Source organism: Micromesistius poutassou, assembly GCF_964030765.1.
Source record: "Micromesistius poutassou genome assembly, chromosome: 13".
Lineage (NCBI taxonomy): Eukaryota > Metazoa > Chordata > Actinopteri > Gadiformes > Gadidae > Micromesistius > Micromesistius poutassou.
This window is the reverse complement of record NC_140283.1, coordinates 12,584,855-12,656,051: the sequence shown is the minus strand read 5'-3', so window position 1 is coordinate 12,656,051 and position 71,197 is coordinate 12,584,855. Positions and strand designations below refer to the sequence as shown.

General features: G+C 45.2%; 5 protein-coding genes across 11 annotated transcripts in view; 2 read left to right on the top strand and 3 right to left on the bottom strand.

Moving 5' to 3' along the window:
* The first annotated feature begins 4,022 nt into the window (after positions 1 to 4,022).
* On the top strand, positions 4,023 to 6,314 carry LOC311357928 (E3 SUMO-protein ligase ZBED1-like). Its single transcript, XM_084477954.1, has 3 exons — positions 4,023 to 5,141; positions 5,357 to 5,566; positions 5,749 to 6,314. The coding sequence occupies exons 1-3, from the start codon at positions 4,072 to 4,074 to the stop codon at positions 6,206 to 6,208; spliced, it is 1,740 nt and encodes a 579-aa protein (XP_084334080.1). The 5' UTR covers positions 4,023 to 4,071; the 3' UTR covers positions 6,209 to 6,314.
* Positions 6,315 to 17,301: 10,987 nt separating this feature from the next.
* miox (myo-inositol oxygenase) lies at positions 17,302 to 21,331 on the top strand. The gene is made up of 10 exons (XM_084477063.1): positions 17,302 to 17,434; positions 17,612 to 17,692; positions 17,798 to 17,878; positions 18,243 to 18,405; positions 18,646 to 18,713; positions 18,862 to 18,971; positions 19,107 to 19,174; positions 19,507 to 19,556; positions 19,947 to 20,059; positions 20,146 to 21,331. The coding sequence occupies exons 1-10, from the start codon at positions 17,417 to 17,419 to the stop codon at positions 20,252 to 20,254; spliced, it is 861 nt and encodes a 286-aa protein (XP_084333189.1). The 5' UTR covers positions 17,302 to 17,416; the 3' UTR covers positions 20,255 to 21,331.
* A 274-nt stretch (positions 21,332 to 21,605) lies between these two features.
* lmf2a (lipase maturation factor 2a) lies at positions 21,606 to 31,649 on the bottom strand. Its single transcript, XM_084477062.1, has 14 exons — positions 31,495 to 31,649; positions 30,829 to 31,085; positions 30,697 to 30,725; positions 30,389 to 30,585; positions 29,521 to 29,699; positions 27,229 to 27,361; positions 26,491 to 26,631; positions 25,982 to 26,087; positions 25,547 to 25,643; positions 25,154 to 25,336; positions 24,015 to 24,183; positions 23,552 to 23,663; positions 23,124 to 23,232; positions 21,606 to 22,583 (listed from the first exon to the last, which is right to left on the bottom strand). The coding sequence occupies exons 1-14, from the start codon at positions 31,586 to 31,588 to the stop codon at positions 22,125 to 22,127; spliced, it is 2,265 nt and encodes a 754-aa protein (XP_084333188.1). The 5' UTR covers positions 31,589 to 31,649; the 3' UTR covers positions 21,606 to 22,124.
* Positions 31,650 to 32,762: 1,113 nt separating this feature from the next.
* On the bottom strand, positions 32,763 to 64,344 carry c2cd5 (C2 calcium dependent domain containing 5). Of its 7 annotated transcripts, XM_084477583.1 has the most exons (30): positions 64,050 to 64,344; positions 63,453 to 63,550; positions 63,134 to 63,220; positions 62,871 to 63,042; positions 62,682 to 62,777; positions 62,275 to 62,430; positions 61,783 to 62,014; positions 58,719 to 58,873; positions 57,124 to 57,348; positions 56,449 to 56,537; positions 54,338 to 54,446; positions 49,289 to 49,403; positions 48,993 to 49,091; positions 48,765 to 48,876; positions 48,580 to 48,659; positions 48,160 to 48,346; positions 47,756 to 47,920; positions 47,094 to 47,138; positions 46,418 to 46,558; positions 38,540 to 38,603; positions 38,368 to 38,429; positions 38,167 to 38,265; positions 37,658 to 37,747; positions 37,430 to 37,508; positions 37,229 to 37,324; positions 36,478 to 36,510; positions 36,027 to 36,158; positions 34,613 to 34,815; positions 34,376 to 34,522; positions 32,763 to 34,221 (listed from the first exon to the last, which is right to left on the bottom strand). In XM_084477583.1, the coding sequence occupies exons 2-30, from the start codon at positions 63,540 to 63,542 to the stop codon at positions 34,096 to 34,098; spliced, it is 3,486 nt and encodes a 1,161-aa protein (XP_084333709.1). In that variant the 5' UTR covers positions 63,543 to 63,550; positions 64,050 to 64,344; the 3' UTR covers positions 32,763 to 34,095. The 7 variants fall into 7 exon arrangements, with proteins under 7 accessions (XP_084333709.1, XP_084333704.1, XP_084333705.1 ...); XM_084477578.1 differs by lacking the exon at positions 57,124 to 57,348; XM_084477579.1 differs by lacking the exon at positions 57,124 to 57,348 and having other exon boundaries at positions 36,057 to 36,158.
* Positions 64,345 to 67,196: 2,852 nt separating this feature from the next.
* b4galnt3b (beta-1,4-N-acetyl-galactosaminyl transferase 3b) overlaps positions 67,197 to 71,197 on the bottom strand; it is a gene marked incomplete at both ends in the record, with an annotated part of 13,719 nt that continues 9,718 nt past the window's right edge. The window contains 7 exons of the mRNA XM_084477895.1: positions 67,197 to 67,308; positions 67,828 to 67,954; positions 68,056 to 68,209; positions 68,878 to 68,950; positions 69,069 to 69,222; positions 69,442 to 69,701; positions 70,078 to 71,197. The exon at positions 70,078 to 71,197 is cut by the window's right edge and continues 360 nt beyond it. Of these exons, the coding sequence (XP_084334021.1) occupies positions 67,197 to 67,308; positions 67,828 to 67,954; positions 68,056 to 68,209; positions 68,878 to 68,950; positions 69,069 to 69,222; positions 69,442 to 69,701; positions 70,078 to 71,197 (2,000 nt within the window). The remainder of the gene's footprint in view (positions 67,309 to 67,827; positions 67,955 to 68,055; positions 68,210 to 68,877; positions 68,951 to 69,068; positions 69,223 to 69,441; positions 69,702 to 70,077) is intronic.

Sequence of the window (71,197 nt, the reverse complement as noted above, 5' to 3'; positions counted from 1 at the left end):
TTGTCTGTCTTCTTGAGACGTTCAACGTGATATATTTGTAAAAACGTTTATATTTTAGCAAAGTATGAGAAACCTTTTAACATTCACAAACAGTTTATGATGATAATGAGCGATTTGTTGCAACATCCCATCCTCGTTCCATTGGCAGACGTTGTACAGTGAGCTGACTTGGGTCTACAAGATGGCACCCATGATTTCAGTTGGCAGAACTCTCTCTATATACGGCTCTGCCCAGGGCTATGTGATGCACCCAGAGCAGCAATCACACCTCCATCATCAAATTTGCTGCTGCAATGGGTTGGTGCACCTGATCAGCAGAAACAACAATCAAATGGGCCTATACCTAAAAGGAGCCCTATGAATTAATAAGCCATTGAAATTTTCACTTTTCAATTTACACTTTCTAACATTAAGTTGAGTTCCCCTAGCCTCCCTATGGTCCCCCAGTAGCTAAAAATTGCGTTAGGTGTAAACCGAGAAGTAGCTATCTTGTGCCGTCTTTGAAAAAAGGATTGCTGAAACGCTTCGATTTGGCTTCCGGCCCCATATGACGTCATATGGGGCCATGTTACCTCCCCTTTCTCTGCTTGGCCCACCCAGAGAATTTGGCCCGCCAATGAGACAATGAGCTAGGACCGTGCGAGCGCCACATGTGTGTGTGTGTGAATACACACACTGTAACGCAAGTGTTCTTTGTTATTTGGATAACCGTTCCTCTGTTGGTGTAAAGGCCCATTCACACCCTACGGAAAATACGGATACGGACGCTTTTGTCTGGTCCCGGAGGTCGTCCGTCAGTGGGTCCGTCGCCTCTGAGCTTACGAATCCGACTGGCTCGTAGTGGCTGTAACTCTGCTCTGCACCAAGGCTGAGTTTCTTGAACGTCTACAAATACTGTATTAGGGGCCCACTAACACCTTTATTAAAGCATCCATAAAATAGCATGCCATGGGACCTTTAAACAAATAACATTTCCTAGCATTCAGCTAATATCTCCTCATGATCCAATAGCTATGCGACCCCTGAGGGTGTTGTAAAAAAAACTCTGGTCTTCTCAGCAGCACGTAGGCTGATAACTATGAAAACTATGTAAACTACACTACCGTAATTTCCCACATATAGGCCGCATCGTGGACAAACCGCAAGCCTTTAATTTATGTATTAAAAAAACAATTGTGTGCATGAGAACGGTGAGAGCACATCAAACACGCGTAGCAGCTAGGACCCGTCTTTCTTTACTGTCTCCGAGTGTGTGTCGCTGTTAAACACCTGACAATGAGCTAGTTTACCATGATAAGACCGCCATATGAATCTGGAAAAAATGAATAAAGACAGGATTTGGTCTCCTATATTTCCTATGCAGGATAACTCATGTGTGTTTCCATTGAAAACAAGAAAATTCAAAGTGATCCTAAACTTTAAACCTACTCTACGTTCTGTTGGGCAAAAGCATCAACCAAGAAATTTAAACAAATAATTCAAACTGAACTTCCACCATCATGCATAGCACACATTTAAACAGATAAAAGAGCAGAGAGGAGCCAGCTCAATAAAAGCATCTTCCCTCATGGTATAATCTATCTATCTATAATCTATGGTATAATTCACCCCTGTGAGATGTGTGCCAGCTCACCAGCATAACCTGCAATGTCCACAAAACCAAGGAAATGGTTCCAACCCAATGTAGAAGAGTATATCACCCGTGTAGTTATGTGGCCCAGAACATTTGACTCGGACTGTAAGAAAAATAATAGCTTGTAGCCTGTAGAGGCCTAGACCTAATCACTAGTATCAAAAGAATGACCTGACAGGTGGTGAGTGATATGGCTGTGATCTAGCCTCCTAGTTCTAGCCAAAGCAGGTAGCCTCGGTCTAACATCTGCCGACAACAACGTGTATATCAAAGCAGCATCTTCCTCATGGTATAATCTGAAACCCCTGTCAAATGCGCTAGAGGGACTCACTTCACAAACAATAAGCTTTTATATAAGACAGGCAATTAACTTCCCTTCCCTCTCTCAAGCAGTCTGAGGGCAAAACAGAAATAAACTTTCAGATTTTCTACTTGTGTAGTATTTTAAATTACAGTATCTTCATTTTACAATTGTATCTCTATGCTTGTAAATTTTATATTAATGACCATTAATACTTACAAGACACTGCTTGAAAAGTAGATTAGGATCTTCACGTAGGAACACAGGAAGTCCTTTCATGGCTGCTTCCTTGCCGTGTCTGACGATGTTGGTGGTCTCAAAGAAAAAAAGAAAAAATAGAAAGATAGCTCTAATAATAGCAAGACTAATTGTAATTCAACAGATTGAATTTCATCTGGGCAAAAGTATTGTTTGGTACTGTACTGTGCACACACCTCATAATCAAGCTTTCTCAGTATCTCCTTCAGGTCCATGCCAAACTCTGTTTTTCGGGCGCGGTACAAACTCAGCAGTAGGGGCGCATATTTTTCTACAGCAGCTCTGAATGTTCCGAGTAGATCTTTGTTTGTAATACAGAAAAACTCCTCACAAATCTGTAAAATTCAGGAAAAAACAAATATGTACAGAGGAATAGTAAGTAAATTGGGATAATTTGTAACCGGTCAAAAATTGTCTATAGCCATTATCATTTTTAAAAGCATTTACAGCCTCTCCAGGTTGTAGTGGGTGCCTGCTTGCGTGAATGAACGTGCGTGCACGTGTGTTCGTGCGTGTGTGTATTGCGAGCATATGCGATTTCAAAGTGACAAAAAAAAACTCAAAGCCGATGCATGCATCCAAAACTATTAATTCAAAACCAAATCAAAAAAAAAAATGCATCGGCTTTGAGTTTGTTACTTTGAAATCGCGCACACACACACACACACACACACACACACGCTACAACCTGCCCGAGTGATGCCGCAGCGCGTTGACTAGTCCGTCCTGAGGCGTCCATAGGCTTTATGGTTTGTGTGTTCGAAAGCCGTGACACTCCTTTACCAGTTGGCCTGAAATACTCGACTTGATTCGGAGGACTCACCTGCCTCAGCCATTTTTCATATCAAAGCAGTGAAGGCGGGGGGGGGGAAAGAAAGAGGATAGCAGATTAACCAGCAGGGCGCGCACAGCGCACAGACTTGTGCGGAGGTGAACTTACAGTGAGCCGTTTGGAGAACAAAAATAAATAGGCGGTCGACTGACCGCGGTACTAGTCTCAATGTGCTACGACCAACAACTCCAAGGACCGAGCTGGTGGTCTGATCACGTGCTAAGTGCATGATGCCTGTAGTGCTAAGGCGAACTCACCGACGAGAAACTGTGTCAATTTCCAATGGATAGTGTAGCCCAGGGGTCCAAACTTTTCACCCATCTAAGATCCGAATCATCAAGCTGGGGCTAATATTCAGATCTTAGCTCCGCGGTCGGGGTTCCGCCGCCGGCCATAGGCCCGGTCAGGAATCTAGCTAAGATCTGCTAAGATCTGAATGGCCCGGTGGTTGGGGACCGCTGGTGTAGCCTATCTATGGGCAATTAAAATGCATGAAAAGGCCATGCTGTATGGATAACGCGAACACATTGGGTACCTACATCTAATAGAAAAGTATTCATCGAACCGCAGGCCTTGACTAGGCTAGTCTACATAAAAAAGACGTGTGCAACTAGCCTAGCTAAACACCGAATTGTGTTCTCATTAAACAACTTGCGATACGAGAGTCCTGGTTGCACAACGATAATAACAAATTAAGTGAACAAATGAATGATATAGTTGGTTGCATGGTTGAAACTTTTGAACAACTATATACTAGTGCTGTCAGTTAAACGCGTTATTAACGGTGTTGACGCAACCCCATTTTAACGGCGTCAATTATTTTTATCGCGAGGTTCTTTGTTCTTTTTGGCCTAGCAAACTTTGTAGTTTTTTCACATGCTGTTGCAACAACTAGTAACGTTAGAAAAACTACAACACCACACCGGATCTAGCTCGACCGGAAACAAAACAACAGGCACGCCGCACACACTTGTTTTGGGCTTGCGAGTCGGCGAAAGAGTAGGCTAACGTTTCGTTTTGAGTGGATGGCGAGCGCGAAACGCCGAAATGGATGCCAGTAAGATTCTGAATGGAACGTTTACTTTTAAAAAGTTGCCAGATGGTTCCATTGACAAGACCAAAGTGGTCTGTGTGTTTTGTCGTTGTGAACTGAGCTATCATCGCAGCACGTCCAGTCTGAAATACCACTTGATGGCCAAGCACACAGCTGATGCGAATTCTCCGCACCCTCGTCAAAGCAAGGTGACAACGGATGACTTCAGAAAGACGCACATGGATACCACAACTAAGAACAACCTTACTGCAGCCATAGCTAAATGGGTGGCTACTGCATGTAGGCCTGTTAACGTTGTGGAGGACGAGGGTCTAGCTGATATCATTCGCATCGCATCCAATGACTGGACCTACGAATTGCCTTCGAGAGCCACCATTACAAGCCACGTACAGAATTTGCGCGAAACGGAGAAAGCTAAGGTACAGCAGGCGTTGGAGAAGACGAAAGCAGTCGCGCTCACTGGTGATTACTGGACGTCCCTCAGTAATCACAACTACCTCGGGGTCACAGCCCATTACTTTGACCCACAGTGGGAACTTCAGTCGCATGCTTTGACTGTTATGAAGACAGAAGAGAGGCACTTCGCGGACGCTGTTGCAGAGCACTTTGTGCAAGTAGCTAGAGAGTGGGACATCGAACACAAAGTTGTCTCACTGACCACGGATAGTGCACGCAACATGATTGCAGCGGCCAGGCAGCTCCCCTTTGAGCACATGCCGTGCATCGCACACAGTGTGCACCGAGCCATCACTGTTTCTCTCACCGACAGCCCGTTTGACAGCGCATTGGCCATATGCAGAAAAGTTGTGGGACACTTTACGCACAGCCCAGCAAACCAAGCGGAGCTCGAGCAGCAACAAGTCGCACACCATCAGAAGAAAGAGTCACTCGCACAGGAAGTGTCAACCAGATGGAATAGTACCCTGGAAATGATCAAGTGTGTTCAGCGGAATGCTGAACCTCTGAGAGCAACACTGGCCCTGCACACAACCAACGTCGCCATGCCAACAGATACTGAGCTGGAGATACTGAAGAAGCTCGAGGCTGTGCTGGAGCACTGCAGGTAATGTATTGTGTGTTCGTGTCGTGTGTATATCTGTTTGTTTAATAATCAAAGTAGGTCTGTGTCAGAACAGTACCGTTAATGATTGAGTGTGTGTTTATGTGCGTGCGGGTAGGCTATGCATGTGTCAAAGATTGGAGTGTGTGTCTGTCTGTGAGAGAACTGTGAATTACAGTAGGCCTTCCCCACTAAAGTGCTTCTCTATATTATTGCAGGTATGTGTCTGAACTTCTGGGAGGAGAGAAGTTTGTGTCTTGCTCAGTGGTGCTGCCAGCGTTGTGTCATCTTTCGCGAGTGATGGAGGTCACTGAGGACGACCCAGCTTACATGATCAAGTTCAAGGGAACCTTCGCGGCAGACTTGGAGGGTCGCAAGGAGAAGACCAACGTCACATGGCTGAGAGTTGCGACAGCACTTGACCCAAGGTCAGATTGCCAATGCCTCATTCTTACATTCATCCTCCTTCTCAGCATTGTGTTTCTCTCAGTGTGTTTGTTTTGTTAGGTTGCGTGCTTCTTTTTACTTCCGTTTTTACTTTGTATTTTTGAATTTAGCACTGTACTTATCACCTTGGACATATTAAAGTTGCATTTCGTTTCATTTCAAGGTTTAAGGACCTCAAGTGTCTGAGCAAACCTGACAGGGCTGAGGTCTGGGGTACGGTCCGCGCCTTGCTCCAGGAGATGGAGAGGGAGAGGCCTGCACAGCCGGAGCCGAACCAAGTCACGCCTGAGCCCCCTACGAAAAAACCCACTCTCATGCTTGCACACGAGTCTTCGTCTGATGAAGAGGAGGACCGTATTGAGCAATGTCTGGAGCGCTACAAGGCAGAGCCTCTTACCGGCATGGATGACTGTCCCCAGGAATGGTGGTCCACACATGAGGGGGCACACAGTGAAATGGCCTGCCTGGCACGCAAGTACTTAGCAACACCGGCCACATCAGTACCTTCTGACAGGTTGTTCTCACTGTCTGGGCATGTCGTACAGAAGAAGCGAGCTTCCCTGTTGTCCGAAAATGTCAACAGGCATGTCTGTTTGAGTAACTGGCTCAAAGCAAAGAAGTAGTAGGCTTACCTTCTATTGGTAACCGTTACCGTTCATTCTTTCTGGAGAGAAATAAGATGCTGGGTTGATGAGCCTCTGGTGAATAAAGAGCAGTAGCCTGACTGCTATGTCCAAAGCAAACTTGAGAAAAATAAAGTATGGTTTAACTGCACTATAGGCTGAGTCCTAGTTGTCCAAGTGTGAATGACTGCTCCAAGTGAGAATGTTAGTGTGAAATTGAACACACTACATAGGCCAATGTTGTTTTCGATAAAAAAAAATCTTTGCACAAAGCAAGCCGATCCACCTCTCCATGTTGATAAAAGCATTAAAATGAGAAAAAAGAATGGGCCAAAAATAAATCATTTAAAATAGATAAAAATGTGCGATTAATTGAGTTACCTATGACATTAATGCGATTAATCAAAATTAAATATTTTAAGTGTGTGTGTGTGCATATATATATTACAGCGTTAATATAGAAATACATGTAACATACAACTGATAATTACATATAGCAGTTAAGAATGTAATATATTATAAATAGGTCAATCGATTTGAATGGTCAGCGTCAAGCGTTGTGTTGAGTTCCATCACCACGGCTGGACGTTCACACCCAGGAGACCAGGAGCAGTGCTGTGGAGCAGAACTACGAGATGTTCCACTCAAACCTCTCCTCCTCTCCTCCACCACCGGACACTGCTACATCAACAGAGCGAGGGAGTCCCTGGATAAACACCAGCCCCGTGGGGAACAGGCCTGCAGGCGCTTGAAGGAGCACCTGAGCCAGCAGGGAACACAGGCAGGCTGAACTCTCCTTGTCACTCACTATCTGGTTATTGTATTTTACCAGATGAATACATTTTTCATAACTATCACACCAACTAGCCACACGGGGGCACTATAAGTGAAGGAAAGTCATAGACTTGAAAATACCTAGTTATTTACAGTCATAGTAAAAATTATATTACTTTAGAAATCAAGGCATTTAATGTACAATTTGTGTAGACTGTATTACGTGCATAAGGGATTAACTTCTAACTTGCCCAGGTTCAGCTTCTGCTAATGTCGGAGAGACCTATGTATGCATAAATCTGTGTGTGCAGTGGGGTTGTGTTTGCACATTGGGGGAGACACATTAAGCAGGGGGTCTGTGGGTCCCCCAATGCATTTTCTGAATCAATTTATGGTGGAAATGTATTTATTTGTGTAAAGGAAAACAAAATGTTAGGCACCAGTTGACCAATCCAAATATAATGGAACATCATGCAGTAAGACTCTCAGGTGTTCCTTTAGCTTTCACATCTGTATTCTCCCGTAGATAACCCTAACACGGTGTTGAATTTTACCAGACAAAGCAATCCCCACTGACTCCAGAGTCAGCCTCGGGAGGAGTCGGGACTGGACAAACCCATTTACAACCCCCCCCTCTTATCATCCCGACAGTGGAAATATGTCTTATCTCTGATGATCTCAGGTATTATCATAGGTCATTTGACAAATATATATTGCATATGTAATAAAAATAGTAATGAATGAATAGCACATAAAGTACAAGAGAGGCATAGCATTATCCATTTTTTGTGGTTATGTCTGCAAATGCAAGGAGTTACATGAATGCATGTCATGGCAAATGTTGAGTTATGGCATTGCACTCTTCAGAGAGTGTTGACAGTAACTTGTTAGGCCTAATTATTCACTGGGGAAAATATCCCCTGTAATCACTAACAATAGCTACTGAGCATTTCATATAAAAGGTCATTATGAAACCATGAGGCTAAGAGCGATGGTTCATCAACACTGGTCCTTAACAAGATGAAGGAAGAAGGAAAGAGCTTTTATAGTGGGAGGCTACATGTGTTTCTAGATCTGGATCTCTTGACTTATATGGGTCTTTTCTCTCTCTGATTTCAGCCTGAGGTGTCCCTCAGCCGTCGTCAAAGCTCAGATTGAAATATGGCCTCTCAAATCTCTGCCAAAATGTATTTTCTTGCAACGAGGTCGAGGGACGGCTAAGTCTAGTGCGCACATGCACACACACGCGCACGCACACACACACACAAACACACACACTCTGGTGTGTTTTCTGGGGGCAGGCCGGGGAGATGTTCTAATGGACATGCTGGACTCAGTAAGGGCTCACATAAGCAGAAGCTTAGAAGGTAATACCGCAAACTGCTGAGTCACAGATACACCAAGAGAGGTAGAGAGAGAGGGAAAGAAAAGAGGATAGAGAGAGACACTCTTTTAATTAAAAACAGGACCACCTTTGCATGCAGCATTCTTTCATTCCATCCTCTCAGCAGGCCCAGAATGAGACGTCTCTCTCTCTCTCTCTCTCTCTCTCTCTCTCTCTCTCTCTCTCTCTCTCTCTCTCTCTCTCTCTCTCTCTCTCTCTCTCTCTCTCTCTCTCTCTCTCTCTCTCTCTCTCTCTCTCTCTCTGCCTAGATAGATCGATTAAAAGATAGATATATAGATGGCTGGATAGATATTCGTTTTTTAGAAGGAGTAACCCAACATCTACACCTATTGTGACAAACAGGCAGACAGACACAAAATATGAATTGCAATTCACTTGTATACATAACTGGTGCATTAAAATTGCCATAAATAAACATGACCCCTAGATTTGTTTTTTATAAAGCTCCGGTGTGTCCTGCTTTGCTGTGAAAAGAAAGGTCATCTTTTGCAGGGTTTTTTACAGAGGTCATCAGAGACAGCTGCACACCAAAACAACCACCACTTTAAAAGGCAACAAATACATGAATCATTCACAGATTATCACACAGGCCCTGGATTGGTGAAGAATGAAAAATAAAACACACGGAAAATTAACCAGCTATAACATTTGGTTCATAGGCATGACACTCAGTTTACAATTAGGCAACTTTCCTATTTTGAATTTATATGTAAATATATTATATATAATCAATATGGCGTCATTGCATTTACTAACTAGACCATAGCTTTTGTTATTTGCATTCTACAATAAACTTGAGAACGTATCCAAAACATTGAAGTAACAAGAAGAAAAAGAAAGAAAAAAAATAAGTGACCTTGTGGATTATAGAGATGTCATCTAATCGAAGGTTGCTTTTTAAGTGGATAGACCCCCCCCCCCCTCCCCCTCCCCCTCCCCCCCCCCCCCTCACACACACACACACACACACACACACACACACCCTGCCACCTCCACCACCCCTTCTCTCGCGCTCTCACATGCGCGCACTCTGTCGCGCGCTTTAGAAAAGTGCCAATGGTCTGGATTCGGGTCCCTCCTCGAGAGCGATGAACGTCGGATATAACTGCGTATAACTGCATGCTCAGACCAGATCAACGTAGGCCCATTCCGCTGTAGAATGTTGTCATTTCACTATGTTGAACTACGGAGTCGTTATGGATGGTGAACTTTACGTCCATGACTAATAGGATTATACCCCGTTTCTGTTCACTTGAGCATTTCTTATTATTTTAAGTTGACATCTTTTTTTGGGACGTCTTTCGCCGTCTGATCTTTGGGGGATCAGTTTGTCCTGCGGATTGAGCGTCCAGGTGCACTGCGATGCGTCCATTCCAACCTGCGTGCTGGTGCCTCATCATCCTCCTGTCTGTGGAGGTCCAGCCCCGGGATACGACGCTGACCACCACGGTGCACAAACACAGGTAGACCTATTATAGCCTACAATAACTGTAATTTATTTGAAAGAAAGGTTAACTAATTATACGTATACGGTATGAGTGGTATTGTTTCAAAACAATGTAAACATTATTTGAAAGTTAACAATCGAATATACTGTACATAGGCTAAGTTTTGATTGTATGGGGGGAGAGAGAGAGTGTGTGTGTGTGTGTGTGTGTGTGTGTGTGTGTGTGTGTGTGTGTGTGTGTGTGTGTGTGTGTGTGTGTGTGTGTGTGTGTGTGTGTGTGTGTGTGTGTGTGTGTGTGTGTGTGTGTTTGCGTAAGTGTGCGGTGTGTGTGTGTGTGTGTGTGTGTGTGTGTGTGTGTGTGTGTGTGCGCGCGCGCGCGCGCAGGGGGAACGGGGACATGAACTCTCATAAGTAAGTTATGCGAGAAAAAGCGTTAGAACGACACTTGGGGATTAGTTTAGGCAATTAACTGCAAGAGATGAAATACTTCGGGCAGGCGGCTCATTGTCTCAGACAAGGACACATGCTCGCCAAACCAAACGGCAAAAGTCACAGGCGAGGGCCGCTAGGACATGAACAGGAGGAGCACGTATAGAAATACGTTGGAATCAGAGATAAGATCTGATGCGCATGTATGCGCGATCTTATGATCCACGATTTGAGGTAGGGGTCACATGGAATCGTACTGTCATATATGTCAGGCTATCAAACGTTAGTTTACTCATATGAAACGGTTTATTGTAAATTTCATCACACAATTAAACATGTAGTCTTTGATAATTGATTAGAAAACGTAATTGCCAAAATGTGAACAGCTTTCAAAATAAAAGTCCTTGGACCAATGCCGTATTTTTGTGTTCAAATGCCACTAGTTAAGGGTGAGATAAGTTAGAGCAAGAGGGAGAGAGCATGGTATGGAGATTGAGAGAGACTTTGTGATTCTTATGCAATAGGGATTGTTTTCTGCAAATTCTTCCTTTTTAAGTTGTGGACCCTGCAGCAGCAAAGACTGTGAAATGCAAAGCGGCTTTTAACTTGTATAAACTTTTCACAATTTTTTTGTAATGTAAAAACCTGTATTATGAATGCATTGTATTATTATTTTGGGGGTAGGAATGATGTGCGTGGTGGTGGTGGTGGTTGACTTCAGAGGACTTTAAGTGGAGGTCCACCTCAAGAGCTTTAAGGGGGAGGGGGATGTGTGCTGCCTGCTGCCCTTGTGAGAGAAAAGGAGTCCTTCACTAGCCGGATGACATTCTGAGAAACACAAGAAAGGACCTCTGACTCTTCTCTGAAAAAAAAGGACAATATACAGAAAGGTGGATAGAGAGAGAGACACAGAGATAGAAAAGAGAGGAATGGCGAGGGGATGAGATCAAAACAGACAAATCAAAATGCCAGTTAGATATAGATTAAAAAAAGATGGACTTCTAGACTAGACAGCGTAAAGAAACTGAAAAGAAAGATGGAGACAATGAGGGAAGAGAAGGGGTTCCTGGGGTTCGGTGAGAGAGGGGGCTTCTCAGAAGTACTTAAAGAGTGATGATGGGGAGAAGGTAGAAGTGTGTGTGTGTGTGTGTGTGTGTGTGTGTGTGTGTGTGTGTGTGTGTGTGTGTGTGTGTGTGTGTGTGTGTGTAAGCTCATGCTGGGCACTAACTGGAGAAGAATGCTAGAGAAGCCTTCATGGGGAAGCCCATGGTCCTACACACACACACACACACACACACACACACACACACACACACACACACACACACACACACACACACACACACACACACACACACACACACACACACACACACACACACACACACACACACACTTTTATTTTTCCTCTCTTTCTTTCTTCTGGAAACAGAATGACAGCGAGAGAGGACAGGAATACAGAGAGTTTGGGGAGGGAGTGAGGGAGTAGTTAAGGCCAAATTAAAGTGTTGAACACAAAGGATTATTATCCACCTGACCAGCTCTAGACTTGGTCCAATTACCAGTAATTAGCAAACCAGCACCCAAAGGGGGGGACTATCATGAGGTTGATTATGGGCACTGGCATGCCAACCTAGGGAGCTACACCTGTTTTCACCCCCTACTACCACACCTTTGTGACAAAGGCCCATAGCTCCATATCAGCTGTTATAACTGCTATCATGTAGTTGAAATGTCATTGTATAATAACGTGCCAGAGCAATGAAGATAGACCACGTGTGGGACAGCCATTGATAACATGGTCACACTGAGTTGCATCACTGAGCTCGCCTTATGACCTGCAATACGTTCTCTGCCCTGCAGTCACTCAGTCTGTGGTGCTTCAGCCACCATGGGGATCATCATCACAGCTATGGAACTTTAATCATTTGGTACCATATCTGACTTCAATGGAATTGGAATATAGACCACGCACACACACGCACGCACACACATACACGCCGGCATGCGGACACACACACACACACACACACACACACACACACACACACACACACACACACACACACACACACACACACACACACACACACACACACACACACACACACACACAGTAGTTATTCATAGAAGCCAATTGTAATGCAGAGCTGTACACGTGTATACTATATGCATTGTAGTAATCTGGGAGTCCTGCACTAGGAGTGTTCTGTGTTAGGTAGTGGCCTACATTTAAGAGTAGGAAGTGCCTTGTTGCCAAGTGCTCTTTCCCACTGTGCTGGCCGTGTTCTAACCCTCTAACCCCTAGCTATGGGTGGTCCATTTATCCTCGAGGGTGTGTGTGTGTGTGTGTGTGTGTGTGTGTGTGTGTGTGTGTGTGTGTGTGTGTGTGTGTGTGTGTGTGTGTGTGTGTGTGTGTGTGTGTGTGTGTGTGTGTGTGTGTGTGTGTGTGTGTATTGATATCGGATTTCTTTTTATGTGGTAAAATGTCATATCATAGCAAGGGTGACATTTTCTAACAGCAGTAACATGCATACCTAATATACTTATCTACATAGATCACACAGAATTACTAATTTTAGCAATATATAATGCAATATAGTCGTTTTTGAATACAGAGACAGGTAGTGAGCAGTGAGCAGGTAGGGGTTAGACAGTGAATACAGAGACAGGTCATCAATGAACAGTAAGGGAAGAAGAAAAGAAAACAGGAATATAAAATGTATTAAATATTTGTTGTTGCATTCCAAAAACAACTTGGTTGGCGCTAAATGTCACACTTGGTAACCGGGCCCCAAATATTTCAGAAGAAGGTTAAAAGACTGCTTGAAAAACTTCACCATGCAAGAGGCCCCGGTCAAAGATATGAAAAGTTGTTACAGGACACAATTGTTCCAGACGTATGGAAGAATAAATATTTAGTGTAGTGTTTAAAAAATATAAAATAAAAATATGTTATATTTACTGCCATGATATCCACAGCAAAGGTTAAGAAAAATCAACTTTGTGAAGAACTTTAAGTTTTCAAGTGTATCAGAAGTACACTTGGCCAGTTATGACCTGTAACCTATAATGAGTTTGACACCCGTTAGACACAAAGTGAAATCTCTCTAACGAGAGTCATTATTAGAGGACCAACAGTTAAATCCATGTCAAATAGATCAAATACTATTCTATCAGCAGTGGACGCTATAAGAAACATAGGTTTATACCGAAAACAGCTAGTCATCATGAACAGGCCAACCAAGGTCATAACCAAGACCTTTTATCAATAACTAGACAACATAACTAAGTGACAGTAGTGTGTCATGTCTGCTGCTTGCAGTGCTTCAAAACTCTGTATGCACTAATATCATGTCAAATCAGTTGAACACATGAAACACATTAGGTCTACTTACACACACACACACACACACACACACACACACACACACACACACACACACACACACACACACACACACACACACACACACACACACACACACACACACACACACACAATATCACATGGAAAATAAATTCAGATCAATCCATAGAATGACCTAACATGTCAATTACAAACTAGAGCTGGAGAGTGAGCGCTCAGGGCTGCACCCAGCAACACATGGGCACCATTCATATAGATCCACATGGTTCCCATTCATATAAAATACCATCGAGATAACACACATACCATCCACACAAACGCCACCACGGTGCACACATGCATGCATGCACACACACACACACACACACACACACACACACACACACACACACACACACACACACACACACACACACACACACACACACACACACACACACACACACACACACACACACACACAGCCATATTATTATTATTATTTATATTCCGTGGGGTTTGTTTAAAAAGCTACAGAACTCATGCTGTCCGTGTCCCCGCCCACCCCCTACCCCGACACTGCTTCCTAATCAAATCTTTGTTTTTTTGTTTGAACTGGAACATCTGTGTTTCTCTTGCAATGGCATCAGGGGGTCTATTCATGCCAAGCTAGAGCGGGGTAGCATTAGCCTTAGCTCTCCTAGGACATCCCATCCTCGACACTCAGTGAGGTAATGACATCAGGACCCAGCCTCTGTGGAAGAGATCTCACTGTTTAACTCTCTAACTAATATCTCTCTCTCTCTCTCCCTCTCTCTCTCTTATCTCTCTGTCTCTCTCTCTCTCCTTCTGATTCAGGTTGAGCTTGAGTTTATCCAAAGTTCCTCGGCTTCCGGAGTCTTCACCTCCCATCAAACGTGGTGGCTTAGATCGCCCTGTTGCCCTCGACAACACTGCCAGCCAACGAGAGAAAGGTGTCGTGCGGAGGTCCCCGGCACCCAGCGAGGCCTCGGTAAGGCCGTCCGAAGCATTGCCTGAACAAAACTACCGCACCCCAGAGGGAGGCTCCGCCTTGAGGCGAGGTCCCCGGGCCCGTCGCCATGCCAGCCATGTTGTGGGGAAGAGCCATGTGCAGCTGATGAGAGTAGGGTGTGTCCTAGGCACCTGTCAGGTTCAAAACCTCAGCCATCGTCTCTATCAGCTGATTGGCCGGAGGGGAAGAGAAGACTCCTCCCCCATCAACCCACGCAGTCCGCACAGCTACGGATAGTGGCGTGCTTGTAATGGGACTGCCTGCTTGAGGACAATCCAAGCCAAACTTTAGCAAAACTCCAGTAGATCATTTGTCCTTTTATCCAAAGCAACTGTGTTTTAGAGATACAGGTCCTTTATGAGTGGCTAAAAGTTGCCATCTTGCTCTACGAAGCCTGAAGATAGACTTCGGACATTGAGGATTGAACCCAGTACCTTTCGTCCACTTGAAGAGTTGCATCAGTGACAGTTGACTGTCATTGTCACTCATCAGTGACTGATGGCCCTCGGATTAATCGTACCTAATAAGTCTAATTTATTAGTATGGTCCATTTACAATCACAATGAGAGTCTTTACTTGTGTCTTTACACACATCAGTTTCATTAAGCAACTGCCCCAACCCGCACCCTTGGAGAAAAAAACACAAAGACCGCTTGAGACAGGACACATAAGAACATTGCTTGTTTGTCGTCCTCTTTTTTAATGCTCAATACTTTAGTTTAGAGTGGAGTGTGCACCATGTCCTCCAGACCGAGGATTAATGTTAGTGTAGTTTCACAAATCAGACTTTAGGTTAATGATCAAAAGTCTGTCAGACAAACTCAAATCCTGAAAAACAAGGGCATTTCACTTTATTTTGCTTCATATTTGTTCAGTCCAACATGTTGCTGGAGGCGAGAATCTGTAAGCACTTATTTGGCTCATAACAGCCAGCCGAAACACATCCAGAACTAGTCGACTTTTGCCAGTTGGAGGACAAGCTATAACATCCTGTCCGGACACCTACAATCTTAGGAAAACTTTTAGGTTTTCAAGTCCCCAATACCATGTTGACCGGCCACTGTAGAAGGCCTTATCCAGGCCTCTTATTCTGCTCTCCACACAAGTAGCTTTTCAACAGAACTTTACAACCAAAGCCTTTAACCGCTCAACCCAATACTCTTTAGAGATCAACTGAAATAACCACTAACCTTAAACCTAATCGTATCTTCTTGTTTAAACATACATACATACATACATACATACATACATAGTGTGATGTGTATATATATAAATCAACAATGCCTTTTGTTACTTCTCGTTAAACACTCCATTCTTCACCTGTTAGGTTACGTCCTTGGTGACGAGATAGTCACATTACAGATGATTTCATTAAACATCACAGCGTGTAATGATTGTAAGTATTATGTTCCTTCCATTGTTCTCGGGACCATTTGTCCATGGTTGTTCTAAAAGGTCAAGTGTTATTGGGAACACAAAAAGCACTTTATCATCTGTTCCTTTCAGTGAGACTCGAAATTGTAAAGAAATATTATTTAACGTTAAATTAACAGTGCCATCTTGCTGTAAATATTTAGTGTTGCTCAATCTGTCCTTATATAAAAAATATTTTAAAGATTAAAGCCTTCTCAACAAAACATCTCTTGCTTGTATCGTAATATTTTGTTGTCTAATAAAGCTTGTATCAATCAAAGGCTGGTATACATTTTATTGTCCAAAATGAGTTAGTCTGTGTGGTTGGCAGTTTATGAGTGGAAAGTTGTTGTTTGGTCACAAATGGTAATGATTGCTAGCCTGAACTTTTTAGCCACACACACACACACACACACACACACACACACACACACACACACACACACACACACACACACACACACACACACACACACACACACACACACACACACACACACACACACACACACACCTACCTTACCTAACCCTAAAGCACAAAAAACACATGCAGATAACATCAAACCTTGTTGCGTCAACCTGACATGACATGTCACAAGGATACATATAAACTTTATGCTAGCTTAAATCTATGTTTCAATATAAATACAAACTAACTCCATGCTAATTATGAACTACTTTTTAACCATCATTTGAATCAAATCTAAAATATATGCAATTGACATCAAGAATATAAGCTTAGGCCAAAATAGGTTAAATATTAAACCTTAGCAGCCCAGTAAATGTTTCGCAAGCTACACTCCCACTCTGGACTAGAATACAAATACGCATTATTGAACTACACAACAACACAGTACTGAACTACATAATGACACACTACTAAACCACACAATACACTACTGAACAATACAACACCACACTACTGAACTACAAAACACACTACTGACCTACATTCCTGAACAAGATCAAAGTGTCCATCTAAGAATGGGATCTTTCTCTCCAACCAGACTTTGTATCTGCCTCTCTATGACCACCCCCAAACACAACCAATCACACGCATGGGGCAGGTACACCCAAACAAGGTGTGTGTGTGTGTGTGTGTGTGTGTTTATATTGTGATGTTTGAGCAATTGTGTGTGTGTGTGTGTGTGTGTGTGTGTGTGTGTGTGTGTGTGTGTGTGTGTGTGTGTGTGTGTGTGTGTGTGTGTGTGTGTGTGTGTGTGTGTGTGTGTGTGTGTGTGTGTTCTGTACACACACTGCCACCCAGGAGCAGTGAGTATATATAGGCTTAGAGAAGAGGTGACCACAAACACGGGAGACCCTTGCACAAGAAAACTGCTGCTGATCAGACACTGAAGATGAGGGTGGTGAACTTGGTATGTACTGTATATCGCTGTGTTAACAAACTACAGCTATTGGAATATGTACATTTTGGTGGATGCAATGATTAATATAATATGTGTGTGTGTGTGTGTGTGTGTGTGTGTGTGTGTGTGTGTGTGTGTGTGTGTGTGTGTGTGTGTGTGTGTGTGTGTGTGCGCGCACATCTACAGGGTCCTGACCCATCGTTGGTGTATCGACCAGACATAGTGGAAAAGCAATGCAAGGATAAAGAAGATTACAGAAACTTTGAGGTAATCCGTTAACAACTGTCTTCATTCAAACTGTGCGCTCACTAATGTTTTTGCTGTTTTCTGTTCATGGACTGTTACGTGACTTGGATCTTTTGTGTGTTTTAGAGTGGAGGTCTTTTTGACCGTGTCTTCCACACATACAAGAAAATGCACACCAACCAGACTCTGGACTTTGTCAAACTAAAGGTGAACGGTCAAAACAAATGCACACATGCGTGCACTGCACACGCGCCCACGCGCCCACACACACACACACACACACACACACACACACACACACACACACACACACACACACACACACACACACACACACACACACACACACACACACACACACACACACACACCAATGATCGCAGTCCACTCAATATTTTAGAAGGGCCAATTGAAGAAAAAGTAATACCATGGCTTGCCTTTGTGGAGGAAATTTTGGACTTTTTGGCTAGACAGCAGTGTTAGCATTGGCATTAGCCTACCTTCTGAGCCGAGGCTCTAACTGTATCTCTCTGATGACATGTCGCTGGGTGCCCACATGACCCTCCTCTAGCACTCCGAGTGGTCCCACTGCAGCCACTCCCAGATGGGGGTGATGGATGCAGTCATGTCCCTGGACCAGCTGGTGGATGAGTCAGATCCAGACGTAGACTTCCCCAACTCCTTCCATGCCTTCCAGACAGCCGAGGGCATCCGGAGGGAACACCCTGATAATGGTACAATGCCCTCACGATCAAGAGAGAGAGAGAGAGAGAGAGAGAGAGAGAGAGAGAGAGAGAGAGAGAGAGAGAGAGAGAGAGAGAGAGAGAGAGAGAGAGAGAGTGTGTGTCAGGGGTAAGAATCAGGAGGAACGCAATGCATCATGGGAATTGATATCAGAACACCTAGGTGCACCCAAACCATAAGGTACAAGTTCAATTCATCCATTGACTGTGTTGTTCTATGTTCTCCTTCAGACTGGTTCCAGCTGGTGGGGCTGATTCACGACATCGGGAAAACCATGGCTCTTTGGGGAGAGCCCCAGGTACGAGTCTCACTGGCGTCTGAACATTGGCATCCGGATAACAATTGTGAGTATGTTTGGCTGGTCTCCATGGTGACTGGTCTCCATGGCGACTGGTCTCCAGACTGACTGGTCTCCAAGGTGACCGGGTGCTGATGTTGTATTTCAGTGGGCTGTGGTCGGGGACACGTTCCCTGTTGGCTGTCGGTTTCAGAACTCCATAGTGTTCAGGGAAAACAGTTTCCAGGACAACCCAAACAGCTCTGACCCTGTATACAGGTAGGGTGTCTCACATCTTGGGTAACATTATTTATTGAAGAGTTACTGATATGCTAAAATACTTAAGAGGCCTACCTCACTATATACATGTATCGAAAACATTTTCAAGCAACTTTCTAAATATGTCTTCTCTAGTACTGAATGTGGAATCTACACGCCCAACTGTGGGCTGGACAAAGTCAACATGTCTTGGGGTCATGATGGTAAGAACCAGATAAGATGGTAGGAACATTATGGTAAGAACTGTAGACCATCAACACACTAACAAACAATGAAACATCTGACAGGTCATGCACAAACACACAGAATCTCCGCCCGTATCGGGTTACTTTATGTATTGTCTTACCTTGTCATTTAAATCCATTCAACCTGCATCTTTTCATATTGTTTTCACTTTCTATCGGTTATCACGTAGTATGTGAAACTCATTGCAACTTTAAATAAACCTTATTAGTAGTACTTTTGTGCTTATAAACAAGACCCTGTGGAGCAGGTAGTTCTGCATTAGACATATCTTCTTTCTCTTCTATTACAGAGTACCTGTACAGGGTGATGAAGTATAATGAATGCTCTATCCCAGAGGAGGTAAGAGAATACGGGATATCAGGAATCGCAATATCGGCGAGGAGTCATAAGTCCCTGATGATCGAGTATAGAGTATCAAACTATAGAAAGTGAAGAAAGCAGTGAGAAATGAAAGGGATTTGGAGTTCTTACTGTGCATCAGATCCAAATTGTATTCAGTAAAGAGCATTTGTCTGACTTTCAAGTGGTTCTGCAGTAGCCTATGCCATATCTCCAAGAGCATGTGATGTGCAAAACATAGGATTTTATGTGATCCGTCAGGACCCAACAGACCCAAATGGTCTTTATATTCTTCCTAGTGTTTATAAACAAATATAAAATGAAAAATAAATGAATATCTATGTAATAATACCAGTGGGGATAAATAACCATTGTCATTTAATTTTGAAGGGCTTGTATATGATCCGCTTCCACTCGTTCTACCCCTGGCACTCCCAGGGCGACTACATGCATCTATGCAATGAGAAAGACCTCCGCATGCTGCCCTGGGTTCAGGAGTTCAAGTATGTATAGTTCTCCCACACACAAACAATCCCTTTCCCTGTTTGTTTGTTTGTTTTTTATCAATGGACTCATGTCTTGTTTCCAGCAAATTTGACCTGTACACCAAAACCGCTGAGCTGCCTGATGTCGAAGCCCTGAAACCATACTACCAGTCCCTTATCGACAAGTACTGCCCTGGAACCCTCAAGTGGTGACCGGGAACACGGGCTAGACCCTCCACCCTCAAGGATAAAAGCCTGAATCGATCATATATCTCTCTATCTATATATCTATATATCTATATATCTATCTATCTATAGATAGATAGATATTGTAACGACCCTACCGGTAACTTAAGAATGTCCAGTCGCAAGTTCTTGTTAACCGTTTATTCTCTCAACCTGGTCACCGTAACCCGAAAAACCAATACACACACACAACCACCGGTTCACCGGCACACCCCCCTGCACCCGCAACGCTTCCACGTGCAAGCCCCCACCCTCCTGTTCTCCCAAGCCCCGCCCCCAGCCGACCCGGTGACCCACTCCCCACACCGACCGGCAAGTAAACACCACAACACATGCACATAGAACCGGCACAACAAAGTAACACAATGCAAACACATAACACAAAACACACAAACTCCCAAAGAGTCTCAGGGTCGCTACAATATATATACAGTGTGCGAAATACGGGGGGGGTCCAGGGGGGCTGGGCCCCCCCGATTAACCCATTGAGACCCCCTAAAAGCCTCAAAAAAGCAAAAAGGTCTCAAATTTCGGCAAACAAAAAGATAGATATATATATATTTTTATTTTTTATTTTTATTGTCACTAATGGTCATTTAAATGTGTTTAAGCTCACCATGTCCAGTATTCAGAATTTTAAACATTTATTCACAAATATGTTCTATTTTTTGCCAAGCGGAGCCAGCCAGTCCTGTGCGCGTATGCAAATTAGCCATGTGCGCCAAACAGAAGAAGGGCCCTATCTTGCGCCCGGTGCAATTGACTTTCTACACCGACGCGTGTGTCGTTGCTAGTTTGCACCCGGCGCAAAGTTGATTTTCCCCCGCAGCAACCAGGCACCACTACACTTGCACCTGGAGAGGCGCCTCTGAACACGCCCCTGCTTTATGATAGGCCTACTGCATGAGAAAAATTTAGATCGATATTGCGCAACAATGGGGAGATGGGGACCCCCCCGAATATTGAAGGGTATTTCGCACACTGTGTATATATATATATATATATATATATATATATATATATATATATATATATATATATATATATATATATATATATATATATATATATATATATATATATATATATATATACACACACACACACATACAGAATATATACATTAAGAGGCATTTAATGTACAGAGTAAGTTTTAGAAACAATTAATCGATTTATCATTTTTGTATTTAACCTTTTTTATATACGATTCACTGTGAAGAGAAAATGTCACTGTGTATAGCCAACTTTGATTTCTTTAAACTCGGGTAACTCAAAACTGATTGGCATGCGCATTTCAAATAATGTCACTTCAAATAAACAATGTTTTTCTCATTTTATTCTGAATTCTACAAAAACATTTAATTGTACATTTGAATTATTATAGAAACGACATATTTTTGGTGAAAGTGCAGTGTTGTTATAAAGTCTATATAAAGTAAATGTGCATCAGACATGAGCCGCAGTAAGTCAATTATTTCAGCTGAAGCGACCACGTGGTCAAACACCCATTACAGTAAATTAAACATTTGCCCTGAAAACGTGACATCACCTAATTTACAAACAATGATATCTGATTAAACGCGTGAAACAGTCACTAAAATTGCATCTCATTTGTATCTGGGCACAAACAGCATCTTTAAACCATTTGATTAGGTAGCAGCTCGCAGATTCTTGTTGGTCAAACAATATACTCTGAATGGAAGAGGACAGGCGCAGTGCTGCAAGGCTTTGCTGTTAAACCAGCTTACCCCCTCCAAAAAAAAAACATTTTAAGACATCTTTGGCTATTCTGGGAGTCCAACGTAAAGGCAGGCCACGACAAAGGAAAAAATTGACTTTATTTGCGCTTCCTCATGCCATCCTTTTCCCTTGGGAGATCTGCACGCTCATCCTCTTCTTCTTCCTCCTCCTCTGCCAGCCCTTCATCTCCAGTGTCATTCCTATCTTCATCTTCACTTTCCTCTGGTTTTACTTCGTAAACCTCTTCCTCTTCCTCCTCTTCCTCCCCCTCCCCCTCACCCTCACTCTTTCCGCCCTCATCTGGAGGGGTTGCTGCCCCCGAGCTAAGATCCTTGTCCGTCCCTTCGGATTCTGACCCTGCTGGGCTCTCCTTCCCCGGGCCTGCCTGTGGGTGTGGGTCCGCATGTCTCAGAGCCCGCAGCAGACACAGGGCCACGCTGCACGCCAACAGGCTCCAGATAAGGACCGGCGCCGAGTGACCCTTCACCTGGGAGCGCAGCCACTGGACGGCCCGCGGGACCGTGGCGTTGGACGCACGGCGGGGAGCCGACTTGTCCTGCAGCCGTGAGTTGGGATTAGATTGTGAATGAATGAATGAAAACCATTAATGTCTGCACATTTGCAGAGTGACAGATTTACAAATGTGTCAACACCAAAACCAATCGGTATCTGTAGATCAGGCTGGCCCTGAGCCCGTTGAAAGCCACTCCCAAAAATAGAAAAGATTATACGACCAATCAGCGCTAGTGGGGGGGATTTTGAGTTCATGCTGAACCAGGTGTGGCCCAGTCTGCAGAATTTAAAAACAATGGCAGCACCCATGAAAACTAGCAACCGTTCTATATGAAATGGACCAAATAATGTTTCACAAAGATGAACAGAAATTCGCACGGAAGGCTTTTTTCCTCTGCTGAGGAAACGTAAGGCCATATGTGGAAATATATTTCCGCCAAGCCGATTGATGCAAAAAGCAAACTTGAATATCTAGATGGTATGAGGAGGCAAGGGTAATGTGCAATGCAATGTGTTCTTATAGAGGGTAATTCTCCAATTTATAGTATCTTTAAATAATGGCATATCTTCACATCATCCATACCTTGAGCCCATGCTGGTGGAGCATGTTCTCCAGAAACGGGTCTCCGAGGTGAACGGTAGGATAGAACTCCTCCACGTACACCCTCCTCCACCAGCGCTCCGGGTACGACCTGCAGCACACACACACACACACACACACACACACACACACACACACACACACACACACACACACACACACACACACACACACACACACACACACACACACACACACACACACACACACACACACACACACACACACCTGCTCTAAAGCCCTGCCCTAATGCACCACAACTGTGTCGCAGAAGGTTATCGGTTATTAAAATGTCACAAAAACCTGTTTTATAGACTCATAATAAAACCGTTATTGGTTCCATACAAAAAAAACTAATTTCAAAATCACAGAGTGGAGTGAAAACCAAGAAGGAGAAAGTGGAGACGGACCCGTCCTCCTTGGGCTCGGTGAACCAGTACTTGTAGCGGTGGGCCCGCAGGTAGGCTGGCGGCTGCGCGCGGAAGGGATACCGGGACACGTCTGACTGGAGCAGCTCCATCACTGCAGAGGGAGCAGAACAAAGAGCAGCCTCAGAGGTCCGGGCGTCAGCCGCTCGCTGTCTGCTGGAAGAGTCCAGCAGGGGTCACATTCCTCCCACGCCCGTCTCTCTTACACCTCTTCAGAGTGTACTGCTATGTACACACGGCTTTCTATACGTGTAATTCAACGTGAATTATTATTTGGTTGAGATCTGCAGTAAGTAGGACGTCTAGGCTTGCTCCAGCTTACTGACCTGTCATATGGAACAGTGTATTACCACACCGAGTTGTAATGTGCTACTGATCTGATCCACAGTCCTGATGCATGTCCCAACACTGCAGGAGTGCAGAGTGAGCGGGCCCACACACGTACCGTCGCTCTTGCCCTGCAGGAGTCGGTACATGAGGCTGGTGAACCAGGGGGCCTGGGTGTGGGGGCCCAGGGCGGCAAACCACATCTGCCAGTCCAGCCTGGGCTGGTGGGGAGTCACCAGAGGGGGGCCTGTGCTCGCGTTCCCGGGCTTGTACATGAAGTCAATCTCCTGAAATAATCAGAATTACTTTTATTACATTCTTGTTGTACAAGTACACAATTCTTATGCTAGGTTACCTCAACAAACACGCATAGCAGCAACAATACAATATCAAGTAAATAGATATTTTAAAATATGTAAAATAAGTAAAAATAAGTAAGAAAAATAAGTACAAATAAGTAACAGAAATAAGTAACAGAAATGTAAAGTGATCAAGTGGTAGTGGTACCAGCCATGGTTGATTGTCGTGATTTGTCTAAAATCGGTTGAAAAGAGAGACTACATCCGTAAGTGTTTACCGCCTACAAGTTATGGTCAAAAGGCTGCTGTGGCAACAGTATCCAGCATACACCTCTTCCACCCCCTAAGAGACTGGATTATCATCAACATCAGGTGGGTGTCCTTGAATCCAGAGATTTCCTAAGAGACCACTAGATGACGGTGTTTCCTCAACACTAGCTCACTGTAGGCCGGACGGTGTGATGTAATCCAATATGAACGACATGCAACGTGGTGTCCATAATTAAATACATTGGGAACACACAAGGGATGCACACAAAGGACAGGCTGACGAGAATAGAGCTTTTCAAGGTAGTTACTAGTCATGTGACTTGGACCATGTTGCCATATTATATGTATGAAGCCCATGAAGCCCTGATTAACTGAGATTTTTGTTAAACTAGGGACTAAATCCCTAGTTTAACAAAAATCTCAGTTAATCAGGGCTTCATGGGCTTCATAGGCTTCGATTTTTGTTAAACTAGGGACTAAATCCCTAGTTTAACAAAAATCTCAGTTAATCAGTTTGAAAAAAATAAAATAAAATAGATCAACCTGTTTTAATTTATATTTAAATAATCCACACATCGATTAAACTCAGAACTGCCTTTGGCTCGATTAGACAACATGCAGTCGAGGACCAAATGCCTTGCGTTCGTACGATCCCACAAGAACCCCCAGCAGCCAACCCCCCCCTCACCGTCCAGGTGACCTGGTCCTGGCTCCCCTCGATGACCACCTCGGGCCGGCCGCCCACCCCGGTCATCCTCCTGAACAGGCCGTACGAGTTCACCAGTTGGAGGCGGTCCACCGCCTGGTAGGCCTGCCGCACCCCGGGCCACAGCCGGCCGCCCGAGTCGTACTCCACGTAGGTGAAGGGGACCTGCGGGACAAGGTCAACGTCAGCGGGTCCTTACAGGGGTGAACGTTTGGTCGAATTCAAACCGACATCACAATGTAATAGAACGCGATTTGAAAATCGCAAGGGCTGCAATTTAAAATAGATATATTTATTGGATTTGTTACATGTTTTTCTTTTAAGCGATCTCAGTGTTGAGCTTCAGTTTGGAGCAGGTGTTAAGGCGGGGCCTACCAGACTGATGGTAAACATGGCGACCGCGGCGACACCAATCACTGTCCACTGGATGGTAGACCACAACCTCTTAAAGAAACCCTCCACACAAGCACACCTGCACCACACACACACATACATACAACACATCAGATAAACATACACAATGCAATGCTCTACCCTCATATATTTGGCCTGGGACCACACTTTGCGACTTTCATAAGTTCCTTTACAAGCCTCTTGAAGGGATATTTTTTTTATTTCTGTTGTGAAATGGAAATCTGTAACTCTGTAACTAACCAGTCACGTAAACGGTCACACTTTTTAATGATTTATTTTTTTGGTGGAAACAGAGTTGACTTTGATTTCACAACAGGAGTATGAAGCAGTACTTCCCGTTCCCCCTTAAACTAGATTTCTATGAGGAGATGTGAGTAGCCGTCATTCAGGTCCTACCTGAACATAGATGAGACCATCTCCCAGAAGAGTGAGAGAACACCCAGCCAGATACAGGGGATGGTGACGGTTTTCAGGAACTGGTTGAACTGGTGGAACGTGAACGCTGTAGAGATACGTTACAATCAATCAATCATTACATGTAGCGCTTCTGATGGCAGCCCTGACTTCTACCGAGTGTGTTCTCTTGGAATTAAAGGGTTAGGGTTAGTTTAGGATTCTCCAAAAATAAAATGTATAAACTGGACAATAAACTCTAATGGTGAACGAACTAACCAAAGTAGACTCTGATTAGTATGGTCGTCAAACCCAAAATACATACCCAAATGAGCTATAGCCTCAACAGAAGAATGCAACTCAATTAACATATTACTAAAAGGTTTGTGTGTGTGTTTGTTTGTGTTTGTGTTTGTGTGTGTGTGTGTGTGTGTGTGTGTGTGTGTGTGTGTGTGTGTGTGTGTGTGTGTGTGTGTCAATTTAACGTGCAGACAAAGCCCCAAGAACTGTACCTGTCCTGGAAGACACGCTTTTCTTGGCCCAGTCCAGCTTCAGGTCAAAGCAAACGATGGCTCCAAATATCAGGCCGGACCAGACGGCAATCTCTACCAGGTAGCACAGCCAGGACCACAGCTTTGACTCAGGCTGGGAACCTGAACGGAGCAGAGACCCCAAACATAAAAAAAAAAACTGTTTGTGATCCACTTGTCTCACAAGTCACACTTTTGATATTTTTCTCAAGTCTGGTGAATCAAAACACCTGTGATTCTCAATTGGGGGAACAAGTCAAGGTGCCACATTTGTTAAATATAATACATAATGAACGTTGCTGATCATTCAGTCAAGACCAGAAATTAGAGTATTCTTCAGGTTTCCATTGGAATCACTGCGGCTCCTACAACAGATGTAACATGCAACCCTGACACTGACTGTTTGTAGAGGGTACTGCAGTCCAATGATGTATGGACTACAACAATTATCACTTAGCAGAGTAAATGTGTTACATATAGCTCCTTTAACAATGATGCTAAATGATTATGGTGTGATATTACTTGAAAGAAAACATGTTTGGTTTGGATGAAGGGTTACCAAGACCTTACTGATGGGGCTGTTGTGGTTCATGAGACTAAAAAGGTTGGGAAACACAGCTCTATACCCTAGGAGAATAGACCTAGATCATAATAGAAGACATCAGGAATATAGGTGTGAATATAATGAGTGAGGCACGCGTGTCTGGTAAAAACCAGTACCGTTGGTTGTCTGTGGCTTGCGGAGCCAGAAGTTGACATGCTGGTCGTCCAGTAGAGAGAGACACAACGCCAGGGTCAGCAGGTTGAAGAAGTTGTAATTTCCAGACAGGATGATCAGGATCTGCAATAGCACCTACACACACACATACAAAATGGTTTGTTAGCATCCACCCAATTTCAAGCAAGGGACTCTTAACTCAGATCCTTTTTCCTACCACAAGCGTCAACAGTGAAGCACTGGTGCCCAGTTGCTATTGTTAAGCAGGTGTGTTCATATTTATTTATGATTTTTTTTAGCTCTGTTCACTAAAGCTTAAAATACGTTTACATTTATTTTATCATATATACACACACAGACACACCAACATTGAAAACAGGTTGCACCAGCATTGCAAGTTTGAACGTAGTGTTAACTAAATCAGGGTCATCACAAATGTGTTGCAGCTCACAAACTGGTTCTTAAGTAGCTTCTAAATATGTACCCCTATCCCTTGCAGTGGCGGCTGCACATCTTTCAAAGAGGGGAAGCTCAATTTCGGCCTACATCAAATAAATTGTCAATTTATGTATATGTAAATTATCCTCTCTGTTCCTTTTCAATGAAATGCTCCATCATACCAACTAGCTGTCTTTACCAATGACTTGACCAGTGTCCTCTCAATGGCCAGCAGAGCTAGGCTGCTTAAAAGGACTTGAGCCGCTTTAAACAGGAGAAGCTCCTTTATACACCTGCAGATGTAGCTCTAATTGTTGCCACTAATGAGAACAGTTTGTAAAGCTGAGGCATTGCACTGTCCAACTCCATGTCTTTAAGGAACACCAAGAAATCACAGCTTTCCTCACCCTGCACTGATCTGTGCCATCTGTACTGATCTGAATACAGGACTTGAAGTTCAGCACTCAGACTCCCTGAATTGTAACATATTTCAGCCATAATATTCTCTCATAGCCACAATACTGAGTAAACATAACATAAGCTGATCATACATAGATGAAAGGGGGCGGGCTTTTAAAGCCACAGAACACGCCCACCTCTACCTGGCTATAAAACTCGGACTCCGCCATTTTAGGGCAGAATCTCTTGGGCGGCGTATCGATTAGATGTAAAGCTTAGAGACGCTCCGCGCGTGTTATATACGATCCCTCTCCTTTTGTTTCATAGACGATAGACAATAGATCAATAACCTTAACCAAATAAAGTGAGTTAAAAGCGATCCTGTCTCGGCGGCCCTTCCTGGACCAAAATATCATAACAGAATCAAAGTGATGAACTACCAAAATGATTATTATTATATTAAAACTATTAAACTTGAACAAGGAAAAGTAGGGATTATGTTAAACTGAAGCAAGGAATTGTGTGTATAAGTGTATGAAATGTAGGATGAAAATTGTCTAGCAATTTTACCAAGCAAATATCAAGAAATAGGTTGCAGTTTGTCTTTCGACACGCTTGCAAAATCTGCGATCCAGAGACGCTGAGCGTCCATAGGAGGGACATAATTGCAGCATTATCCAATGACCGTCGACTTTTGATGCACTAAAAAAAGCTGTTCTATGCAGCCCCATTGAAGTGGATGGACGCTGAGCTTCAACAGGCGCACTGTGACGCTAAGGGAATGTATAAGAAGGAAATCGAGTCAGTCGACCTGCAATAAGCAGCTGATTCTTAACGAACTCTTCTTCAAGATGGACATGTTCTAACGCATTTTTTTGTCAATGAAATGTTAACACAACAGTATATATTTGACCATTTAATTTTTGAAATTTTAGGGGAAGCTGAGCTTTCCATGCAGTCTTAGAGAAATCGCCACTGATCCCTTGACATGGGTAAACTGTGTAAATGGTGGCAGGTGGGGACAAAAAAATAAAACTGAAAAAAATTAAATTAAATGATGGGGTGGGTAGCTTACATCGTGGGTCTTCTGTGCGAAGAACCAGTAGTGGCAGATAGTTTCTACACAGGATGCTGTGCCAGAATAACTTTTCAGAATCCCGAGTGGGCCATGCGTATCAACGCCCTCTCCGCCCTTCTTGTTACGCAGTGAGAAGACTCCCTTGTTTAGATTGTAACTTGTTGATTCGTAACCATTTGGAAACAGCTGGGAAAGTTCAACTTAAACATCAGTGCGTTTTTTTACAGTGAGCACATTACTTAGGTATTGATGGTGCAACTTATGGTGCAGTTTGAAACCCAAAAATGGGACAGGGATTTTAAACACAGACCAAGTAATGAACTAATGCATAGCTGGGGCAAAGCAGACGTGGGATAAAAACAAAGAAACAACAGCAAACCTGCAGGTAGAAGGCGCCGAGGCGAAGCCTGCGCAATGGGCTGAAGAAGAGGAAGGGCACGGGTATCTCGATGACGAAGGTTCCCACCACACTGAGCTTCTGCCACCATACTGGCAACTGGTGGGCGAACCAGGCCAGGGAGGTGGGGATGCATTGGGTCTCGTAGTGGTATGTCAGTGCTGCACACACACACACACACACACACACACACACACACACACACACACACACACACACACACACACACACACACACACACACACACACACACACACACACACACACACACACAGTTCAATAATGAGTGGAATGCTGACATATTTCCTTCTCATAATACTCAGGACCAAAAACAAAATCGAATATCAAATAAACCCTCCTAGCATTGGAAACTCATCAGGAACCAATTCCCAATCCAGATTCCTGCATGACCTTTAGAGCTGCAGCTTTTCTCTGGGAACACTTCCCCAGTGGCCCGGCCATAAGATTAGATTATCCACTTTGTAAGACCTGTTTGTGACACTTTTTAATGGCTTTAACAAACTCTGATTGTGAGTGTTTATAAATAAAGTGTACCTTATCGTAGTTTTGCTGAAAAAGCAATGTTCTATGGCTATCCTGCCGTTGTTATCTGTCTGAGTGTGGAAACTGGAAATATTTTGATCACCTTGGACAAAAGCATCAAAGCTGAATGAATACAACTGGACACATCTCTAAAAACCCTCCTTGTCCATAAAACCGTGGGCCATGAAGGCGCACACACACACACACACACACACACACACACACACACACACACACACACACACACACACACACACACACACACACACACACACACACACACACACACACACACACACACACACACCTGTGAGGCCCCACCAGGTAGGGCAGCGGGAGGTGAGCTTGACCACGCCCGACGCAAACATGAGTCTGAAGAGGAGCCAACGCAGCAACCAGAAGGTCACGCGGTCGTGCTCCCTGACCGCCCGGGGGCTTCCGCGGAGCAGGCTGAGTGGAGCCACCAGGACGCACAGGAAGCCCGTCTCCAGCAGCAGGCTGTCCCTGTGGGAAGGAGAGTGGCTCATGAGGGACAGCAAAGGTGGAGAGGGCTGCATTCCAATAGTCTGTCGACTTTTCTACATCGTCGGTTAGCAGAAGGAAGCGTAGACCCACCACTGGAAGTAGAGGAACACCTGGCCCACCTGGAACAAGCACAAACACAATTAAAAAAAACATGGATTGGGAAGTTTGATAATAAGTATATAGACAAAGAATATTGTGAGCACCAACCACGACTGCAATCACCTGGTAAAGGGACAAATAAACCAGCCAGAGGAAGAAAAACACGAGGCTGTCTCGGAGTGGCTCCAGCAGTGTGGCGGCGAGGCTGACGGCCGCCCCGACCAGGCACAGCAGCTCCACGGAGGTGTGAGTGCTCAGGCCGAGTTTAGGCGACAGCCAAAGCAACGTCGGCGACGACTGGAACTGCGCCCACAGGGACTTGTCGCCGCTGTACCGCAGCTGCTTTCGTGCAGGCAGCAAGCCGTCATTACCGTAAAGACCTATTAAAAATAACACACCAAATAATGGACTGGTTGATTCAAGACAAATCCAGATTCAATACAGCTTTTTTAAACGTTTAATTTATTCCCTTCTTCATTTACCGTTCGTTGTTCATCATTATCACACGTCATAGTTGGAGTTTTTACTTTCAAATACTTTTGATTCGCTTTAAATCAAATGCAAGTATACGTCACCCTCGAGTGTGTGAAACGTACAGGGATACGTAGCAGGGGGCTTTTGTTGGCTCTGACCACAGCGCCGTCTGGAGAAAGTTCCAGACAGACAAGTCTGGGCAGCATCCCCGATAACGGCGGGCGCGTATAGGCGTCGCGCAGGACTCACACGCTACTAGCAAGCTAACACACCGCCAAAGCTGAAACGTGCAAGAAACAAGACCCCTAGGCTTACCTGGTATTTGCATGTAAAGCGAGACAAAGGCAGACATGTAAATCAACGCCATGCTCCAGAGGAACAGGCGGCGTGGCAGTGCAATGTACCCCATGGTGAGTGTCCTCCTCCTGCCTTGACACCTAGCTGTACACTGCACTCTGTGATACCACACAACCCCGGGGCTGGAAGTGGTGGCTGGAGGAATTCATACATGGAGCCACGTGACCAGAAGACGCGTAGAGACCCGGCAGCAGCAGGGAACCTCTACTCGGGATTCCGTGGATTATATAACTCATTGTCTTTTTTTTTTTTTAGCTATGGTTATAGTAGACTCCCCAAAAAATAAATATTATAAATCATATTTTATAATGGCCTCGTTTATTTTAGTGCAGTAGTACAACTACATGTCTCTGCCCCACCTCAGAATCATAGCCCCAGGGACCATGTAAGTTTTATACTTTAACGTCTGCAAAGTTACACATGGCTCATGTATCAAAACCTTTTTCTTTACTTTTGGTTGAACTTCTTATAACTTCGTATAACTTTTGCACTGAATGAATCACTTCTGGAAAGGTAATTATAATTTGACAAGTTATAATTTACCACCTCGTCGATGACTGTCATCCTCACGGTTTGGATATCAAACCACGCTGTAAATTACCCCTAAGTAAGGAAGATGCTCATTCAAATACACGTTGGATACAGTAAAAACAAGATCCCATAGCTCGCTAAATCCATGTGAGGTTAATACTCCTGCCGCCGGTACCCTTGACCTCGGCACTAGGCAGTAGCCCTGAAGTTGGTCCCCGGGCACAGCACTGCCCACTTCTACTAGTGATGCTAGTGATGGGTTAAATACAGAGTCCTCAATTTCTTATGGGATCACGATTTAAAAAAAAATTGCCTTGGTTTTCTAGTAGACCTTCTCAATCCAGTGCGTCATACGAAGTTTGACCACACGTAGAGAAAAGAGTATTGATTTTGATGAAAATCACTACTAAAATGAAGTATGGGGAAAATGCATTGGCACGACACCGGCAGGAGACAATTAAAAAAAATCATAAATAACATTTGATTTGTAATATAACATCAGCCCAGAGTCAAACCCTCATGGCACACAATGTGTCTCTCTCTCTCTGATTGGTATACAAGAGTTTGTTGTGCATGCTCGTTATTGCATTTTTTAAATTGAAGTATATAAATAAATACATTCAGTAGTACTTTTGGTTAACATCTAAGATCTAACAGTAGGCTACCAAAGAAAGATGAAATCTGGTATTCAAATGAGTTTATTCCGCAAGACTTGAGAGGCAACCAAGCTGAATCATGGTGAAGTGATTCTGCATGGTGCTAAACACAAAGCATTCTATTTACATTCAAGTTTCAAACACAAATTGAATTGTAACTGCTTTAACATCAATCAAGTGTACCGGCATTCCCGACACAATATGAGTCAAAATATCAGGACCTAGTTGCACATGCAAAATGAGCAGTCAGTTTACCAATATCATTTAATCGTACAAAAATACTATACTTTTTTTAATCACATAAAAGATGTATTGCGCCACATAGACTAGATTATATCAGGCTATTGACTGTTTATATATATATATGTTTTCCAGCATCAGACAAATATTAACAATTGGCTAGTTCAGTAGTATAGAGATGTTGTCTTTCAGTAAAAAAAGAAGAGATTTTGGACCGATTTGTACATTCACTGTTTGAGTTTGTGTGATGCGATAACATTTCGACAAACAGCTCCACGTTCTGTTCAACACAACTGGAACACAGTTAAAATCAACAAGTGGTCGGCATCCTCTAAACGTATATTCTCATAATTAATCTATTATACAATGAATTATTTATAATTATGAAATATTATCTAAAGGCATTGAGAGTTTATTATATGGATGAGCCTGTGTCACTTGAACCCGCTCAAATGGTTCCCAGACTTGAACAAATGGAGGCATCTATGTGTTACTACTTAAGCAAGCTGTACCAAATACACACAAAATAAAAGCTATTTGACAAAGAACACAACATGGTAAATTGGCTGGTAAAATTGGCTGGTATATGATGTCAAAGTACTCCAGGTAAACAAGCATCTTCAGAGACCAGTCTTAGTTCAATGTCATACAGTTGGGAGTTAACAATATTAGTTAGTAGAGTTAGCAATGGGATTTAGTTCATGTTAATACTCTTAAACAGAGCAGGCAGGTAAAAATCGGAATTGAATCCTCCATGACAGACCCATTTTGTCCCTTTATAGTCCGGCGAGCGACAGCGGCTTGGGTAGGGGATGAAACCACTTAACAAAAGGAAGCTGCCCCAGAGTGCCACCAATGGCGGACACATAAAACACGAGCCGTTAAAACAAAAAGGCTATCGCCTGTGTGGATGGATGTAGGCCAGATATTTTACTACCCGTTGTCGACTGAAGTCCAAGACGGACATACAAGGTACAAATGAAAAAAAAAAAAAAAAAAAGGAAAAGAAGCAGAGAGCAGAGTGTTGCCCTGGCCTTTGGAAGTTGAGATTCAGTGTTAAGGCAGCAACAAATCCCTTGTGTTTGGACGGAGAAAAAGGTTGCCTGTCCTTTTTGGAGGGTTCTGAGGGTTTTCAAGAAGTCCCGTCCGTCCCACCGCAGGACGCGGGCCCGATGTTGATCAGAGTGGGCGTGGCCTCTTGGTCCGTATCACGGACAAAGACGACTGCATCGCCGCTCACATTGATGAGACACTGAGCCTGGGAGATGGGGGGGGGGGGTGGGGGACGACACACACGATAGAGGACCACAGGATGAGCGTCGCTGATCTCAGAAGAGTGTGTGGGAGCGTGTGTGAATGAGTGAGTGAGTGTGTGCACCAGTGAGTGTTTGTGTGTGAGAGTGAGTCAGCACCTGGTTCTTGTTGGGATTCTCCATGAACACACACTCCTTCATGCTGTAGGAGACCACAGCGTTGCCCCCTAGGGCGGCTACATGCGCACGCACCATCGCAAACACCTCCGCTATGAACGTGTGGAGAAACCCACTCACACCGCCCTCCTGCAGAACACACACACACACACTTACACACGGTACATGCTTGGGAATAAAATAACATCGTGATCAGACGGGGCACCCCCCCCTCCGTACCTCCCGCAGCGAGGTGGTCTCGCGGATGAAGAACATGTTGATGATGCCCAGGTACTTGATGAGGCGCGTGCCGGGCAGGAAGGACAGGGGCGTCATCTTCACCACGGTGACCGTGCCGCCCCCGCCGCCGCCGGAGGAGCGCGTGGAGCGCAGCGAGCGGGAGCGTCCCTCCGGCAGGGGGCTGCAGCGCTCTGAGGACGAGACTGCACAGGGAACACAGGGAGGGGGGAGGAGACGGGAGGCGGGGTCGAGAGACACAGGCAGAGAGGCGGAGGGAGAGAGAGAGAGAGCAAGGGAGGCAGAGAGAGGGGGTGAGAAATGGAATAAATACATTAAAATAAAAAAAAAAGGGCAAAGTCAGAAGGAAAATTTGCAAGAGAGAGAAAAGCCAGGTGGAAGGTATGAAACATGTAGAATGGATATTGTCGTATAGTTAGAGTAAACATTGTGTACTAGTGCTCCGCAGGGGGTCCGCTGAGCGTGTGCATTTGGCCAATGTGAACCGCAACCACGTGCATGTAAACAACAACAACCACAACGTGCATGAGTCTCGTCGTGAAAACAATAGCGGGCAGCAGAGTGGTAGCAGTGTGGTAGCAACACGCACGCACGCATAAAAAGCCCAAAGTGCCATGCATCCCGTGCGGCTGGAGAAGGACGGACAAACAGTCACACAGTGTCTGCAGACAGACAGACAGACCTGGGCACAGCTGCGCAGTGTGTTTACATGTGTGTATGTGTGTGTGTGTGGCCTATCTGCAGTGAGGTGCATTGGTGGATGTTTACAAATAGGTGGAGAGGAGAGGAGAAGGGGGGGGCGCGGGTTGGAAGAGTTTGGAGAGATGGAAATGGAGAAGGGGACAGCTGTGGTCTGAGCATATGAAATCAGAGCGAGAGTGTGAAAGATGCCTTCTACTGCCATGTATCTTCTTCTACTGCACAGAGGAGGAGAGGGCTGCTTGTGTCTGTACCAAGTCTAAGTGGAACTGGAATTTGATGGCCACACGGGTGCCGGTTTGATCGTTGACGACTAATATCTACACTAGACTGAGGCCCATTTCAGATGACGTTTATGGTCCAAGTCCCAAATGGAGGAGAGTTAAAGGAGAGAAGCCAGGTTTCCTACAGTGGATTTATTTTGAATTGAATTACACAGTGAATGTACTTTTACCTGCTGAGGTCACATCGCACAATCTACACTAGCCAATAGGAGTCCCCCTGAGGGGCGGGGCTTCAGCTTTCACACTCTAGCCAATAATAAGCTGGCGCTTGATTTAGAGTGCTCCGCCCCCCAGTGGCATGCGGGGAGGACTGTGTGTGTACAGATATATGTGTGTATGCGTCTGGATGTAAATATGTGTGAGAGTGCATGTGAGAGGAACGATGTACTGCGTCGGTATATAAGAATGATCACCAGAGCGTGCTAGCGACTGAGTCCTCCTACTTGTCTTAACTGATCCTCGTCTTATGGTGTGAGCTTTCAGCCTAATCAGCTCTAGCCAGGTGCTGCATCTGTCTGCAAAGGAACCGTAATCAACCGAGGTAGCTGGAGAGAACACACACACACAGAACACGCACACACACAAACCACCACAGGCATACACATGTTCCACCCAAAAAACAACAAACGGGAAAAAAAAAAACACACATACATACACACACACACACACAACAAACAAAAAAACAAACAAACAACGACAACAAAAACAAAAGAAAAACAATATAAGAGGATGAGAGGTTTGGGTACAGCGGATAACCTGTCCCACAGACCAAAGGATGAAATCCAAACAGAGCAGTGTAGTTGTCATGGGAGCACGAGGAGAGGTGTGTCAGAGGGGAGTGAGATGAGGGGCCAGACAGCTTACCTCTGGATGGACCGCCAGCATTCTCTGGGACACCTGTAGACACACAGGTGATGCGTTATAGCTGCATACTGTGGAGTCTGTCCCTTTGACACTTCAGACCCTCGCTCTGCCCGTTTCTGTCTGTCTCTCTATGGCCATCCGTCTTTCGCTCTCCCCCTCCCTGTCTGTATCTCTCCCCGTCGGTCTCCATCTCCCTACAATGCATCTCCCTTAAATTCCAACATTTTGGATCAGAATTTGAGAGAGAGAGAGAGAGAGAGAGAGAGAGAGAGAGAGAGAGAGAGAGAGAGAGAGAGAGAGAGAGAGAGAGAGAGAGAGAGAGAGAGAGAGAGAGAGAGAGAGAGAGAGAGAGAGAGAGAGAGAGAGAGAGAGAGAGAGAGAGAGAGAGAGACCTTGAATTTCTGGCCCCCTAAAGACCTGGGTTGGCCTGATGGATGCAGTACGAGGGTTATGAGGGATCCTACGCCATCCTACGCCGGGGACACTGGACTCGTGTGAGCTAGACCCCACCGCACAGGGTTCTACAGGCACTAGCGTGTCCTACAGCCACGAGCGCTGGCGCTTTACCTGGAGAGGACACCATTAACAGGTGGTTTTTGTGGAGCTTTGCGACCGGTGTGAGTAAAGAGACCGTACCTGGGGCAGTTGGTGAGGGAGGACAGGGGCGATCAGAGTTAGTGGGGAAAGCCGGGAGGCCGGCGACTCGGCGTGGGACAAGGGGGCGGGCCTGAGAGCGCTGAGGAAGGGGTACCTGTGAATTTGGCTGTCAGGTTACTAATGGCGACGGATGCAGACTCGGCGCAGAGCTCCATGGGAAACTGCAGCTGGTCCTCGTTCTCGCCCACACCTGAAGAAAGAGAGAAGACCAGAATGTCAAACGGAATGAGATCATATACTGTCCATTTGGAATAAGGTCTCTCTGATTGAAGCACGGCGGTTTTTGGATGCGGACCTTTGAAAACGGCCCTGTCTCCTAGCTTCTCCTGGACCGGTTCCTTATCAAAACTCATGGCCACCGCCGTTACTGCCACCTAGTGGGGAAGTTGGGACAGACAGACAGACCACGTCACACTCAGTGACAATCTGAATGTCATCACCTCCGGCGGGGCGATAAATGATCAAATGAATCAAGGATATTGATGATGTCAAAGCACAACCGAGGAGAGGCGTCAAGTCCTACCTGGATGAGTTCGTCCTCTGGCACGGCGACGGTGAAGTTGACGTGACACAGACAGCAGGGGATCATGGAGCGCAGCTTGAAGTACAAACTCTGAAAACACGACGACGACGACGACAACGCACACAAACTCGTTATCAACAGCAGCGCCGCCGCTACGTTCACGAGCTGCATGCGCCGTGCGTAGGGCATCGAGGGCCAGAGGTGGCACCCACACAGCCTCATCAGCATCGTCTTAGAAATGATTGATATTAACATCAAGCACAAGCAGCGGGCCTGTGTCACACTCCAAGGTGAGAAGGCCTGGAATACATCAAAGGGTTGTCGGTTCAATCCCTTGGAACCCAAGGGGTAATCCCTTCGAAGACTTGAGCAAGATAAACTCGAGGAGAATATTTCTATAGAATATATTTCTATATAGTTTATAGTTCTATAGAACTACACAAAATGACATTACAACCAATCCCCATGAACAGTGGGTCGTTTAGTTAATAGTCCACCAGATGAGTTACCTTTAGCAGATTTTCACACATGTCAGTGAAGATCTTGTTGAGGCTTTGGTTGGTGAGATTGGCATTACTCAACCGTAAGACCCTCACTGACGTAAACATCTGGAGGAGAAACAAGCACATTCGAAGGGATACACATCAGCGAGGCTGCAGAAGAGAGTGGGGTGGTAAAAGGAGGCAACCATTGGAGTATTGGGGCAGAACCTGTAGTCCGGAGGTCCAGTTGTACACCCCAGGCATCACCTCCGTGTTACAGCTGTAGAAGCCTTGAGCCGACAGGACAACCTCAGAGTTAGATCCCGATCCCGATCGAAAGCGGCGAGGAATGACTTGCCATTATGGAGGGGAACATTACCCAGAAGGCAGTGCTACATACCTGCGGGGGGAGGGGCATCGGTCAGGAGGGAGTGGATGTCCTCCACAGCGTCCGTGTCATCAATCTGCAGGAACACAAATTCACTGTTCAACGCGTGTTGTTGATTTGTTTGATTGACAGCTGTGCTCTTAGTACACTGGTCTGGCTAATAAATATTAATTGCTCAGTCCCACATTCCTTTCCCAAAGGATCAGGGCAATGTTGAATTGGGATTAGCCAATCATGTTTGTTATCTGTGACAATATGGTGGCGTGATCAGCCGTAATAAATGAACATGAGGGCTTGTCCTGAAAAAAGTTCAGGCTGTATTGTATGTCTAATGACGTTGTCTAATAATTGCTAAAACATTTCGGCCCCCAAGATGATTAGGCGGTCAATAGTCCCCAGTATACTCGCCGTTCCCAAGTTGTCGTGCGACATTGTGACGTCACAGGAGCGCCGTGACTATTTATACTCGCGCTGGTGGCCGCGACACTATTTGCAGTCTCCTCCTGAACAGAGGTGTCGCCACTGAGGAAAGGCTACCGACTTTTTACTATTTCCACGCACTAGAAGAAGAATAAAACGTAAACAATGGCAGAGCTGGCAGCAGCAATGATGTCACAGTCAATGTCGGCGACGATATTGGATTCTATGGATATATATATATATATATACACACCACACAATAAAATTGAAAATATAAAGAAAGAAACAATAAAACAAACAAAAAACCTTAACAATAACACGCATTTAAATGTGCATCAACGTTCACACATTCTTCGTGGGTGCTGCTGGGTGTGCTCTAATAGTCTGTAACAGCTTTTTGGGGGTCAAGCAGCGAAGCTGCGAGACAACCATTGTTTTCGTATTGTTTCCTATTATTGGGGGTCAAGCAGCGAAGCTGCGAGACAACCATTGTTATTCTACGTTTTCCTATTATTATTGGGGGTCAAGCAGCGAAGCTGCGAGACAACCATTGTTATTCTACGTTTTCCTATTATTATTATTATTATTATTATCCTTCAATGGGAGTCTATGGCAGCCCATAGAACCCCATGGTAAAAAGTTGTGAAATTTGGCACACTGATTCAGGACAGGCCCACAAGCCCTCACAGCAAATTTGAGGTTGCTAGCCCATAAGCTCTAGCGCCACCAACAGGTCAAACATTATTTTCATTCAATGGGAGTCTATGGCAGCCCATAGAACCCAATGGCAAAAGGTTGTGAAATTTGGCACACTGATTCAGGACAGTCCCCTAAGCCCTCACAGCAAATTTGAGGTCGCTAACCCATGAGCTCTAGCGCCACCAACAGGTCAAAGTTGGACATGCATTCATGTTTATAACTTTTGACCCATTCATCCAATATTCACAAACAAGGCATCATTGGAATCCTTGGGCCAAGCCGAGTTCAACACACCCTATGACGTCATTTTGCGTCATGATAGATTTTCCGCCATCTTGGTTTATGTCAAAAACCTTCAAAATGTTTCACACATCACACATTTTGTCCAATCATCTCGAAACTTGGCACATATGTTGATCAGACTATGCCTCACAAAAGTTATCGAACAGATTGTTCAAATTCAAAACCGTTTGGCCGCAACAGCCAATCAAATTTGACCACGAAGCCGCCAAACAGGAAGTAAGCCTGTTTCTCAGCAGCCCTTTGACATATCATAACCAAACTTGGTACATAGACCCATGACATCATCATGGGGACACTCATTAGGTTTGGTGACCTTTGACCTCTAGAGGGCGCTATAATTAATGACAATGTGTTTTAACTCCTCTCTCTTCACATGAGTATATTTCAAACACATTTCCAATGTCTGGTTAAACTATGAGACCTCCCCATATAGCTAGTAAATGATATCTCACGGAAATAACCGCGACAGCCAATCATATTCGACTGCAAAACCGCCAAACAGGAAATAAGCCAATTTCTCAGCAACCCTTTGACATATCATAACCAAACTTGGTACATAGACCCATGACATCATCATGGAGACACTCAATGAATTTGGTGACCTTTGACCTCAGGGGCACGTCAAACAGGAAGTGAGCTCATATCTCTGCAAGGCTTTCATGTATCCAAACCAAACTTGGCTCATAGACTTATGACCCTATCCTGATGATGCCCAATGAATTTGGTGACCTTTGACCTCTAGGGGGGCGAATGTGATCGTATCTCAGTCAATCCTTTATTTTTTGACGTGCAACTTGTCGAAAGTGCTGAAGGCCGCGTGTTTGGCCTGTTAGATCTATCTTTTATGTTTTAATTTTGTTTAATTAGTTTATCAGCTTGACTCCCTCAACACTGCTCGCAGTTTTAATTATTATTATTATTATTATCCTTCAATGGGAGTCTATGGCAGCCCATAGAACCCCATGGTAAAAAGTTGTGAAATTTGGCACACTGATTCAGGACAGTCCCATAAGCCCTCACAGCAAATTTGAGGTCGCTAGCCCATAAGCTCTAGCGCCACCAACAGGTCAAACATTATTTTCATTCAATGGGAGTCTATGGCAGCCCATAGAACCCAATGGTCAAAGGTTGTGAAATTTGGCACACTGATTCAGGACTGTCCCATAAGCCCTCACAGCAAATTTGAGGTCGCTAGCCCATGATCTCTAGCGCCACCAACAGGTCAAAGTTGGACATGCATTCATGTTTATAACTTTTGACCCATTCATCCAATATTCACAAACAAGGCATCATTGGAATCCTTGGGCCAAGCCGAGTTCAACGCACCCTATGACGTCATTTTGCGTCATGATAGATTTTCCGCCATCTTGGTTTATGTCAAAAACCTTCAAAATGTTTCACACATCACACATTTTGTCCAATCATCTCCAAACTTGGCACATATGTTGATCAGACCATGCCTCACAAAAGCTATACAACAGATTATCCAAATTCAAAACCGTTTGGCCGCAACAGTCAATCAAATTTGACCACGAAGCCTCCAAACAGGAAGTAAGCCAATTTCTCAGCAGCCCTTTGACATATCATAACCAAACTTTGTACATAGACCCATGACATCATCATGGGGACGCTCATTAGGTTTGGTGACCTTTGACCTCTAGGGGGCGCTATAATTAATGACAATGTGTTTTAACTCCTCTCTCTTCACATGAGTATATTTCAAACACATTTCCAATGTCTGGTGATACTATGAGACCTCCCCATATAGCTAGTAAATGATTTCTCACGGAAATATCTGCGACAGCCAATCAAATTTGACCGCAAAACCGCCAAACAGGAAATAAGCCAATTTCTCAGCAACCCTTTGACATATCATAACCAAACTTGGTACATAGACCCATGACATCATCATGGAGATACTCAATGAATTTGGTGACCTTTGACCTATAAGGGGGTGAGTGTTATCATATCTCAGTCGATCCTTTATTTTTTGACGTGCAACTTGTCGAAAGTGCTGAAGGCCGCGTGTTTGGCCTGTTAGATCTATCTTTTATGTTTTAATTTTGTTTAATTAGTTTATCAGCTTGACTCCCTCAACACTGCTCGCAGTTTTAATTGGGGGTCAAGCAGCAAAGCTGCGAGACAACCATTGTTATTCTACGTTTTCCTATTATTATTATTATTGGGGGTCAAGCAGCAAAGCTGCGAGACAACCATTGTTATTCTACGTTTTCCTATTATTATTATTATTATTATTATTATTATTATTTTCCTGACATTGGAGTCTATGGCAGCCCATAGAACCCCATGGTAAAAAGTTGTGAAATTTGGCACACTGATTCAGGACAGTCCCATAAGCCCTCACAGCAAATTTGAGGTTGCTAGCCCATAAGCTCTAGCGCCACCAACAGGTCAAACATTATTTTCATTCAATGGGAGTCTATGGCAGCCCATAGAACCCAATGGCAAAAGGTTGTGAAATTTGGCACACTGATTCAGGACAGTCCCATAAGCCCTCACAGCAAATTTGAGGTCGCTAGCCCATGAGCTCTAGCGCCACCAACAGGTCAAAGTTGGACATGCATTCATGTTTATAACTTTTGACCCATTCATCCAATATTCACAACCAAGGTATCATTGGAATCCTTGGGCCAAGCCGAGTTCAACGCACCCTATGACGTCATATTGCGTCATGATAAATTGTCCGCCATCTTGGTTTATGTCAAAAACCTTCAAAATGTTTCACACATCACATATTTTGTCCAATCATCTCGAAACTTGGCACATATGTTGATCAGACTATGCCTCACAAAAGTTATCGAACAGATTGTTCAAATTCAAAACCGTTTGGCCGCAACAGCCAATCAAATTTGACCACGAAGCCGCCAAACAGGAAGTAAGCCTGTTTCTCAGCAGCCCTTTGACATATCATAACCAAACTTGGTACATAGACCCATGACATCATCATGGGGACACTCATTAGGTTTGGTGACCTTTGACCTCTAGGGGGCGCTATAATTAATGACAATGTGTTTTAACTCCTCTCTCTTCACATGAGTATATTTCAAACACATTTCCAATGTCGGGTTAAACTATGAGACCTCCCCATATAGCTAGTAAATGATATCTCACGGAAATAACCGCGACAGCCAATCAAATTCGACCGCAAAACCGCCAAACAGGAAATAAGCCTGTTTCTCAGCAACCCTTTAACATATCATAGCCAAACTTGATACATAGACTCATGACATCATCCCGGGGACACCCAAACAATTTGGTAACCTTTGACCTCAGGGGCACGTTAAACAGGAAGTGAGCTCATATCTCTGCAAGGCTTTCATGTATCCAAACCAAACTTGGCTCATAGACTTATGACCCTATCCTGATGATGCCCAATGAATTTGGTGACCTTTGACCTCTAGGGGGGAGAATGTGATCGTATCTCAGTCAATCCTTTATTTTTTGACGTGCAACTTGTCGAAAGTGCTGAAGGCCGCATGTTTGGCCTGTTAGATCTATCTTTTATGTTTTAATTTTGTTTAATTAGTTTATCAGCTTGACTCCCTCAACACTGCTCGCAGTTTTAATTATTATTATTATTATTATTATTATCCTGCCATTGGAGTCTATGGCAGCCCATAGAACCCCATGGTAAAAAGTTGTGAAATTTGGCACACTGATTCAGGACAGTCCCATAAGCCCTCACAGCAAATTTTAGGTTGCTAGCCCATAAGCTCTAGCGCCACCAACAGGTCAAACATTATTTTCATTCAATGGGAGTCTATGGCAGCCCATAGAACCCAATGGCAAAAGGTTGTGAAATTTGGCACACTGATTCAGGACAGTCCCATAAGCCCTCACAGCAAATTTGAGGTCGCTAGCCCATGAGCTCTAGCGCCACCAACAGGTCAAAGTTGGACATGCATTCAAGTTCATAACTTTTGACCCATTCATCCAATATTCACAACCAAGGCATCATTGGAATCCTTGGGCCAAGCCGAGTTCAACGCACCCTATGACGTCATATTACGTCATGATGGAATTTCCGCCATCTTGGTTTATGTCAAAAAACTTCAAAATGTTTCACACATCACACATTTTGTCCAATCATCTCCAAACTTGGCACATATGTTGATCAGACCATGCCTCACAAAACTTATCAAACAGAATCTTCAAATTCAAAACCGTTTGGCCGCAACAGCCAATCAAATTTGACCACGAAGCCGCAAACAGCAAATAAGCCTGTTTCTCAGCAGCCCTTTGAAATATCATAACCAAACTTGGTACATAGACCCATGACATCATCATGGAGACACTCAATGAATTTGGTGACCTTTGACCTATAGGGGTGCAAGTGTGATCATATCTCAATCAATCTTTTATTTTTTGACGTGCAACTTGTCGAAAGAGCTGAAGGCCGTGTGTCTGACATAGATCTATCTTGTTCATGTGGCTACTTTGGTCTATTCTGCTAATTTGTTTATAGAGTCCCATTCAGCTTGACCCCCACATTACTGCATGCAGTTATATTTATTATTATTATTATTTTCCTGACATTGGAGTCTATGGCAGCCCATAGAACCCCATGGTAAAAAGTTGTGAAATTTGGCACACTGATTCAGGACATTCCCATAAGCCCTCACAGCAAATTTGAGGTTGCTAGCCCATAAGCTCTAGCGCCACCAACAGGTCAAACATTATTTTCCTTCAATGGGAGTCTATGGCAGCCCATAGAACCCAATGGTCAAAGGTTATGAAATTTGGCACACTGATTCAGGACAGTCCCATAAGCCCTCACAGCAAATTTGAGGTCGCTAGCCTATGATCTCTAGCGCCACCAACAGGTCAAAGTTGGACATGCATTCATGTTTATAACTTTTGACCCATTCATCCAATATTCACAACCAAGGTATCATTGGAATCCTTGGGCCAAGCCGAGTTCAACGCACCCTATGACGTCATATTTCGTCATGATAAATATTCCGCCATCTTGGTTTATGTCAAAAACCTTCAGAATGTTTCACACATCACATATTTTGTCCAATCATCTCCAAACTTGGCACATATGTTGATCAGACTATGCCTCACAAAAGTTATCGAACAGATTTTTCAAATTCAAAACCGTTTGGCCGCAACAGCCAATCAAATTTGACCACAAAGCCGCCAAACAGGAAGTAAGCCAATTTCTCAGCAGCCCTTTGACATATCATAACCAAACTTGGTCTATAGACCCATGACATCATCACGGGGACACTCATTAGGTTTGGTGACCTTTAACCTCTAGGGGGCGCTATAATTAATGACAATGTCTTTTAACTCCTCTCTCTTCACATGAGTATATTTCAAACACATTTCCAATGTCTGGTTAAACTATGAGACCTCCCCATATAGCTAGTAAATGATATCTCACGGAAATATCCGCGACAGCCAATCAAATTTGACCACGAAGCCGCAAACAGCAAATACGCCTGTTTCTCAGCAGCCCTTTGAAATATCATAACCAAACTTGGTACATAGATCCATGACATCATCATGGGTACACTCAATGAATTTGGTGATATTTGACCTCTAGGGGGCGCTGTTATTAATGAATATGTGTTTTAACTCCTCTCTCTTCACATGCAAATATTTCAAACACATTTCCAATGTCTGGTGATACTATCAGACCTCCCCATATAGTTAATAAATGATTTCTCACGGAAATATCCGCGACAGCCAATCAAATTCGACCGCAAAACCGCCAAACAGGAAATAAGCCAATTTCTCAGCAACCCTTTGACATATCATAACCAAACTTGGTACATAGACCCATGACATCATCATGGAGATACTCAATGAATTTGGTGATGTTTGACCTATAAGGGGGTGAGTGTTATATCTCAGTTGATCCTTTATTTTTTGACGTGCAACTTGTCAAAAGTGCTGAAGGCCGTGTGTCTGACATAGATCTATCTTGTTGATGTTGCTACTCTGGTCTATTCTGCAAATTGGTTTATGGAGTCCCATTCAGCTTGACCCCCACATTACTGCATGCAGTTATATTGTTTCTTTTGTTGTTTCTCTCCATCAAGTCTGCCTTCGAAATGTTCCGTCTTGTGCTTCCGCTTTGTCGCTCGTCACTGAAAAAAAAAAAAGAGTGGTGCGCGACACGGCGCGACAGGGCTTAAATCCTGTCGCGCCGGCGAGATCTACATCATTTTGACGTCACATTGTCGCGCGACAACTTGGGAACGGCGAGTATACTGGGGCCTTTAATCTCCTTGTTTTGCAGCTTACGCAGACAACAATAGGAAAGGCGGGAAGGACAGCATCTGTGGGTTTCGATGTGGAGTCGAATCGCTAGAGAAGGACTATTGGAGCGCAGCCATTGAGCAGCATTGAGGCAACAATGTCCTGGCCCGCACCACCACCTCCAACACCACCACCACCACCACCACCACCACCACAAGCAGCCGCAGCAGCACACACCTCCAGCACAAAGGCGTCCTTCTTGCCGTGGGAGAGGTCCAGTTCAGAGAGTTCGTCGGAGCTCTCCGATTGAGAGCGGAAGAGCCGGGAGCGTTGCTTGGGTTCCGGGATGGGCGAGCCCGCAGCCTCCTCACTCAGCTCCTGGGTTAGGTCACGAAGAACAGCCATAGCCAAGCAGAGTTGGACATTACTGAAACAACACCGTTGGAAAAAACGAAACCCCCCGAAAAAACACCCACATGTGCCATCACACCTTTGTCGAGACTGAAAAGTAGTAAGATGGATATGTTAATATTTCACCACTCACAGTCAACAACAACACAATCAACCACATTCAGCCCCACCATCAGCCACATACCAGCGACTGTTAACGTTGTGTATATGGATCTGGAAGGGTATGGGGTGGAACCAAAGACACACCGCAAAGGCACATATGGGGTAAAGTGTGAAGCGGGAGAAGTTTTGTCAGGTTTATGAGTGAGTCCCAGCTGTTTCTGTTAGATCCAGGATGGCTGCTCTTAGAGAGATGATTCTGGGGCCGGGTTTGCACTCCTTGCTCCACAGTGGTTATAAATAGAAAATACAAAGTGTAGGTGGTGAAAACTGGGGTTAAAAGAGGTGAAGAATCGGCCATGCGTAGATGTGTCTCACAGCTGAAACTGGGCATGCTCAGTACCATGTTTATGCCGTGGAACACCTCTGGGTCCAAGGCAAATAATTTCTTTAATGATCAGGGAGAGACAAGAGGGATAGGTTTTCACCATGTTGCAGAGTCAAAAAAAACATGTACACTTTCAACACCTGAGCTGATCATATCCTATTAAGACACCTATTTAGAGCAAGCAGACGTTCTACACAATAATACAGGCATTTACCTTAATATACATAAATCTGCTGCAGAAACCACCAAAGGACTGCATTCAGCAAACTGTGGGTGACCCCATTGTGCTATTCAACTGTTTAGATACAAAGGCTTTATCTGCATTGTTTTCCTTATCAAGATGCACAGGGTCAATTTGGGATTGTTCGCTCCGCAGCCAAAGCAGCTAAGGCCCAATGAAAACATTTGTTTGTGTTTGCACGAATGCTGACGTTGAGCATATTTGCCAACATACAGAAAACAGTTCAGACCCCTTTTCCATACCATGCCAGATATGTCAATGGGCTTTATGTTTAAAAAATAATAATAATACTTTTAAAAAAAGTAATGGAATTAGTGCCAAACGGTCAGATATCTTCATAGACCTGCAGGTCAATAAAAACAGAAAAAGGATGGGAGGCTTGAACACAATAACATATCGTGCAGCCATCATGTCCTGGCATGTGTGTGTGACTCACCGGCGGGTTGATGTGGTACATCTCTTTATTCTTGGCCATGGTGTCGTTGATCCGTTTCTGAATGCTCAGAACGTGCTGCTCGTTACTGAGGTCCCCCGAGGCCTTCCCCGCGATCTGAATCCCCCCCGGCGTCGGCAGTGCGCTCAGGTACACCCCTGTGGCCGACTGAGACCCACATGGACACATCAGCATCCAGACAAAGAAAGACTTGATAACACTGCTGTAGACACAAACTAGAACCAGATTAGAATCGATCAAGGGTTGAACCCTCAAAAACAGGGGGCAGACTAAAGACCCAAGAGTCACACCAGACTGGAGCCATGCCAGAGTAGAGTCACACCAGACCAGAGACACACCAGACCAGAGTCACACCAGATCTTAGACACACCAGAACCTGGACTTACCGCTAACCCCAGCAACATATTCTCCCCGATGCTGATCTGTATCCGGAGGCCGAAGAGGGCGTTCATACTGCGCAGCTTCAGCTTGTTCATGAGCTGTGTGTGGAGCTCGTACTCCATGAAGGGCAGCAGGTTGGAGATGGATGTGGCGTTCACCTCCCCCTGGGCCTTCTTCTTCAGACGACATAACCTGGGCCACAGCGGGAGATATTATTTATTATTTATTTATTTTTTGTGGTAGATTTTGCTGGCATCAAATGTAAAAAATTTATTGAATCATTCATGCAGTTATTGTTTGGACATTTTTGTAATATGAAGGTGGATTTGTCACTTTGGAATGGGTTGACAATAACTCAACTATTTTACTATTCTACCTACCTACTGACAGAAGGAATGTTTAACATAACACACTTGGAATCTTACCTAGCTTGTATTAGGCAGCCTTTACCGGTTACGGCAGCTTCTGTTGGCAGGTCGATGGTCGTGAAGAGAACATCTGGAACCTGGAACACAAAAGCCGGATTTCAAACATGTAGAATCCCAGGCCGACGGTAATGTCACACAGCAGCGAGCACGTTTACATGGCTGATCTAACATGGGAATGAGACCTTCTGTCGTCTGCACTGGTAACAGTAGGTCAGCTGGGCAGGAAAGGGCATGTTGAGCTCATCGTAGGGGATGTGACAGAAGCCGCAGCTAGGGGGCGACGGCTCATCAAACCTGGTCGAACCCGAGAGACAAGCAAGTAGCGTTAGCCACTGTTGCTGAACCCAATCTCTAAAAGATCTGAATATTATAGATATATATTTTTAATAAAATGACGCATTCAAATCAACCTGTGGTCGCCGCTTCCGATGTCCAGACATCCCTCGCGCATATAGCGAGGATTCAAAATGGCGGCTGTCCCTGCTGCGGAGAGAATACACACTTCCTCGCTGGGGAGAACACCATTATGAAACAGAGAGAATGAACAAAATATTGATAAATCTGTTATAAATTGTTTCCTATACATTGTGCGGCAAGTAAGGTATCATACTATGGCCAGGAATGTGCAGTATTGCCTCTCTGCTAAATCATAAAGGATTTCTGTTCATGTGTTCATGCGTGTCTGCGTGCGTGTGCGACTACACACCAGATGCTGGTGCTTTCGCTGTAGCCCACGACAGCATGACAGCCCAGCGCTTTGGCATGGGACTTGATCTCCTGGCGAATCTCCTCCCACCACGCGTCCCGAGTCTCTGGTTCATCTGCAACACACGTGGGAGCCAGTCATACACACCACATTGCAACCAGGTCCATAATTTCCTAACCCTAACAGCTAGCTAGTTAAGCTAACTTAAACACACACAACTCTAAACCCAAAACAGTGTTGGCAGCCATGATTGAAGCATAGTCAAGTCTGATTCTTTTAATATACTTGAATACAGTTATTAATACAGCAAAATAAAAAATACGGTAATTTTATACTTCATCAGGCTGCCTTCACTTACCAGGAGATAAAAAAAACCATTGTGGTTTGCTGATGATTCACATCAGAGAAACTACTTAACTATTAGTAAAATATTGTGATGTAAAACATGATTAGAACGACAGTGAGGAGTGTGATGATGATGATGATGATGACGATGAAGGCAGGCGTTGGGTTAGTTTTTGGTCAGGAGTGTAAGCATTGACATTGTGAATGTACATTATGCTCTCATTATGCTCATTATGAAAGAGACATACATATACGTCTCTTTCCAACGCTTTATTTTGGCTTGAGCTGCAGTCTTGTTGGCCGTGTAAAAATGCCTACATTTTGATTGGGTGAGCTGGCCTGTACATCTATACTACTCTACCACTTGGATAGGTAAAAGGACATCAACAGAAGTTCCAGGATTTGTCTTAGAATTCAGTTAAATGGGCTGTAAGTAAGATTTGAGAATAGTAATGAGGGAGAAATGAGGAAGAAGATAGCAAGACTTTATACAAGATAAGATAAGCAAAATAAGCAATCCCCCCCCCCCCTTCCCTACGTTTCTCTATCATTGAGAAGTGTTGCAATCAGGCCCCTGTGGTGGAGCTATGATCACACCTGCTGGGCAAATGTGACAACCAATCAGGGAAGAAGTTGGTCAGGAATGAGCCAGGACCCGTTTATAATCGTTAACGTCTCAATCGTCAACCACCGGAGATAATTAACAAATGACACTCAAACTATCGGTCGTAAATCTTACCTACAGCACCTTAAATAGTCTTAAGGTCAAAGTCTTATATCTAAAAAAATGTATATATTAAGATGCCCTTTTACATGGAATCTTCATTATATTTATGAACAATAAAGGAAGGCAGCAGGACATGGGTGTTTCTCAATAGTCCCATGATGCTTTTGCTCCAAGCACTGGATCCGTTTATAGTTATTTTAACCTGGGCCTGGGTGAGAGTGGTCCTCCCTTGGGTACCATTCAAAACCACGATGTTCCTTTTGAACGGTGGGAGTAAGAAGAAGAAGACTGGGGCGTGAGCTGCATTAGAGTATTGACCTACAACCCATGACCACCTGGGAAGGCCACATGCCGACAGAGCCCCCCAAGAACAGGGAAACCAAAGGTGGAACGAGTGGAAGGAGATCTGATAATAGATGGTGCGACGATGGAGGATGGCCAAGCTTTTAAAAAACACACGCGGGGGATTTGTTTACAAAAAACAACAACAACAGAAACAGCATAACACACAAGCACAGGCACGCGTGCACACTCATGGTCACGTGCACTCTCATGGGAAGAGTAGGGCAATATTCATTAAAAGACAAGAGTCCGGGGAACTTGGTTTAGTAGTTTGAGAGTAAGGATTGTGCTGTACCTTTTTTTTTTTTTTTTTTTTTTGGAAAGGCTGTAATTCATTGTCTCATTACCCTAAACTAATCCATTCTCTCCATCACTCATCCACCATCCATCACCCATCCATCTATCCATCCATCCATCCATCATCAATGTTTCGCTCCCTTTCAGCATGAATACGGCCCATGAGCCAGGAATGCCCTCTCTGGTGGGGGATTAAACCTCCGCTGGACCAAAGTGTCTGTGGTCTAGGCAGGTTTGACCTCCCCGCTCATCCAGGAAAGCATCATCATATAGCTGGGAAAGGGGTGGTGGTTGGGGGGGGGTGGTCCTGCTGAGGGGCTTGCAACACAAGTGCATGCTCAACTCAGCCCAGCACACACACTCACACAGATACCGGGGAGGGTGGCAGCTCACTGAATCATATTATTATCAGTCTCAAACTGTATATCCAACCACTCAAACTACCCCCGCTCATATCAGTGTTAAGATCGGTGTACAGCAGGGTTTAACTTGCACGGGCACTGCAGTGCAGATTGACTTCTATTTTGGTTGAATACTGACAAAGTCTGATTGATTGATTTTTGCCCCAATGGCATAACAAAGTGTGAGATAGGACGCCATATATGAACACACTAGGTATGGGAGCACTAACCATGTACTTGGTTCTACTCTCGAGTGCACCGCAAAGTCTGCCCACCCCTCTCTACTTCACTGAGCTGCCATTGCTGCGATGGAGGGAAGCAGTAGATGGGGAGGGGAGGGGGGAGTACCTGCAGTGACACTATTCCAGTCTAGCAGTTTGTAAGGGCGCGGGTTACCCAAGGCTGGGCCCGAACACACCGTTAGTACACGGGACAGAGAGCAAAAGAAGAAGAAGAGAAGAAAACAAACAAGCTCAACACAGCGAGACAACAGCAGCACACGCGCGCACACACTCACGCACACACACTAAATCAACCTCCACAAGGAATTGAACAAGGGGGTTGCTGAGGGAAAGGTAGTAGAGATGTGGAAAATAGCAAAACACTGAAGAAGAAGAAGTAGCTTCTAGAAGTAGGGGGAAGAGGTTGCATGCAGCAGCAGGACGTTCACAGCCTAGCAACTGTACACAGCACATTGAGTGATTTAAAAGGCACCAGGGTCATGTGTGAATGGAGCCGGTATCCAAATCGATTCCACCGATATCCCTCAGACAGAAACTAGGCTCAGGCCTCATGGCCTAATCCCAAATACGGGTCTTTGTTGTCTGACAATGCACCCGCATGCATGCATCTTAAGTTACAAACAGTGGGAAAAGCAGGTGACCTGACATTTGATGTCTGTGGGGAAAAAATATCAAATAGTTGGAGAACTCATTGTGGTGTGAAATACTAGACTTGATTTTTTACTAGACATGATTTTTTTGTGCTACTAGTTATGAGCAAATATATAGGGAGTGTTTGATGAAATCCTTGGTGATTCGAAAACTTAAATCAAGCAGCGGCATTCAGAAAGGAAAGGGGTCTACCATATTCCATTAACAAACTTAACATATTAATCCAAAACCTACTGTCTAAATAAACAATAGGACGGTATGTTTACATGTCTGGTTTAAACAGCAAGTACAATGGTACAAGTGTATAAAAAAAAAGCACACAAAATGTGAATAACAGGACGATTAAGAGATCAGGGGACTTGACTTGAGAGAACAATGCCACACTTAGACAAGACATTGGGCCGGCCCGCAGCACTTCAAGCCACATGGTACCAGACAGCACAAGCAGCAGTCGAACCCAGGGTCATGCATCAGCAAAACACCACACACACACACACACACACACACACACACACACACACACACACACACACACACACACACACACACACACACACACACACACACACACACACACACACACACACACACACACACACACACACACGTCAATCGTGTGAAAGCTTCCCTCGTTTGGCAAGAGGAAGGGGACTTGTCACATCATGTGAATCAAAACACAAACGAAGTTTACGTTGATTGCAAAACACTTGCTGATGGCACACACAGATACAAAAGAACAAAAAGTAATGCCGCTTTTCCACCGACAGTACCAGCTCAACTCGCCATGACTAAGCGCGGCACGACTTGGTTTGGTTCCAGGCGCGTCGTGTTTCCATCTAAAAAAGGACTTCAACGTGGGCGGGTCGCCATTAGGGTTTAAGCCCGGGTCGGGAGACGGGAATCCTGGGAAATCTGCTCAAGACTATTTCCAGATTCCCGTGAAAGGTTATGACGGGAAACAGGAAATAAAATAAAATAAAAAAACACAATGAGTGCGCGTCTATTGTTGTCATACGGTAACACTGATGGAGGCGAAAGTTGAGCCCTGGGAAAGGAGCGACACACACGGTGAAACGCTGATCCGTGTCCTCCTCGGGAGCGGGTCCGTGAACTCCAGCCACACCGGACACACACAACCACGCCAGACACACACAACCACGCCGGACACACACAACCACGCCGGACACACACAACCACGCCGGACACACACAACCACATGCAGCCTAACTCTAGCCCACTCTAGCCAATCAGTGGCCAGCAGCCTGTTTACGTCACACAAAAGTACCAGCTCAGCTCGCTTAGAACCTCGACAGAGGTACCAGGTACAAGGATTTTTTTTTTTTGGCGATGGAAACGCAAAAAAAAGGCGGGCCAAGTCGAGGCGAGTCGAGGCGAGTTGAGCTGGTGCGGTCGGTGGAAAAGGGGCATAAGAAGTCTGACCTATAATACTCTAGACAGCGCTGATCTGCTTCCATAGGTGTAGCCTACTGTCAAGTATGCTGGAAATAACCTCTTCCAACATGTTGACGAACTACAAAAGATAATTATGACGTCATGGTTAAAAGTACATCTGGTCAGAAGCTAGTGGAAAAATATTTTTAAACCTTACTTTGTGTTCTGGATGGCAAGTGAAAACAGCAAAATGATTGTAAAAGTATGGTAAAAACCAAGTATGGCTGGCTGGATGGGAATTGTAGTCATTTGAGAGCTTATGTTGTTGTTTTACTCTGCATCACCAGGGAGTTGTTTTATTACAGATTGTAGGTTATATTTCCATTGTCTAGCAAAATGAGAGGTTGTCATGTTGAATACTCACTAGGCAGAGCTTTCACCTTTTTACTTCACCACACAATTTATATTATGTAGAATCTACATAATCCTTAAACAGGGATTATGAAGATACTAGAGCCTTAATACATGACACACACACACACACACACACACACACACACACACACACACACACACACACACACACACACACACACACACACACACACACACACACACACACACACACACACACACACAGTGTAAGACCTACCAGGGTTGTGTATGCGGTCCAGGAGTTTGACGGAGCGTGCACTGACCACTCCCCCAACGTGGACCAGGAAGCCAGGTGGGAAGCAGGTCAAGGTGAAGAAGGGGAACTCCTGTGAAGGCAAGGCATCAATATCAGGTAGGGCTCACAAACCACAACAACAGCAGCCTGGTCTCCCAACACTGGATCCCACCACAAGGCATGGAACCCACCCGCATTTTTAATAATTACAAAGTGAAACATTATGGTCAAATAGAGCTCTGATTGAACTTGAAAATTACTCAAAGTGGTAATCCTGAGCGTCATAAAATACAACTAACCCAGATGCACTTAGCCACATATTTAGGAAAGAACCATCATGCATGAAAAGGTTGGGTGTCACCCTCATGCAGTCAAAAGGACTCCCTTCCTCTACTCTGTTCCATCAGACTTGTGGTCCAATGGAACAAAGTCATCATAAAGAACTAGAGAGCATTGTCCCTAGATCTGAAAGGACTGGATTACAATGGAGGAGGATTCTCAGGGCCGTACATTGGGCTGTGTATCCATACTGCTTATCAGATCCAATCCTTTCCCATCTAAATAAATGCATATACATACATTAGGGTCAGTATACCATGTCACCGGGCAGTAAACAAGTCCTGCTGCAAACAAATGGGGGTCCCAGGGACCAAGGGTGTGCATGTCATGCCGTCTGTCTGTGCCCGTCTGTCTGTTGAGCCATCTTACTGTTTGTGAACGGCAAGATAAGATCCATGCAATCCTAAACACCTAATCTGCTTCCAGGCAGCAGATTACTGCTGCTGTACACAGCAGTGTACAATGCAGAGCAATTGGGACGTCATGTTCTGTCATGCAAGAGTATGGAAGGAATGACCTGCTGTGACCAGATAGAAGAGAGGACCCTGCTCGGTCTCCTTCTTCCTTAGTGGTTGGTGGACAGCGACTCCTTTTTCATTGGTCACACACAGGTGACCAAATCACAGGAGATTTAAAGGAGAAGGCTGACGTGATTCTATGGTTCTCATAATAAAATCACAAGCTACCAAAAGCAACAATGCTTTTCTCTGCCAACTCTCCCGACACACACCGTCTTCAGATCGGTACACAGACTGAATGCCTTGCGGGCTGGAGAAAAACATTGTCGCTTTCGATGTTTCCCCTTGTGGATTCTGGCCCCAAGTTAGCAATAGCAGCATAAAATAAAGTCAGCCTTGTAGCCTTTAACAGAGAGGGCAAAAAAACAAAAAGAAGAAAGAAAACGGAAACACACAAACGCCTCCCTCCCAAGCTGAAGGGAATCCAACTCCAAGCCTCTTAGTCATGCCCGGGCAGAGGCCTGTGGATCTTGTGAGGGAGAGCTGGGCACAGAGCAACCCGGTACGGCAGGGCGCTCTGCCACCGCCATGTTGCTCCGCCCCATCTTGCTCTCTCGGATCCACAAAAGGGAAGAGGAGGAGGAAGAGGCGGAGGAGTGGGGTGGGGTGGCGAGATGACTCAGTTAGGTGAAGGGGAGGGCGTCCCATGGCAAGGGGCTGTTAAGGAGGTGGAGAGGGGGCAGATGGTGTAAAGGGAAGCACACAGCGGTGGGAAAGTGTGTGCGTATTTGAAGGAACATACCCGGGCGTTTAACAATAAAGCGGAGGAGGATGCAGCCTGAGAAGCAGGGGTGGTCGGGAGGACAGAGAGAGGGGCCGTTATTCTCCCCTGGCGACACCGCTGCGATTGCACAGCTCACGTACAACAGCCAGTTTTCGCAGTGAGAAGAAGTGTGCAAATATGGCTGACAGAGTGTGTGTGTGTATAGGGGTTCAATATCAGCTAGAGCTGGTCAATATCAATTTAATGATCAATGTCATGATACAACTTCTTTTATTGGTTTCTAAAGGCTACTCTGATTGATCTAGATAAATCCTCAATAGAAACCAAAAGTCTTGGGGTAAATATACTGTATATATACATTTCATTGGAGAATAATATATAATATATACGTAAGAGATGTGTGTGTGTGTGTGTGTGTGTGTGTGTGTGTGTGTGTGTGTGTGTGTGTGTGTGTGTGTGTGTGTGTGTGTGTGTGTGTGTGTGTGTGTGTGTGTGTGTGTGTGTGTGTGTACCCTCTGTTCCAGTGCGGTCTGCGTCTGTTGTCTCAGGAGCATCTTCAGAGGTCCCGCCTCCTTGCCGACGCTGCCCCCACTGCCCATACCTGGTCACAGAGCAGAGCCCCGACCCCCCCCTGTCACTCTCACACACAGGACAATAGACAGTGTCAACCAATCATGCGCAGTACAGGTCACATCCTACTTCCTAAATAAACACCAGCCGTCACATGCCTTGGAGGTGTGATCACATGACCAGTTGGCAGTTACAACCTGAAAGTCAACTCATTTAACGGCAACTGTCGAAAACCCTGACACTCCTGTCTGCACGCCATACAAAGTGCCGTCGAGCACTTTGGCACTGATCATGTGTTTACACCTCGAGGTTTGCGGATACCTGCTCCCTCTACATCACCCTCACAATAATGCTATTCCTGTTTGGACCTGGACGTAATAACTTAAAGACATCACACCACATGCTTTTATGGGTTCTTCTAGGAGGGGCCGGTGGGCTGGTGGCGAGGACAGTCCGTGGATTTGATCAATGTGTCTGGTTTACCATGTCATGAAAACGGTGGCCTGTGTTAACAGGCCCCCACGATGACGCCTGTGAATGAACTGCTGATTCACGCTGTAGGGGCAGCGGGGAGGGGCAACATGAGGCGGTTTGGGTGCACAGCAGTCCTACTATACCGGAGGCTGCCAGCAGCAGGCCTTCACTGAAGGACACGCACTTCCTCAGAGGGGAGGAGTCTGATTGGAGAGCACAGAGAAGGGGCGGGGTGTCGACTCTGGGGGCAGAGGCATGCCTACAGCCCATTGGCCCTGCGCCCGGAAGGGGCAGGGAGTCTGTGGAGAGGGCCGGGGAGCTTGGACACAGGAAGATCCCAGGCCTGCATCTGATTGGCTGGGCCTTTTCTGTCCAGCAGAAAATAGACGGCGGGGAGGACGGAAGACAAGAGGGACACCACAAGAGCACAGTGAAACAGCAACGAGGAAGGGGGGTGAAAAAACAGCAACAAATAAAGCATGTGAAAAAGAAATTATCAGAAACACAATGGATGATGGGAAGACCGCTAAGAGAGAGAGAGAGAGCTCAGAGAATATGCATGTTTCAACTTGAACCAATGCAATGGACCAGCTCAGTTTGCTGACCATTACCTTCAACCCGAGCAGGAGGAGCCCACTCGTGCAATCTAGCTGGCATAGTGGCAGCTTGGAAACAAGCGACATGCATACCCGGACCAAGACCTTCCCCCAGCTCAGGGACGCTTGTCCCTAAAGCGGAGCATGGGAAACACGTATTTATCCAGGAAGTGTCACACTAGATGGCGAGAATAGATGGGGACAAATGAAGGACAGCAGTGTGAAACAGAAGAAGGGGTGATGCTAAAGAGAGCACCAGAGAGGAGACAGGGCAGCTAGAGGGTCACAAAGGGTTGCATAAGGAGAGGGGGCGGTGGGGGGGGATTTGGACTGCTGGGCCCTTCCTTTCTGGTGAATGGTCAGACATACCAGTTCTGTACAGGGCTTTTATGATATGTGTGTGTGGGTCAAACACTTGGAATTCCTCCTTGTTGTAGGCGAGGTTTGATTAGAGCTCACCTGTTGACTGAATGACTCACTTTGAGGGAGGCACCTCAAGCTGTTGCCCAAGAGGAGCCAATAAGCCGGCTCATTGGGGCCTCTTTCAGAATGTGAGATGGACTTTTGAGCTCTGTGACTCTTTGCTCTACACAATGTAGGCCATATACTACCAACGAAGAAGCACCCTCAGCCAGTTGGACCCGCGCACACACACACACACACACACACACACACACACACACACACACACACACACACACACACACACACACACACACACACACACACACACACACACACACACACACACACACACACACACTTCTCTTCCCCCCTCTCTCTACATGTTCTGCTTCTCTTGTTCTGCTTTGTTGGTAGAATACCGGCCCCATTCAGACAACTCGTCTCTGCACAAGGACGTCTATACGTATCCAGTTACACTAGGTTAGGTGGAGGCACACCAGCCCGTGGAGAATGAGGGGAGGAAGGGGATACAGCTGCCCAAAACTAAAACTGTAACTTAAGATACACACATACAGAAATGCAACATAAAAAAACAACAACACAGAACAAATAATGGTAAATACATAAATCATAAAAATCACAACCGTAGGGTAGCACCAGGGTGAGGTCTGGGGGTGTGGTTGGGTGGTGTAGGGCAGGTGGAGAGGGTGGGGGGGTGGGGTAGGGGCGGGTCTTACCCATCTTGGGCGTCAGACTGAGGTCAGTGTCAGATGAGGAGGACTGCCGACTGCATGGCTTGGAAGAGGAGAAGGGGGGAGGAGAGGAGGAAGGGAGCGCTCGGAAAGGGGTTGGAGGGCCGGAGGCTGTGGGCAGGTCCTCACTGAACACAGGCCTGCCGGGAAAACACCACACACACACACACACGTACACACACACACATCCGTCACCACCTTCTCCAGTGCTTGTTTGAGCCTTGTGTCTGTGTCCGTGGGGGGGGGGGGGGGGGGGGGGGCGGAGGGGAGGGGAGGGGCGTTGGATACAGCAATGTGTGGAGGATGTTTTCTTTTGGGTTCACTGTTCAAGTGTTTGAGGTGCTACTGATGGCTGGATGGTCAAACACAAAAGCAAGCAAATAAAAAGCAAGTTTAAAATTAAAAACAACAACAACAACAACAAAAAAAAAAAAAAACACAGACAGCAAAACTCAACCACACCAAAATCAAAAACACGGGAGCAACACAGGAGAACATAGGAATCACAGACGACAACACATTAGAGGAGGAGGGGGAGGGGAGGGGGTGGGGGGTGGGGGGGGGCGCGCGCCGTGTCAGAGCCTATTGAACGTGGAGGTATCGGGTACCTTCCCTGGCCCTCAAACCACATCTCAGGGGGCCCTTATTCGTGCCCGGTGCCCACACACAGCGCATCCCAATGGGCTACCGGATGTCCCCACAGCGACAGAGACCGGTTCCGATCCACACAAGAGTGCAGGGGAATTGGCACGGTATGGGTATGAGGGTTTTGGTGGTTTCCTTGGACATCAGGTGAAGAAGATAACAGGAGGCCTATGACCCAAGCAGTGGATTGCGTGCCAGAGTCAATGGCATGGTCCCTGTACTGAAGACCAGCGTTTTTTAAGATCATGACCATCAAGTGGTGTTCCCCTTCTTCTACTCTCAGTAGCACATCCTACAAACCCCCCCCCCCCCCCCCCCAACCACACCACCCGCCTAGTCCAGAAGGTTCCCTGGCTGCCACTGCATACCAGCGAAGATGAGTGTGGGGACAGAGACAGAGAAGTTCTGGGACAGTCTCTGGGCGCTGCAGGTTGAGTGTACTGGACTGTTGTGGGTGGAGCGACATCCATGGGCCAGGGGAGACCTGGACCAATCGGTGCACAGGAAGGAAGAGAGAGGACCGATAGGAACACGCGGAGCAGAGCCAGAGGAAGAGATGAGAGAGAGGGGGATAGAGAGAGACAGACAGGCAGATACAGAGCACAACATTGCAACAAATACAAAGAGAGAAAAAAAAGAAAAGAAAAAAAAAAAGTAAAACAGCCAGGAGAAAAATCTCTTACTGTACTTTCTTTCTACGGTCCATTATATTGTTGAAAAAAAAAAGTCAAGTTAGTTAACTCGTCTTATAGCAATTTACTCAAGCTCAATGCGGACATAAAAGCAGTTGTCAGGCACACATGCATTGGACATTGCATCCCTCTCTCTTGCAACCTTTATTAATGGTATTAACATTGAAATACACGTTTCATTACAGGGGCTATTAGGGTGGGTGAGAATAATCAATTATTCGTTCATAGAAACATTTTAACATAGTAGTCTATGCTATCCATTACCGGTTTATAAATGATAGGAGCCTGTCCCAAAGACAGGTCGGGTATTGATGAATGAAGCAAACAGAATCCTGGGCTTATAGTTCTACAGTAAGTGAGCAGTCTACTAGGCTGAACTTAACAGCTTTAACTATGTTCATAGAAGAACACATCTTCTAATCATTAAAAAGCCAAAGCCAAAAATAAATGGTCACGCCTAAGCACAGAACCATGTTGGGAAAGACCCAAATTATTGCTTAAAAGTTTTGAAAATATAGCCACGTTACATTTGTGATCTTTGTGCTTTGTTCAATGGTTTAAAACAATGTGATTCTAGTTCTTGTTTGTGTAGCGCTAAAACATGAGGCAAAACAAAAAACAACAAGCTGGCGGGGGCAGAAAGGAAAGTAACTGAGCAAAGGAGACAGAGGGAGAAGATAGATATTTGCTCCAACGAAACCCTTCCACCCAATATGAAGCGGCTAAGGTTAGGTAAGGCAGTAGTGCAGCCGGAAAGTTCCTTCCTGACTGTGTTGGCAGACCCAAATAATTGATTATTAGCTCATAATCAATCAATCATATTATTCAACCATGAAAAATATGATATATTGCACATCCCTAGTGGCTATTGAGTGCAAGTTTTGAATTAAAAACCACACCAAGAGAAAGCATGTAAAATGGTGCCCAATCAAGAGTCCCTTTTTCAGACCTGGCATCTTGGTCATCAAAGACTTATTTTTGCATATTCTACAAATGCACACAGAGAGGAATTACTGCGACCAAGGAACAAAATGCATGTTCAATGACAAAATGCAATAATTGACCTCACTGACCAAGACAGTGTGTGCGAGCCCTTCCCAACGCTTCCATTGCATCAACCAACTTAATGCATGGAGGAAGAAGGGGTTTTGGATGTGGTATGCCGTTGGCAGCCAGCCTACAAGCTATGCTTACATGTGCATCCACTGTCGTATCAGACATGTCTTATGCGCACGCATTTCTGATGCATTAGTGAATTAACAAGCGGACATGGCATTAGCATGTGGGATGCATACGTGTTTGCACAACACACTGCTCTTGGTGACGGAATGCTTGAAAGAGTCTTGGATGCATTCACTCAAGTAATTTGGTGGTCTGGTCAACCTTGGACCCCATCTCCCTGCCAGGGCTGAATAAGGTCCCAGACTGGGTACCGTACAGTGCACAATCACATGCAGTAGATGTGTGGAGTTCCATGCAAAAGCATTTTGAATGCAGACAACAAGCGAGGCCTTAGGATTGGCTATATGCGTTTGTGTTTTTAGGGTATGATGTACAGTGGTGATCAAAGCATGTCTCTCACACACACACACACACACACACACACACACACACACACACACACACACACACACACACACACACACACACACACACACACACACACACACACACACACACACACACACACACACACACAACTTTGTACTCACTCCTTGCCGTCCTTGGAGGGGGAATTGCAGGCGTTTGAGGCAGGGGCAGTGTTAGGGTGCGTGTGTGCGTTAGCGTTGGTTCCGGAGCTGAGTTTGTCCAGAGTGCAGGCTGTGCCAATGGCCCGGACCACAATGCCTGACTCGCCCTCCAGGTCGAAGCACTGCAGGTAGCCCACCACGGCATTCCCGCCCATTTCCAATACCTTCAGCCCAATCTTCCTCTGCAGCTCCCCTAGAAACAGCCAAAGACAACCAGATGGTCAGGAGCTATCAACTACAACTGTACTTTACCAGGGAATGAAAACATACACCATACATCAACAGACAAGTCATCCTAGTTACAGAAAAAAAAAAACACAATACAATGTAAACAAAATCGGAAAATGACTAATAAACTTTCCAAATATTTTAAAACAAGCAGTTTTGAAGCAGTGCCTCCCGTCATTATGCAGGGGAAAATCAGTGTACAAAAATCTTTGATATTTGCTCTACCCGACATGAGAGAAATGAGTCTCTGCCGGGCCTCATTGGAGGCCCGGGGGGTCCTGATGCGGTCGATCCACTGGTACTCTGGGTCTTCATTCACCACCAGCTCTTCCACAAACCCATGGACCATGGCGGCTCGATAGCACAGCGGAATAGATGTAGCTGTTATGCAAAGAGAACACGATCCCCACAACAGAGTCAGGGCCATTGATTACGACGAGGGTCCAACTCCTATTCCTGCATCATACATTTCATCGTTCTACCTCGACGGGACCCAGGTCTCACACACACACACACACACACACACACACACACACACACACACACACACACACACACACACACACACACACACACACACACACACACACACACACACACACACACACACACACACACACACGATAACTCACTGCAGAAGAATTTGACCCCACACGAGGACTGTCTGAAGCGGTTCAAGTCATTGAAAAGATCCACTTTGACGAGAACGTTAATCTCTCCTCGGATACCTGGAAGCAGAGTGATCAGCGTGCTGTTATAAACACATTCACACATTTCAGAAACACTGAGTTCTGATGACCGTGATTGTGATGACGATCTACCATGGATGGTGTCGTAGATTGGGAACCAGCCAGAGATGACGGAGGCGGCCTCGCTGCATAGCAAGGGGTCGATGTCAATGTACACTTTCCCTATGGCATCGTTAGCACTGTATGTATCGTGGTCCAGGACAGTGATCTGCAGTGGCTCATCCTGCAAGTCCTCGTCATCAACCTGCAGGAGAGAGAAGAAGAGGATTACTTAGCGTGGTGGATTCAGTCACCAAATTAATTTCAGGGGTCAAACATTTCCAAATGCTCCAAACCTCAAATTTGAACCATTCTGAGTTCCACTGTGGGTTTAGACATTTGGGATAGACATCCGTTTTAAAAGTTGTGTTTCCGAACTTGACCTGCAAGACATATGGCACATGTGTTACAGAGTCGATTCAGCATATTGAATTTGAAAACAGAATTGTATTGACATTTCTCAGTATCTTCATACATATTCAATATGAAATCTCAAGTAAATAACAAGAACATAACAATATTGACCCATCTCCTTTTTTTCTTAAAATAAACCGATGCAATCATTGTGTTTGGGTCCTTAATATAAACCTACCATTGCTGATGATCTTAACCCACCTCCACAAATGCATCGGTAAGGTCACTGGCTCGATCCATTACGGGCAAGTGGCGCCCCGCAACAATTTTGGCTTTCAACTTCCCCGGCATGACTGCATCTATACAAATTGAAACAAATGTATTGATTATATGGACACAGCCAACCCTGTATGCCTGACAGAGGCACAATGACCAAAGTGAATGTAAACAGCACAGGGACAACAACAACAACAACATATGTTGATGACAATCAAGAGCTGTCATTCTCTCAAGTGATTCATAGAGTAGGCTCCATGAGATGCTAGCTAGCTGTAAGCTTTAGTTTGTTATAGATTTTTTTGCAAGTTTGTTTCAGATATTTGTTCCCCACCTCTCCTCAATGAAGCTCACCATACCACCTGACCGCCCGTTAACTATGCTGGCAATGACATGCAGCGTACACAGCGTCTGGCCGTGATCAGATAATTGGGCTAATGTTAGCAACCACATGGCTAGCAAGAAAGCAGCTTACTGCATTGCAGCGAGTGCTAGCCCATAACATACTGACAATTCAATTCAAACAGCGGGCATTCTCTCCAAGTAACATCGCCGTATTAATGTATACAATATCATCCTTACCAATGTCTCAATGTCGAAAGATATCTACCAGACCAGCAGGCTTGTTTATGAAAGTGATGACAGCCCGCCAGACTGACCTCCGCGTCGCTCCCATAACATGAGACGATTTTCTTCACAAGACCCCCAAATACATTGTTGTGATCCAAGAATCTCTACGGAACGAAATGCGTGCTACTTTACACCATGATGTTTCTATACCTGCACATGACAGGTATTACACGTTGACTGTATTTATTCATCTTAAGCACGTCCCATTTGATCCCTGCCTAGATAGCCTCGTCAGCGACAGGCTGGCTAGCTGTGGCTGCAGCTCAAGGTAAATGGATTTCCCGGTGTGCAGTGTGGTCGGTTGGTCTGGACATGCGCAGTGTGCCTGGAGTTCAGCAGGGACCAGTGAAGAACGATGTTTTGGTTTTAATGAAGGAACACACACGCACGCACACACACACACGCACGCACACGCACACTATTGATCTGGTGAGCATGAAGTGTGGAAATGAGCATTAGCCATTTTTATCTGCAAATAAACTGCCAATGTAAGCAGACCTATATGGATATTTCCTTATCCTTACAGTAGCAATGTACTTATTACTTATGTTATGACATGACAGCAGCCGCTGGCTGCTGTCATGTCATAAGCGGAATGAAGATAGAATGCAGAACTTTCTGTGATTATTTTAAGTTGAAGAAAGTCCTAAGGAAGGTGTGGGATGGCAAGTGAAGGACTTGAGCGAAACCTCAGCTGAAAACAGCACTACTACTACCTTGCTATAACATGCCCTGTAAGGTGTACCATTACCATTAGGCTCAGGAAGGATATAAGCATATTTTCTTAAGAAAAATCCATTCCCTCTCAAATTCAGAAAGTTAGTAGCCTCATTCCAGCAGTGATGCTTTGTTCTGACGACTGGACCAAATCAGACACTAGGAGGAAAGGTCCTCCCCAGTGGCAGGTAGGTCATTTTGCAGAGCAGAAGGTGACACACTATGATCACCTTTAAGATTTGATCCACTAGCACTATAATACAGAAGTTATATAACTATAAATGTCAATTTGTTTGGATGGTGATCTCACTTCTAAAATATGGATACATATACCAGCCATTCATGTAGCAATGTGTAATTTATAGAAAATGTGCATTTTTCAGGAAAAAAAGATGCAAAACGTTTCAGAAAATAATTTATAACCAATTTGTCAAGACAGTGTATTGGGAAATCTTTCCCTGAGAGAAGAGACACCAGAACAAACAAGACAAGACATTATTAAATTACCCTCTGTACTGAGGGAAAATGAGGTATTATGTCTAAAGCCTGGAGTATAATTGAACTGTAAAAACCCTTTGCCTAAACTATAACAGATAAAATAGCATCCTCTTGATTCTAAAAAGGCACAACTTTCCCTGTGAAGTAAACTTTAATTTAACAACAACCTTTAAGATCCATCCAGTCGACACTCAAAACAAAAACAAAAAAAGCATATAATCACATAGTACATTTGAATCTGATTGCAGAAGCCCGATTATTTTGGGTCAAAGAATCATAAATTATTACTAATCAATAAAAATTGAAAAATGGAGAGTAGTAAAAATACATGAATTGGCAAACTGCCATTGTGCTGAAAAATACATTCTGGCTGGCGCTGATGGTTCATTACAGAAGAAGAGTTCCTGAACTGGAATGTAGCATATTTCTGCAAGCTGCCAATATTCCTGTCTTCAAATAAGAACTGATAGAACAAAATTTAAAAGTTTGAACAGTTCACTTTACGCCATTATCTGTTTCTGAGCGGAGAAACAAACAAAAAACAGCTGGAGATGTTTTTTGGGAAAATGTACTTAAGACTAGATTACAGAACATGCTTGATGGTCTAGGTTCGAGGGAAAAGTGATGTCGGTTTTCATTTTCCATGCAATCGAGTGGCCAGTATTATGATTTAAAATAGTTTCCCAATTTCACGGTTGTGTTTTTTCATTCACAGAAATGTATTTTTAAACGGCCGTGTTCCTCAAATATGAGGGAAGAAAAGAAGGGACATATGTGGCATTCACATTTGTGGGGAAGGCGTGACCGATGTGTACACATTTGAGTTGAAAGATCAATCGTTCAATCGTTTTGTGTTTCCGGTGTGCTGATGCTAAGGCATCTTCTGAAAACCCATTCAATCTTTTGAAAGTACATTACTGGTGAAATATAAAAACTCTGGATAGTAAAATAATTCCTTATATACATTAAAACTTCTCCCTTATTTCTTGAGGATAAACATAAAACATGAAAATAAAATCTCAGTAGGATTGGTATAATAAATAAAATTATTAAAAAAATGCTCCCATACCGGATTAAGTCTCATTTGCTTAATGATAATCAATAGATACTCATTTTAACAATAAAATAAATGTCTTACAACATCCTGCTTCCAGAGACAACAGACCAGCAAATTAGTCTTTTCACTTTGCAGACGAGTTGTGCAGCATCCAGTTCAAGTCATCCGCAAGCAGATTGTTGCATCATCATGTAGGGCCTGAGATATAACAATAGCAATAATAAAAATAAATTCAATTTATAAAGCGCCTTTCAAACCAAGGGATTTGATGGGGAGGCAGTGGAGACGGATGAGGGTGGGGGTGATGTGCTGCCAGGGCCTTGTGCGGGTGAGTACTCTGGCAGCAGACTTTTGGACATACTGGAGCCTGTCCAGGGTTTTGCTTGGAACCCCAGACAGGACTCCATTGCAATAGTCCAGGCGGGAGGTGATGAAGGGGTGGATGACGGTTTCAACCACGGAGTCGGAGAGTGAAGGGCGGCGTCGGGAAATCTTTTTGAGGTGAAAGAAGGCAGATTCGTGATGGATTTGATGTGGTAGTGGAATGAAAGGGTTTGAGTCCCGGATGACGCCAAGGTTGCGCACTTCACTCATCAGTAGTATCTCCTGTGCAATGTGCTCCATCCAGCGGTGGCACCAGTGGTACAGAGCTCCACCCTGAGCGCAAAGAGCGTTCGAGCCAACGGCCTTACCAAGGCACCCGGGAAGCTCAGTCAGTTCCCAGGGTGCATTGCGTTGACGTTAAAGTATCGTGGTCACCACTAGCACTGTGTGGCCCTGGCTCTGGCACTGCGCTCTGCAGTTGGCACCCGTGCCGTGGAAAAGGTTTACCTGGAATTGGACATGGTGCGGCGGTTCCACATGCCCCGCTTGGAGTGGTAGTAGTGGAAGAAGTTCCTGAGGTGGATCCTCTCGACCTCCAGACCCGACTGGAGGATTCTGAGGGAGAGAGTGTCAGAGAGTGAGACTTCCACAAGAAATTGAGAACTAAGCGTTAGATTGTGTTGTCTGATAACCAGACAACATATTCAATCCTATCCTATCCAAGTGTTTTTCAACCTGAGGTATGCATACCACTGATAGTATGCATGGGTATTGCAGGTGGTACATTGGAATTTACTCTGAAAATAGAAAAAGTCTATACGTAGATAATGGCAAAATTCCCCATGAGGCCTCGATGAACAACATGGTAAATGGAATGCATTTATACCAGCATTGCATTTGTAACCAGTGGCCACTCAAAGCGCTTTACAATATTGCCTTCATCATTTCAACTTCAATATTCACCCATTCAGACACACACATTCGCACAACAATGGCGTTGCACCATGCAAGTAAACATCCAGCTCGTCAGGAGCAGTAAGGGTTAGGCGTCTTGCTCAGGGACCCCTTGACACTCAACCCGCTCTACCTCCTAAGCCACATTCCGCCTCGGTTTCTAGGTTAGAAAAGCCTAACCTGTCGAGGAGCTCCCAGTCCTCTCCTCCCCAGCGGTCCGTGAACTCCCTGGTGTTCATGCCCCCCGCGGCCAACAGATCTGACTTGTAAACACTCAGCAGCCCAAAGCCATTCACCTCCCAGTAGCCTGCAAACACACACACACCACAGGGTTATTGTTGGGTGTTAATATTCCATATCATATTCAATTCAACTATTAGTTTGTTCGCTTAGTGAGTGAGTGAGTACCTCTGGGTTCCTGGGGCGTGGCTCCACAGTTGAGTCTCAGGAGGATGGGGGCGTAGGCCATGTGGCCCTCCACGCAGTGTTTCCTGATGCTGTCCAGGATGGCCGTGGGGAAGTAGATGTGGAGGTCACACAGGAACACGATGCTGTGGTCGTCCTGGAGGACGAGGACGAGGAGGAGAATAACTGCATGGTCAGTGTCTACCACAACAGCTCCCAACCTTTATCGACCCATGACGCCATTTGTAGGTCTGCAATTGCTTTGCTACCCCAACTCATATGCTACCCTCTCGTTGTATATACAGGAAGTGAGTTAAAGGTTGCATCAGCGATGTTGGGTGACGTCACTTTTGTTGGTATTTGAAGCAAGATCCCAAACAAACAGAACCGGCTCGCCCCTCCCTTCTGTATTTCGTCTGGTGAAAACTATCATGAAGGCAGCGCAAAACCCCACAACATCCACCCCTTGACGGTGATTAATTGGAATACTATTTATTTTGAGTAGTTGGTAGTACCATCTGTTTTTGTGTACGATCTCGGAGCATAGGCTGCCTACAGAGACACGTTTTTTTTTAACGGCCTGCTCATGGGGTGGGCAGCTATCAGATCGTCAGGAAAGATCAGATAAATGTGATCATTTATCGTCGGCCTAGTATCGTTATGACTTTAAGACTTTTTTTATCGGATCCAAAATGGTTAATCTGAGATCTATTGCTTAGCAGCAATCTCTCCTGCGCCTCTGATGTGGTGTCCCGCTGGTCTAGAGCGAGGTTGTGTTTCATCCCTTGGTGGAATCAAAGTGATGGTTCTGTATGTGCTGCTCACAGTGATGAGGTCGACGCCAGCCTGCAGCCCGGCGGCGCGCTGGAAGTTACCACTCAGCTTCAGGTATTCATATCTACAAAGAGTATAAACATTAATAACAAACATAAAACACACACACACTAAAACTATATAATAGTGGATACATAGAATAACAATGATAATTCAACTTAGAAGAAGAACTGGGCACATACTGAGGAAGAGAGGCAGCCTCCAGGGCCTTCTTCACATCCATGTCTGTGCTGTCGTAGTCGACGATGATGAGGCTGAAGTCGGGGTCTCCGGTCACGCGGTACAACTCCTCCATGTCGGAGATGAGCTGTATCACCCAGCGGGCCTGGTTCTTCACTGAGACACACACACATGAGCACATTTTGAAGTGATGGAGAATTAACAACAAATATAGAAATCCCCAAGCAATTGAGAGATATAGAAGTGTGTGTGTGTGTGTGTGTGTGTGTGTGTGTGTGTGTGTGTGTGTGTGTGTGTGTGTGTGTGTGTGTGTGTGTGTGTGTGTGTGTGTGTGTGTGTGTGTGTGTGTGTGTGTGTGTGTGTGTGTGTGTGTACCTGGTACAATGAAGTGGACAGTGGCAGTGGGGTTCCACTGAAAGCCAAAAGGATTACACAGAATGACCTCTGGGACGGAACGATGGGGTGGTAACCTCTTGAATCGAGGCTTTTTCCAACGAATCAGACTGTAGACGTAGTGTGACAGGCGGTGCAGCTGGCCATTGGCGTCCTTCAGCTCCAGCTCCAAGAGGTAGCGGCTGCCACGGGTGCGGTCCACGCGCTTCTCCACGTTCACAACTCGAACCAGGGTGAAGCGACTGGACAGACGCGAGGGCCAGAGGCAATGGTGAGCGGTTCAGTCGATAGTGGAAAATCATTCTGACTGAATCTTTCTTTTTTTGTTAATCATCATCATCCTTATTGTTATTACAGTATTTTACAGGTTTGGTTTTTTTCTATACTAGTACCAAGTCTATTTTTTTTAATAGTTAATCAAATATATTTATATAAATGACTAATTTCACAATCATTTGAAGCGAAAAATCTTAGCATTTCTCAAGATATAAAAGCCAAAGATTTACTTTAAATACATTTTCTGTCCATCAGTCATCTATTAATCATTCCAGCCCTGCAGTGCCTCGTCGACCTAAAGCTCCACAAGTTGGGTCACGAGAGGCATACGCACGCACATACCCTGGATACTTGAGGTTCAGTTTGCCCATGTAGTTCTCGACGACGACCTGCGCGTCGCTGGGGTGCAGCAGCATGTTGCCCGACACGTTGCAATTCAGGTCGATCCAATCCGAACGCAGCAGCTGCAGGTCCAGCTGGTCCGCCTGGAAGGTCTGGCTCCACACCACCTCGAGGTCAAACACCAGCCGTGTGGGCTCCGCCACCTCCTCGTAGGTGGTGTCCTCCTCGTTGCCCACCTGAGCCCACTCTGACTGCTTCTTACTGCCTCGGAAACCTCCCGTTTCCCCCTCGTCCCCAAACGCTTCCGCACCAGTGGAACGCTTCCTCTTGGTGATGGTGGAGCTGGTGGTGTCTCCAGTGGGTTGGACGCCTACGGGAGATTCCACCTTCCTGTACCGACTGTGGTTGGCCTCCACCCTCTTGTTGAGGTCCATTGCAGGGTCGGGGATCATTGCCTGGGGGTCTCTGTAGGGCTTGGCATGAAGGGCGGGGAGGTCTTGGTGGGGGTCTCTGTAGGGCTTGGCATGAAGGGCGGGGAGGTCTTGGTGGGGGTCTCTGTAGGGCTTGGTACTGAGGGCAGGGAGGTCTTGGTGGGGGTCTCTGTAGGGCTTGGTACTGAGGGCAGGGAGGTCTTGGTGGGGGTCTCTGTAGGGCTTGGTACTGAGGGCGGGGAGGTCTTGGTGGGGGTCATTGGCGGGATTGAGACGCGGGGCAGGAAGGTAGGGGCCTTTGGAACGCTTAGAGCGGGAGGCAGAGAGGTCCGGGCGGAGCGTCACGGCTACGGCTTGCTGAGGAACAGAGTCGTCCTCGCTGCCCTGCTGCGGTACACCCGTCGGCACCTGCAACTTCTCACCTTCACCCCTCTTCACTGGTCGTCTCCTCCTCCTCTTATATGCAGCCGGGTCTACGGGGGGGGGCTTTTGTCCACCAGCTGCTCTCCTCCCCACTGGAGGCTGCTGGGTTCTCGCAGGCCGGGGCTTCGCCCTCTGGCCCGTCTTCTGGAACGCATTCTCCCGATCCGCGTTCACCGGCTGCCGTCTCAGTGCGGCCGCTTGTCGTCCGTCGGCGTCCCGCGGCTTGACCTTCTGCTGCTGCGGTCTGTTGTCCGTCAGTGTTGTGC

Excerpts from the sequence above, each read along its gene's own strand:
- LOC311357928 (XM_084477954.1), top strand. The coding sequence starts at position 4,072 with ATGGATGCCAGTAAGATTCTGAATGGAACGTTTACTTTTAAAAAGTTG. Across the intron at positions 5,142-5,356 it reads GCTGTGCTGGAGCACTGCAG|GTATGTGTCTGAACTTCTGG; the intron begins GTAATGTATTGT and ends ATATTATTGCAG. Across the intron at positions 5,567-5,748 it reads GCGACAGCACTTGACCCAAG|GTTTAAGGACCTCAAGTGTC; the intron begins GTCAGATTGCCA and ends TTTCATTTCAAG.
- miox (XM_084477063.1), top strand. Across the intron at positions 17,693-17,797 it reads AAGATTACAGAAACTTTGAG|AGTGGAGGTCTTTTTGACCG; the intron begins GTAATCCGTTAA and ends TGTGTGTTTTAG. Across the intron at positions 19,175-19,506 it reads CATGTCTTGGGGTCATGATG|AGTACCTGTACAGGGTGATG; the intron begins GTAAGAACCAGA and ends CTTCTATTACAG.
- lmf2a (XM_084477062.1), bottom strand. The coding sequence starts at position 31,588 with ATGGGGTACATTGCACTGCCACGCCGCCTGTTCCTCTGGAGCATGGCG. Across the intron at positions 31,086-31,494 it reads GCTTTACATGCAAATACCAG|GTCTTTACGGTAATGACGGC; the intron begins GTAAGCCTAGGG and ends TATTTTTAATAG. Across the intron at positions 26,088-26,490 it reads AAGCGTGTCTTCCAGGACAG|CGTTCACGTTCCACCAGTTC; the intron begins GTACAGTTCTTG and ends GTATCTCTACAG.
- c2cd5 (XM_084477583.1), bottom strand. The coding sequence starts at position 63,542 with ATGCCGGGGAAGTTGAAAGCCAAAATTGTTGCGGGGCGCCACTTGCCC. Across the intron at positions 38,430-38,539 it reads CGATGCCCCTCCCCCCGCAG|GCTTCTACAGCTGTAACACG; the intron begins GTATGTAGCACT and ends TGTCGGCTCAAG. Across the intron at positions 38,266-38,367 it reads ACTGGACCTCCGGACTACAG|ATGTTTACGTCAGTGAGGGT; the intron begins GTTCTGCCCCAA and ends TTTCTCCTCCAG.